Genomic DNA, 59472 nt, shown 5'->3' with positions numbered 1-59472 from the left:
CTTCGCACCTGACTTTAATTGCAGGGGACTCCGCCCGGACTCCTACGGGAGCCGGGCTCCGTCGCCAACTTCAACTACCGGTAAGATCCGTCCGGACTCCTACGGGAGCCGGACTTCGCACCTGACTTTAATTGCAGGGGACTCCGCCCGGACTCCTACGGGAGCCGGGCTCCGCCCACAACTTCAACCGCAAGGAGGACTCCGCCCGGACTCCTACGGGAGCCGGGCTCCGTCGCCAACTTCAACTGCCGGTAAGCTCCGTCCGGACTCCTACGGGAGTCGGACTTCGCACCTGACTTTAATTGCAGGGGACTCCGCCCGGACTCCTACGGGAGCCGGGCTCTGCCCACAACTTCAACCGCAAGGAGGACTCTGTCCGGACTCCTACGGGAGCCGGGCTCCGTCGCCAACTTCAACTGCCGGTAAGCTCCGTCCGGACTCCTACGGGAGCCGGACTTCGCACCTGACTTTAATTGCAGGGGACTCCGCCCGGACTCCTACGGGAGCCGGGCTCCGCCCACAACTTCAACCGTAAGGAGGACTCCGCCCGGACCCCTACGGGAGCCGGGCTCCATCGTCAACTTCAACTACCGGTAAGCTCCGTCCGGACTCCTACGGGAGCCGGACTTCGCACCTGACTTTAATTGCAGGGGACTCCGCCCGGACTCCTACGGGAGCCGGGCTCCGTCCACAACTTCAACCGCAAGGAGGACTCCGCCCGGACTCCTACGGGAGCCGGGCTCTGTCGCCAACTTCAACTGCCGGTAAGATCCGTCCGGACTCCTACGGGAGCCGGACTTCACACCTGACTTTAATTGCAGGGGACTCCGCCCGGACTCCTACGAGAGCCGGGCTCCGCCCACAACTTCAACCGCAAGGAGGACTCCGCCCGGACTCCTACGGGAGCCGGGCTCCGTCGCCAACTTCAACTGCCGGTAAGCTCCGTCCGGACTCCTACGGGAGTCGGACTTCGCACCTGACTTTAATTGCAGGGGACTCCGCCCGGACTCCTACGGGAGCCGGGCTCCGCCCACAACTTCAACCGCAAGGAGGACTCCGCCCGGACTCCTTCGGGAGCCGGGCTCCGTCGCCAATTTCAACTGCCGGTAAGCTCCGTACGGACTCCTACGGGAGCCGGACTTCGCACCTGACTTTAATTGCAGGGGACTCCGCCCGGACTCCTACGGGAGCCGGGCTCCGCCCACAACTTCAACCGCAAGGAGGACTCCGCCCGGACTCCTACGGGAGCCGGGCTCCGTCGCCAACTTCAACTGCCGGTAAGATCCATCCGGACTCCTACGGGAGCCGGACTTCGCACCTGACTTTAATTGCAGGGGACTCCGCCCGGACTCCTACGGGAGCCGGGCTCCGCCCATAACTTCAACCGCAAGGAGGACTCCGCCCGGACTCCTACGGGAGCCGGGCTCCGTCGCCAACTTCAACTGTCGGTAAGTTCCGTCCGGACTCCTACGGGAGCCGGACTTCGCACCTGACTTTAATTGCAGGGGACTCCGCCCGGACTCCTACGGGAGCCGGGCTCCGTCCACGACTTCAATCACAAGGAGGACTCCGCCCGGGCTCCTACGGGAGCCAGGCTCCGTCACCAGCTCCGACCGCTGCCGAACTTCAGCCGACGAATCTGCATTTTCTGGCGCAACACAGCAACCACCACGATCCTGCTCCACTTCCTACGATGGATTCCGCGCAGCTCCATCATTTCCTGACAGACCGCTATGACGGCCACGATCCTGCTCCACATTCTGTAACGGATACTGCGCGATTCCTCCATCCGCTGGCAAGTCGCGACAACGGACGCCGCTCCACTCCCTGCGGCAGACTCCACGTGGCGCGCTGCAGTGAGGGCCACGGGTCTACTCCACTACTCCTCGCAACAAATTCCTCCTGACGGTGGACTGCCCACTACGAGACGGTTATGAACGTCGCTATCAGTCTGTTGAGCCCTCCGCCTATAAAAAGGGGATCCCAGATACGTTATTCCATAAGCTCTCATTTTTATCTAAAAATTCTGCTAAATTCTTCGTTCGAGCACTCCATTCTTGTTGAGGCAGAGAACTGACTTGAGCGTCGGAGGGTCTTGCCGGAGCAACCCCACCTCCGGTTTAGACTTCTTTTGCAGGTCCCGGCGGCGACCGCGACTTCCTCGACTCCAGCTTCTCTGACGCAAGCGAATTTTTGCATCAACAATATGGATTATTAGGTCGTGGTCCATGATTACCAATATATCAGACTGAAACATGAGAAAGTTAGCAACTTTAATGTTGCTTCTTTAAATATTGTAATATATTAGATTGAAACATGAGAAAGTTGCCAACTTTAATATTGTCCCTCGAATTCACGCAACCTGACTCTTGTGCTCCTTATAAAGCGGGTGGAGCAACCAAGATGTAGAAAACAAGTGACATGGAAGAAAGGGAAGTGGGTCCATCGATCGAGGTCAGGGTCCTCTTCTTTGCGAGAGCTCGAGAACTTACAGGATTGACAGATATATCTCTTCTAATGCCACCACAAAGCACAGCCCGAGACTGTATGAGTAAGCTTTTAATTAACTTTCCGAAATTAGAGGAAATATATAACTCCATGGTTTTGGCACTGAATGAAGAGTATGCTCCAGAATCAACAGTTTTGAGAAACAGAGATGAGTTAGCAATTATTCCACCAATTAGCGGAGGCTAAATAACATTACAAGAACAAATGGTTGGTTTTTGTATCATTTGATGAATCTTATTGCAAATGGTTGCTGTTGAAAGATTATGTTCTTTGATCATATCTATTATTCTGTTATGTTCTCATGGAGAAAGATTGTTAGAATTTACGTTCCATCTTTAAATGGAAATTTGGTCAAATACTTCTGTTGTTGTAGAAGCAAATATACTGTGTAGATTTTCTTTTTCTTCTTCTTCTTTTTTTTTTTTTAAAAAAAAAAATTTATAATGAGGCATTCTTTAAAAAGCTTTAGTTAAGTTTTTCATGTCATGCTCAAGGCTCTTGCAAAATGCCTTGAGGCTTATGAATGATACAAGACGAGTTATAAATATCATAAGACAGGTTTGTGTGGGCTTTTGTGAAGTACACTAATTATGACTGATGTTATGTTGTAATATCAGAGGCATGCATATTAGGCGTGGATTATTTCCATATTAGATGGAAAAGAGGGTCTGGAGTTTTTCTCATTCATGCCCTTTTCTATGCAAAAGATGGGAAGAAGCATATCAAACCATTTGTTAATAAATTGAAACATACATGACAAACCTGCCAATGCAGTAGGAAGAGAAGGTCCCAGTATATGGGCCAGGACTGGTAGTAGGATATGAAGGAAAAACAGAAAAATAAAGCAGAACTGAACAATCAAGTATCAGGGATAGGGATATTTGAAAACTTGGATCTTCTTCCTTTTCCTAAGGCAAAATACTTCCATCCACAGTAGTATAAAACAGTTGACATCATCAACCACCTATCTTTCATTCTTGTTTGATTATTTTATCTAGATTCAAGTTTCAAACTTAATGATGTAATATATGTGTTGGTCTACGAAGACAATTTTCACTGGGCATTGTAGTTTGTGATTTCGACAAAAGTTTCTGTAACCTAGGTATCATGGTGTCAAGACATGGAAACAATTTTCCACACATGGAGGTAAGGCTGTATATATTTGACCTTCCTCAGGCCTTGGAGTGGTAGGAGCCTTAGAGCCGCCCACACTAGGACGCCCTTTTTATTCAGAGAGAGACACAGAGAGATCCACCCATACCGTAATTACTAAGTTCAGATTTTTGAGGCTGCACTACCTAAGGATTAAACAGATAACCTCTGATTGCCAAGCAGAGGGATGTGACTAGTAGGACAAGTCCTAGGTCATGTATAACCAAGTCTAAGAATACACCTATTTCCCTTACCCTGCTTGCTTTTGATGTGTTCTTTTTAGATTTTCAAATCTTTCAGGAAAATTCATGAGGTCTATGCCCTGTTTCATAATGAATCTGAGTGCCTTTGAATTTCAGAAATTAGTCAGAGGCTTATACTCATTACATATCTTATGATCAGGTAATGAAAAATGATCACCAGCAATTTCTTTTTTAAAGGTCAATTGGCCTATAGTTTTTATGGATTTTGGTATGGTAATCTTTGAGAAGATTGTATGGACTCTTATATCAGATGTGTACTAAATTGATGTGTCATTTTAACAATTACTTTTTGTTTATAAAACCTTAGGTTCTTTTTTCTTTCTTTGTTGTTCAGAATATGACATCTAATTATTCACCTTAAAGAAAAGGTGACTTCATGAATTATGAGGGATTATAAAAAGCATTTAAATGCCAATTTGTGCCCCTCAAGAAAAAAATCTAGGAGGCCATTGACTCAAAAAAAGTTGTTTTTCAACTTCTTAAGAGGCTGCATATAATTTTATATTAATCATAAAAAGTCCAGGAGTCTTTCTTGAATTCCTTTTCAAAAACATTCAACCATTCTTCATCTGATTTCTGTCACCCATTTGTTTTAGGCCTGTTTGTATGTGCTTCTCCACTGAACCACATTAATTTCCAACACTTATGCTCTGTGCGTGCGTGCATGTGTGTGCGTGTGTGTTTGTGTCCTATGTGCTTCCATATTAGATTTCCATTGCTTTTCTGGTGGTGTAAGTCTTTAATTTCTTTGTTATTTAGTAAATTCTTGGTTCTGTTCAATTTCTTAGTTCCATCTCTGGTTGCTGTTCTGTTTGTCCCCGCACTCCATTGTACAATGTGGTTTTAAATGATTTTTTGGTAACCATTTACATGCAATACCTTTCTTTATCTTAGGTGTGATTTTTTTGTTTGTAATATATGGATAGGACAGAATCAAACAAGATTTTTTTTAATCATGCCTGGTTATTTTTAAAAGTTGCCTTCTTTTTCCTCAAACACTAGGCATTTGCTAGCTACCAAAGTTAGGCCCATTTTAGATGGGACAACATGCTTCAGTGGAGTTGCTTGTGCTTTGACTTTTATTTTCTGAAAATAACGTCAACTTTTCAAGCTAAACTATAGCAGCTAATAATATGCAAAAAAGTAGCACAGTTATCTGAATAATTGAAGTATCAAAAGGATGCCAACAAGCACCACAATCAGCTTATTAATATCAAAAAAATTGACGGAAATTTGGGGGTAAGGCATTATTTCAGGTGCAATGAGCATAGGAACTTTTGCTGCCAAAGACAAATTTTCTCCAAACTACAGAAAAATTCTTGTCACCATCCGTTTCTTCTAGTGAACCTGCTTCAGAAGTTACAAAGCCCACAAGCTGAGTACGTACATAGGTTAAATAGAGCCAAACATTGTTCCTTCCACAGGTGCACAAATATTTGCTACTCAAACCACCTGAACTCGTGACACTTTGCAACAAGCCCTTGCATAATATGTTCTGATCAATGCATGAAAACAAACTCCATGAGGGCCCCCAAGCATGACTAAATCCCCACAACAGTCATATATCTGAAAAAATAAAGGGTTGACCATATGGGTCTTTAGCTCTGTCTGTGTTATTGTGTCTCTAAATTGCTATAGCTGAAGCACGAATGAGTTCAGCAACCTAATCTAAGGTTCTCTTTGATGGACTGAGGCTCCCCTTCCTGCAAGCAAGAGATAGGTGGAATTGTTAGTGTCTCCGTTCTCCCATAGGCATTCCAACAAAAGGGGTCATCCACCAACTCTCCATCAAATCGGAGCAGCTCCACATCAGACATGGTCATGTTGGTGCAAGGCAATGCGTCGCTGCAAGCAAAGTGTATCAGCGGGCTCCTGACATCATATGTCCCCTTTATGTTCATGTATGTGACATCCGTTACGTAGACCGTTGTTTGATTCATACACTGCTTGGTTGGGCAATAATGCTGGTCTATAATGATGCAGTTTTTCACATTCTCCATGATGATGTTCTCAAAGCTAATGCTTGTTACTGAGCCCATCCCATCCTGCCCTGTCTTGATCCTGACCCCATTGTCAGAGTTCCTGATCACTGCATTCTTGACCCTTATGTTCGAAACGCAAGCCTGCGAGTTGTGCATGCCGAGGCTCCCGATACTGTATAATACCATTTGGATTAGAAGATCATAGAAATAGCAAAGAATTTAATTTCAGTATGAGAACTTGGAGTACCTTATGCCATGGCTAGGTCCACAGGTAACATTTTCTTTGTCGACATTAGAACAACCAGTGCCGATGGAAATGCAGTCATCGCCTGTTTTGATCATCGAGCACTTAGTTTAATAAATCATATTTACTACTTGAAATGAAGATCATTGTGTGATTGAGATAAGGAGAGCTGTTACCATTGCTTATCATGGAACTATAGATGCTGATAAACCGTGTTCTCGATGTGGATACCATCAGTGTTAGGACTAAGTGCTGGTGAATTTATTTTGAGGCCTTCTATGTGCACTCCTTCGCCGCCATCAAATTTCATATGGAATTGAGGGCTGTTCTCGATCTGCAGGTCCTTCACAGTAATCTTCCTGCTCATGAAGAACCTGATCAACTGTAGAAAGGAAAAGAAAAACCAAAAAATTAACAGAACACTGTTAGAATGAGACGAATTGTGATTGGAAAGATTCAGAGAAACAGAAAGAAATTATACTGAAATCGATGCTTACCGTTGGGCTATCGTAAGGTCCAGGCAATGTAGTACCATGTGGCTCCTGTTGTGGTGTAGAGAGGATTTCTTTAGTCACACATCAGTTATGAGTCAAGAGGGAATATGGCATATATGGATTGAAACCTTCTTTTTCAATGTGAGGCATATTTTAAAAGACAAAACCGTGAGGCTCTAAATGATCAAGGTCCATTGAAGCCTAAAGATGGTCATGAGTCAAAGCAGACAATACCTCATGTATGCGGAAACGGAGACATAAGTTAATCATCTGAGCCCATTCGACTCCTTGACTCATGACCATAATATCGGCGCCATCTGTGAGAATCGAACCCACGACCACAACCTCTAATTTGGTATTAAATTTCAGCATTAGTTCTCCATGATTCGAAACTCTTAGTTACATAATTTACATGAAATCAAGAGGGTGACATACTCTGTGAGGTTTACACGGGAGGTTCCTCCAATCCTCGCCATTGCCTTCAATGGTTCCTTCTCCTCTCAAAGTCATCCCATTGAGTTTATATAGAACACAAGCCACTGGCGCTTGCTATCAGATTCTGGCTAGCAGTCAGGACCATCATGGGGCATGAGTACCCCTTCCACCTATATTAGTATAGCTACTATAAGAACTCAGTGCAATCTGAAAGAGAGAAAGAGGCATTGCAGAGGGAGTTGAAGGCTGTATGCTTACTTGAAACACAAACCCGGACCGGCATGGCCCTGAAAAGATTGTTGAAGTGATCATGAAGTCACCTTCTGATGGCACAAGAAGTATGCCAGATTCAGCAGGACATGCAGCCTTCCAAGCCTCTCGAAAGGTTTGAGTGTCATCAGTGGATCCATTGCCAACGGCCCTGAAAGACCTGACATTAAAGCGAAATTCTTTGTGCACCACAGGTGGTGCAGAATTGCATGCACCGTCCCTGATGATTGATTCCCATGAGGAGTCTTCTTCTCCGCCCATCTTTCAATCGAGTGAGATCAATATAGCTTGATCTCAGGTGGTACAAGGTATTAGACGTTTTCGATGGCAATCTTCCAAGGCCACTGAGGAAGAAATCGTAGAGTTAGAGAAAAGATTCACGACAATAGTAGCATTCTCGGACGAAGAAGTTCAAGCTTCCATGGATTGTTGGCTGCATGCACTTGTAGGTAAATTTTTATGTCGTGGCCTTCCTTTGGAGTTCGTTCAAAAGGAAATGAAGGTTCGATGGAGCATTGCAGGAGATTTCCAAGTATCATTACTTACCGAAGGCTTTATGTTGTTCATTTTTTCTATTGAGAAAGATAAAAATAGGGTTCTGGATAAGGGGCGATGGTTCTTAGCTGGCCAGATCCTAGCTTTGGAACCATGGCGGCTGGGTTTCAGGCCTGGCTGCGATCCTTTGAACAAAGCAAGGATTTGGGTGCGATTACCAGACCTTCCACTAGAATTATGAGAAGCAGACAAGATTAAGCGGATTGTTGCGCAAGCTGGGAGCCCTCTGTATCTGGATTTGTGGATCCTTAACTCTACCAGATTGGGATTTGCCAGAATTAGTGTCTTGGTAGATCTCAATAAACCCATATGCCCAAGGGCTAGAATCAAAGTGCACGACACCTACCTGTGGCAACAATTTATATATAAAGAATTGCCCGATATCTGTTATGTGTGTGGTCAAATTGGGACGACCATGGAATCCTATGGATGCTTTGGAACCAAGGTCTTACAAAACCTCTATGTTGTATGGTCCCTGATCAGAGCAGCTAGGATACTGATCGATCAAGTTTCGACCCCACAATCTTCAAAAATGGATGCAGAGAAAGGTAATGAAAACATGGATTGGATTAAGTCAAAGAAAACTACTAGACAGTCTCCCTTGCGAGACCAAAGTATGGCTGACCTGGAGGCTATCCTTGCTACATCATGTTTCTCTCTACTGATGAACCAAAGTTCTGAGGAGATATGCCCACCCCAGGCCATGGAAATATCCAAAACATTAACCTTTAAAGCAAAATCAGTAGATTCTGATATCATTAAAGGTAAAAGGAAGCGATTTCCTTTAAAAAAGATCACAACAGCCAATCCTATCTCTCCTTCTGCATCCCCACCCAAAGCTGTTCAAATTGTCGATCAAGGGGATGATCGATTAGCAATTCAGGTACCAAAACTTAGGAAAAGTACATCGGCCAAACAACAGGCCAATATAGTTATGGTGTGGAAGCCAGTTGAGAATGTAGAAAGGAAGCTGGAAGACGGGGGAAAATAACTATGAAAAATTACCTACTCTTGACCAGTCCAGTAGTATAGAAAAGAGCAGCCATGAAGAGATTGTTCATCAAGTATCAGCAACTCTATCTTCTGGGGCAGGGAAATGCCAGAATATGATTAAGACCAAGGAGGGATCTTGTGAGAATGTCTCTGAATCTGCAACTAAACAATCTGACCTTGCAGATTCAGATCAGCAAAAATCACTTAATTAATTATGAAGCTTTTAGTGTGGAATTGTGGAGGGGCTGTAAAATCTTCTTTTGTAAACTACTCTAAGACTTTGATCCGTAAGTACTGTCCTGAGATGGTTTGTTTTTTGGAGACTAGGTTAGATTCTTCGGCCTCTAATCGTATCCAAAAACTTTTGGGTCATCGTTGGGATATCTATTGCATTCTTTCCATCGGGTTGTCTGGGGGTATTCTGATCGCCTGAAAAAAATGTTTAGGTGAAGTAACTTTTATCCATACTGATCATCAAATTGTTTTCGGCGCTATTACAATTCCTAATGACACGATTTGGGTGTCAGGAATCATCTATGCTAGTACAAATATGTTCGAACGTGGGGTTCTTTGGTCCCAGGCTCAAAGCATTGTTGCACCTGGGTTTCCTTTTCTTTTAGTGGGAGACTTTAGTGCGAATTTTGATCCTTCAACCCATATGAACATAAGATACCCATTATGCTTGGTCTTTGATCATTTTGCAGAGATCTAATCAGAATTTATTTTTGCTATTTTGGTCTAAGCTCCCAGATAATCACGCTGTAGGCTCTGTTAATTTGTGTAATGTATTGATCATAAGGTGTAAAACCTTTCAGGACTATAATTCTCAGACAGTATTCAAGTGGGATATGTTTACACACTTCATACTCTCTCAAATTATCAGTTATGGATTGCTATATTGTGGGATCTTTGAAGGGAAGTTTCTTAAAGTTTCGGGCAACCATCTTACAGGTCACAATGATATGAGCTACCAAGTGGCGGCTGTGTCATCTTTATTATTTTTTGCTGAAGGTATTCTTTACTCCTTGTCAATAGGTCTGTCACCCTCTGTTTTTTGTTACAATGGGTATCTTATGTTCATATGGGTTGAAGTTTTGGGGAGGTTTTGCTGTATAAGTGTTCCTAGTTTGGGCTTTCACCAGTTGTATTTTGTAAACTTATACTTCTTTGATTTTAATACAGCATATGCTCCAGTTTCTATCAAAAAAAAGGATTTTTAAATTGCAATGCCGTAACATAATTAAGCAAATTAAAAATGAGTAGAATTATTTTAATGTAATACACTTAGATACGAGTCTAAGATTGCACTGTTTCTAATGCTTGGATTTTTTCCTTCTTTGGTATAAGATTGAGGCTACTTGAGTACAAAGACAAGATTGTCTTTCGAATCTTTTGCAAACAAAAGTGTAGGTTGACGGAAGCCTGAAGCTATACATGTATGTATGTGTGTACATGGATGTACATGAAAGGAAAAAAACATCCAATTATGATATGATCAGATATGATCAGCTATACATGCATGTACGTGTGTATCTGAAGCTCAATATCCCTTCTAAGAAGTCCATCAAGGAATCTATAAGAATCATTTGGGAGGCAGGGTCTTAGCTCACAAAGTCTTATGCAAGGCTGCTACTGGCTCAGAATCTAGAAGGATACAATTAACTATGTGAGAAGTGTGATCAATGCCAATGACATGCTAATATCCAGTAATAGCCAGTGGCCTTGCTCCTACTAATCAGTGTCTTTAGCCTTTTGTCCAATGGAGGATGGATATCATTGAATCTTTCCCACAAGTTATCGAGCAATGAAAATTCTTAACAATAGCTATTGATTATTTTACCAAATGAGTTGAGATTGAATCACTAACTTGGATAACTAAGAAGAATGCCTTAGATTTTGTCTGAAGGTTTATCATATGCTATTTCAAACTTCCTTGGGTCATCATCATTAATAATGATAAGAAGTTTGATAACATCCACTTTAGAAAATTCTTGATCCTTAGTTCACTTTGGTCGGGCACCTTCAAGCCAATGGAGAGGTTAAAATAAATAATAAAACCATCCCACAAGGCCTGAAAATACAGTCGAATGAAGCAAAAGGACTCTATAAGTGGATAAGTTCCATAACATCCTCTAAGCCCATCGAACCACTTATCGGACTTCTACAGAAAAACACCCTTCAGCCTTGCCTTTGGCACCGAAATAGTAATTCCTCTAAAAATTAGTTAGTCTTCTCACTAGATGGATTTCTTTGATCAATAAAGAAACTCAGAGGACCTCCTAGCCGACTTTGATCTTCTTGAATAGACAAAATAACAAGCTCGAATTTGGATGATAGCATATCAACAATAAGTAGCTCAATTTTATAACTCCTAAGTAAAAGTTAAATTCTTCTGATCTAATGACTTGGTGCTCAAAAAGATTGAAGTGTCACAGCCAATGAAATGTTGCAAGTTCTCATCAAAGTGAGAAGGGCCATGCAAAGTATCTGAGGTTGTATGCCCCAAAACCTACTATCTATAGTATTTTGATGGGACTTCCATCCCTCAAATATGGATTTCAACCAACAACTGACCATGTTATTAGTAAAATGTGTCATTCCATTTTTGTTAACCTGACTTATCAGTAAAACTCTTTTTTTCTTACAAAATAATTTCTCTAAGTGTTTAGGTTAAGTACTTGGCTTTCAAGTTAGTAATAAGATACGCACATCTCACAATGACCATCGACAAGTGCTCTCTAGTATGATGGATCAAGTGAGCTATCTAATGGCCCTAAGAAGATAACACCAACATTTATTGAATGAGCTAACAGCCTTGACATGCTGGCCCCTTATCGAAGTCTTAGCGACCTACCAACCTCTTAAATCGGGACAACCAAAGTGAAAATTCTGGCCTCCACATTGAAGGCTTGGCAACCTACTAACCTCTTAAGGTAGGATGGCTGAAGTGGACATTCCGACCCCCATGCCGAAGGCTTGGTGATCTAGCAACCTCCTCAGGCGAGATGGCCCAAGTGGATAATCCGACCCCTACACTGAAGGGACCTCCTCAAGCGGGATGGCCTAAGCATACATTCCGAACCCTGCACTGAAGGCTTAGTGACTTAATCAACCTTTTCAAGTTAGGATAGTCCAAATGCACATTCTATTCCTCGTACCAAAAGCCTAAAAAGCTACTGACCTTCTATAATCAAAGACAACCCAACTAGAGGTATCTAGCAAACTAATCAGCTTCTTCAGCTAGAACAACCCAGATCAAAATACAGATCAACAAAGTAGCCACCCAACAATTGGAGCCTTGACACCTCGAGAATTGAATACCTCTTGTAGGTGAATACCAAGTTCACACTTCAATTAAATTATGCCAAGGCTGGGGGCAAGGCCCATGATGATCTTATAATAATTGATCAGTAAGCCTGAGACTGGGGGTTCGGCACCAATGCTACTCCAACAACAAATTCACACCTTGGACACAAGTGAAGGAATGACTAGGCTGACAATCACTCACACCAATCTAACACACCAATCATCAGAACAAGAAGCATAGAAAGATGGAGAATTTTTCTATTCAACTATCAATTTTGATTATAAAAGTGTCACCTCAGCATTTAAGCATGTTTACAAAAGAAGGGGAGCCTATATCTATGAGCTGATCAGTTGGAGCAGTTGTTGGTCAAACTGCAACACCCCTTCTTGACCACAACTCCACCCTCATAAAAAAATAGCTGAGGATAGTTGGACTTTTGCTAACTACAACATCTAGAAGGAGTCCAAACTCTTCCTTATGCTACCTTAAGAAGACAGAGGATGTTGACCCAAAGATTGATTTTCATGAGTATAAAATATTTGAGTATGATACAAATGATTGTGTGTTCTTAGAATAGTTAATTTGTTTTATAGAAAACACAATAAGTTTGAATATTTAAGGAATTATGGATAAACTTAGAAGAATAAATTCTAAAGTTGGAGAAGTATTTTACAAGCCTTTAAAGTGGAAGAGTCGACCCCAAGTGAAGAAGAACTGACCCCAAAAATCTATAAGTCAAAAATAGAAGACAACAATTTTCAGACATTTCAAAAGTTGACCTCAAGTTTTCAAAAGCTGATTCGAGTAGACTATCAGTCGAGCCTAAGTTAACTATGAGTTGATCCATGAACTATGAGTCAACTCCATCATACTATGAGTCGACCTCTAGATCCCTGATAGCCTAACGATTAGTTTTTCTGCAGATTTTTAACGAGCAAAGTTGACTTTCAATGACTAGTTTGACCTCTCTAATAACTAGTACACTTTTTCTAACTAAATTTAAATATATTTAGGATATGAAATTAATTACAAAAATGATCTAAGAGAGAAGAAAAGATAAAAACATAAGTTCTTGGTAAGAGCATTGAATATCCTTGGGTAAGTCCAAGAAAAAAGATTTCGGAACATTAATTATGTAAGCACTTAAGGGATCATCAATAGTAAATCACAAGAGAGCCTCTTATTTATTAAAGTAAACAAGTTCAAGTTTCAAAGAGCAACCATCATTGACTTCATTATACTTCATTGAGTTTATTATTTCTTGAGCTTTGGCTTATTTGATATTTATTCTATTATACTTTTTTATTTCTTTATAAGTTTTTTAAGATAAAAATTTATGGGATAAGCTTATCCAAGTTTATAATTGAATGTTGTATTGACTAAATCTAGAGATGACTTAGTTGAAAAGATTTTAATTGATTTTTTATATAAAATTAATTGGGTTGGTTGTGAGCTCGCTAAAATAATCAGTTGGATTGATTAGGAGTACGATCAAAATAATCATAATATAATTAAGAAGATTATAGTAAAATTTTTAAGTAAGAAGACTTGGAGAATAAATGTAGATGATGGATTTGGAGTCGAACCACTATAAACTCCATGTTTGTACTTATTATTGATTCTTTCTTTCTTATATCTTGTTTTATTGCCTTCATACTTTGTATACACTTCACATTCACATAATTAAATATTTCTTAAGCATATAATTATTTAAGTTCATAAAAATTTTTGAAAATCTAATTCATCTTCACCTTTTGAATTGCTATATTTAGCCAACAATCAGTATCATAGCAGGTGCTTTTTTATTCTTTATAGACTTGACTGTCTAGAACTCAAGATTAATGGCAATCCTTGAAATATCTTTTGATGAAGAATATTTTTTTGTATGACCATCTCTTTTTATTGGATTTGATTATATTTATTAAAAGACTAAAATAAAAATTTTTATTCAAGCATAATACTATAATTTATAGAATATTAAGGTGCATGGTCTACATATACTATTGTCTTGCTAAGCAACCCAAGAGGAGGGTTGAAATGGATTCTTCAAAAATTTTAAGTGATATATGTCGGGATAAATATACTTTTGAAAATATAAGAGATATGCAGTGGCAGGTATAAAGAGTTTGCAAGATAAGAAAATAAGTTAAAAGATCAAAGTATCATAAATATAAGAATTTATAGAGGTTTGGTATCAAAACTAGTATCTACATCCATCCTCAAGCTAGTACTTAGAAATTCCAATCCACCAATCATTTTCAAAAGATTACAATATTGGATCCCATCGAGCAAGCATCGTAGCTTTTTCTAAGCTAGTCACTTATTTTTCAAGCATAAACAAACTCATTTCAAAATTGAAGAAGAGCATTGTTTTTGAAGCATAAATAAACTTCGTTTCAAGATCAAGTTTTGGAGAATGTTTTTCCTTGATTCTTGATATGTTTCTCTCTTGAAAGCCTTTATAGCTTTAATGAATGCTAGAGAACAATTAGTAGCTATTTAAAGCCATTAGAAAGTGATTAAATAACATTAAATATAACTAGCATAATGGCTAGGTGATCTCTGGCCTATTGATTTTGCAACGTAAAAGAATAGTCACCATAATAATAGATTTCAATATAAAGTAAATCATAAACATAATAATTTAGTTTGTAATTTAATTGGAGTAAACAAAAAGACAAATCAAACATTCAAAGTAGTAGTTCAGATTAAAATGAATTGGAACAATGAAATTATTTAGAAATTAACGTTTTATGATGTTTAGAATGTAGTAGGTATGGTGAACTATGGAGCATATAATACTTTATTTTAGATCATTCAATCTTCATCAAAATACACAATTATATTCTTTCTTGATTGTTTAAATGTGGTTGATGATTCAATCTCTTCTTGAGAATCATTTTTTTCATGCTCATCCATACCATCGCAGTTTTATTGTAGCTGCATTATAGAACATATTTATCAATAATTATTTATTTATAAATATATAAATAATTTATATTTTTTTATTATTACATCAATTTTGTTTTCAAACTATGGTGTAAGATTTTTTTTAATTAATTTGTATTTGATCTCTAAAAGCTCATTGATATCATTGCTATTTCTTTTTTTATTCTTCAGTTTCTACGCAAGTGATAATGCAGTCAATATAAGATGAGAACATGTATGATTAATGTAAGAAGTCAATAGTGAATTGTTTTAGCACAAACCTGAATATTTGGTATTGGCAATGTAGTTGATGTTGATATTTCATCCCTTTTGTCTGTAGGAACAATCTAGAAATAGTAAATTATAGTTAAAAGCTAGTTTATGTAATAGTAGTAGAAATATGAATGTGGAATCAATGACATAGTGATATAAACCATCCAATACATATTTGTCTAGGAGTTGTTTATTTTTTATGAATTCTTCTTCTAGTTTTGTGTTTGGAGTGAATGTCTTGATCACTATATAAATATTGTTAAAATTTCAAATTATATTGTAAGCTGTGATCTTAATCTAGAAAATGTATGTCCTGCTACATAGTTTGTTGATATATAACAGGAGGAATGTATTTAGCATCACTATTTTATACTTTTAGAAGCTCCATAATAGATATTTGGATTAATTTTTTTATTTTTTTTGTCGAATATCATAAAAATGACAGATCCGCTATCATCTTCGACATCAATGTGCACTTTGTATCTATAGATTTTTAGAGACTCTATAAGCAGCGATGATCCAGAAACAATTTGAATTAATGATAGACTATAAGATTGTAGAATATCTTATCTTGTTGTTGAAAATTCAGAGATTCTGTTGTATGAAACACACCAAAAGTAACTATCGATCTTATTGATTTTTTTTTTGCACTTTTCACATGCCGTATAACATCAGCCTGGAGCATTGTTTATATTTTTTATAACAGCAACAACTATGCTGATCTTTATGTCAAAATCATTTTTCACATCCATTTTGAAAATTTGACTGATAGTCTATCTGTCTAGGAACATCTGATCTTTAGATGGCTGCTTACTTATCCCATCTATCTAAAGCTGTTGTGCTTGACTTGGTTGGGTCATGTATTTACAATTGATTTATTTTTGTTAGAATTTCTATGTCGGGGCATGCATGTATGTTTCAATTTTTTTTTTCTAAACATCGCAGTAGAATAGAAGATTAAAATATATTTTAATCTACATCATGCATGCATAAAATATAAATCTCCAAGATCTACTTCATATATAGAAATTGAATATATGCTGAAATTGAATATGTGATTGAATCACATACTTGTTTTGTAATTTTTTTTTCAAATCTGGATCTAAAAGAGAAGAGACTTTCTCTTAGCCGTGCAAGTGTCCGACCTTTATGAGTACCTACTCAGGATCAACCTGAAACAGTCTTCTTTGATATTGATTTTTGTTATCTAAGAAAAATCAGCCTGCGAATCTAAATGAAGCCTGAATCGCGATCAACTCTTTGATTTTTTCTTTGATCTTCTTCTTCTCTTCTTCTCTTACTTTTCTTCCCTAGATTATGTAGCAACTAGGGACTAGAAATCAGCAAGAAATATGGGAGCAAGAAATATGGGATGCCCAAACACCTTTGGGCATTGAAGATGGAGGACACCCAAGCTTGGGCGTTAGACCTTTAAGGGAGAAGAGAGGGGAGAAGAAAAGAGAGGGTGCGGGCTCTTCAAAAGGGGGCATGGGGCTATATGTTGAAGTGCCTAGAGACCTTAGGAAAGGCTCTTTTAAATAGGTATAAGGTTTGAATCCTATTCAAAACCAAATAACCACTTAATACAAGTCCTACTTGCATTAGAAATTCTTATTCTTTTAGTTATTTGACTCCTTTAGGAGATCCTTTAGGCGCCAACTATTAGAGCCTTTGCACCCACAAAAATACACCTAACATGGCACCCATGGGATGCCTCATAATGGTTCCACACACCTTCTAATAGGTGGCATGCCCAATTTGATCAAATCAAGTGGCGCCCAATGAAAACTATTAAGAAAATTAATTAAGAACTTGAACCCTTAATTTATTTGATCCAAAACCTTAAGCACCCAACAATTGGAGCTCAATAAATCTAATTTATTTAGATTATTAGCAGATAATTAAATTTAAATTAATCTTATCAAATAAAAAGTTCAAATGTAAAGAGAAAATTAGGTCTAACCATGTGCTAGCAAGATTTTTCTGAACCCAATAGGATTTTTCTAAACCCAATTAAGACTTCATAAGCCCAATTGCTTATTCCAGGTCTAATTCGTTTGTTGTGTGACCCCATAGGATCAATTCTATCTAGTAGTGAGATATACAATGATCTCTATCATAGTATCATTGAAACTCTTTTCAATGGATCAGAATAATTTCACTCTAACTCATCAAGGATTGTCAATCCTGAGCAACCCTAGTGAGCTCTCACAATCCACCAGTGACATCTAGCAGTATGTAGTGGCAACCTAGTAGAATCGAAAAAGAATTTTAAAGTGTAGTTCACATATGATTCAGTCCTTCTATCGTGAGTTTCGATTAGATGACAGATCATGGATAAATCGTCAAACCTCATCATCAGTCGTATGAAAGATTCGATCAGCTCAAGTCTAATTGTGATCCTTATAAAATTTTTTTTCTAACAATCACACTGCTGTGACCACAGACGCTTGGACTTAGCCTCTCAAATCTCATAGGACGACTCCTTTCTATCAAGATCGATGATTCTATCTTGATGCACATCCTACTCCTATAGTGGACCAACTGACGTCAACATCTACTACAAGGGCTCATTGAGATCATGTTTATATGTCAGTCAAACTTCGGTAGCCTCATTGCGAGCAGTCGTACCATCACAGATCAAAAAATCATTCACACAACTACAGCATCGAGACAATCACTGATGATCGAGTAGAAATTCAAGTGATCTCTCGTATGATCACGCTCAGTACTAGTTATTTTATAACAACTATCTGCACTCGTCGCTCAGTATCTCTATACTGTAGACCAGAGACTCATTTATCTGAAGGAAGCGATCTATGCGTCAGTCTATCCGGATTGATCATCATCCTCATGATGATACTATGATTAGGTGCATTTAGGAATTATACATATGTCTCTAATTCTCAATACTTTGAGAATATGTATCGAAATATTAATTCCATAGATGATTCAAGGACACATCACACTTGAATGAAAAATAAACTTACCCTTTTATTGATCAAATCAATGTATTAAGTATAAAATTATATCCTAGCTATATCATAATGTGTCAGTCATATTGGCTTCTAGGATATACATCTAACAATCTCCCACTTGGACTAAAGTCAATGATCACTAATCTAAATCCCATCCTCTCAAGGTGGACTTTTATTTTTGACTGGCTCAATTGTTTTGTCAGCGGATCTGCCATGTTGTCCACAAAATCTACTCTTCGCATCTCGATATATTTCTTTTCGAGGTGTCGCATATAATATGATACTGTCGTTTGATGTGCTTCGATTTCTGATGAGATTTCGGCTCCTTAGCAACTGCTATGGCTCCATTGTTGTTGCAGTAAAGTGGTATGGCATCTAATATCATAACTTTATATTTCGCAATAAATTTCTTAAACCAGAAGCCTTCCTTTGCAGCATCCGAAGCAGCGACATATTCAGTTCTATGGTCGAATCTGCTATGATGGGTTGCTTGAAACTCTTCTAGCTGACTACACCACCATTGCATACGAACACATATTCTGACATAGACTTTCTATCATCAAGATTAGATATGAAGTCTGAATCAGTATATCCCTCGACTCATAATTCAGAGTCTCTTCCAAAGATCAAGAATAAATCCTTAGTTCTTCTCAAGTACTTAAGGATGTTCTTCACAGCTATCTAGTGCTCCTTGTCTGGATTCGACTGATATCTGCTCGTGACACTCACAGTAAGGACAATATCAGATCGAGTGCTTAGCATGGTATACATAAGGCTTCCTATGGCTGAAGTATAAGGAATCCTACTTATGCGCTGAACTTCCTCAGACGTGGTCGGACACATTGTCTTGGAAAGATGAATACTAAGCCTAAGAGATAAAAGTCATTTTTTAGAGTTTTTCATGCTGAACCTCTTTAGCACTTTCTCTATGTACAGCTTTTGTGACAGGCCTAACATCCTTTTAGATCTATCCCTATAGACCTTTATTTCAAGAATATAGGATGCTTCCCCTAGGTCTTTATGGAGAATTCCTTAGACAACCATTTTTTGACCGTGGTCAACATAAAATATCATTTTCAATGAGGAGAGTATCATCTACGTACAATACGAGGAATGTTATTGCACTTCCACTAACTTTTTTGTATACACAAGGTTTTTCTTCATTCTTGATGAAATCAAACGATTTGATCGTATTATCAAAATGATGATTCCAACTCTGAGAAGCTTTCTTTAATCCGTATATGGACCTTTGCAGCTTGCAGACTCTGTGATCACCATCACTAGATATGAAACCCAGAGGCTACTCCATATAGATATCTTCCTTAAAATATCCATTCAGGAAAGTAGTTTTCACATCCATTTGTAGATTTCATAATCATAATAAGCTGCAATAGCAAGTAGAGTGCGGATGGATTTTAGCATGGCTACAGGCGAAAAGATTTCTTGATAGTCAATGTCCTCGCGCTGGCTATAATCTTTTACCACAAGCCTACCTTTATAGGTCTCTATCTTACCATCAGTATTTTTTTTTTGTAGATCAATTTACACCCAATGGATACTATATCCTCGGATAGATCCACTAAGGTTCATATTTGGTTCGAATGTATCAAGTCAATTTCTGACTTCATTGCATCTAACTATTTTTCGAAATCGATGTCAGACATCGTCTCGTCAAAAATATTAGGATCATCATCATGATCCTTATCTCCCATAAGAAATATTTCCTTTACTTCCTCTATAAGCATATCCATGTACCTTTTAGAAGGTCGAAAGATCCTGCTAGATCTACGAGGTGGTAGAGGAACATCAACTACTGGCTTATGAATAATGGATTCTTAAGGATATATAGCTCTTTGCTCTTCAGAGACCTCTTTAAGCTTAACTAACCTCCCATTGCCACCATCCTAGATAAACTATTTTTCTAAAAATATAGCGTTCTGACTCACAATCACATTGTGATCTTGTGGAAAGTAGTAGTATCCCATTGATTCTTTTGGATATCCTATAAAATGAGCTATTACAGATCTATCTTTTAATTTATCAGCCATTTATCTTTTGATATAGATCGGACATCCCCAAGTCTTAAGATAATCTAGACTCGACTTCTTACCGTACCATATCTCATACGGTGTGGTAGGGACGGATTTTGATGAAACCCTATTCAACAAGTAAATGGTAGTTAATAAGGCATGTCTCCAAAGATATAAGAGTAGATCAGTGAAGCTCATCATGGATCTGACCATATCTAATAGGATCTTATTCTTCCTTTCAGATACCCTGTTGAGCTGAGGTGTTTCAGGAGGAGTCCATTGAGAAACTATGCCATTATCTTTGAGATGTTTCAAAAATTTTTGATCAAGGTATTCACCTCCTCGATCATATCGAAGAACTTTAATGGGCTTGCCTGTTTATTTTTCTACTTCATTTTTGAATTTTTTGAACTTTTCAAAGACTTCAGACTTGTATTTCATTAGATACATATACCCATATCTAGACAGATCATCGATAAAGATAATGAAGTAGCTGTAACCATCCCTGATCTGTACATCAAATGTCCCACACACATTGGTGTGTACCAGGACAAGTAACTTAGTGGCCCTTTCTCTATGTCCTACAAAGAGTAATTTGATCTTTTTTTCTTGAAGGTAAGATTCAGAAGCTGGATACGACTTTGAATGAAGAGAGCCAACGATCCCATCCTTTTTCAATTTATTTATCCTGTTCTCTCCAATCTCCAATATGGCCTAGTCCATGATGCCACAAGTACTTCTGGTTAATTTTATCTCTAGATCTCTTTTGATCTATGGCACTCACTATTTGCTTGTTCAAATTCACATTCGCATCAACATGCAAGTGATATAAATTATCAATTAAAAGACCACATGTAACTAATTTATTTCGTAAATAAATGAAACAAAAATCTTTATTGAAATTAAATTCAAAATCTTTCGGTGCTAGCATAGACATGGAAATCAAATTCTAACTAGCTACAGGAAAAAAATAACAGTCCTTTAAATTTAATCTAAAATTCGATGGTAATCAAAGAGGATAAGTACCAACGACTTCTGCAGTAACTTTTGCTCTATTGTCGATCCGAAGGATCATGTCACCTTTCCTTAATCTTCTACTTTCTATTAAACCTTGCATTGAGGTACATATATGAGCACTCAAATCAAAGTCTAATATTCAACTAGAAGTAGAAGAAATCGTAAGGTTAGATTCAATTACAAGCATACCTTCTGAAGGTTTATTATCTTTCTTAATCTTTAGGCTCTCCAAGTAGAGTGAACAGTTCCTCTTCCAGTGGCCCTCAGCATCATAGTAGAAATATTTTTTCTTTTCTTCAGCCTTCTTTGGAACATCCTTCTTTGGCTTGCTCTCTTTCTTTTACTTCTTAATGGATTTGTTCTTTTCCTTCCAACTAGATTTTCTCTTGGAAGAAGTCTACTCCACACAGAATAGTGCCCTTTGAACTCTTCAAGATTTTTTTCGTAGTGACCAACATGTTGACCAGTTTGGGTATAGTGCAATCTAATTTATTCATATAAAAATTTATAATAAATTGACTATATGACCTCGAAGGGATTGAAGGATCAAATCCATCTGTAATTCTTTTGCATATTAAGCTCAAGCTTACCAAGCTGCTCAATATCCTTGATCACTGTCATACAGTGCTCATGGATTGACTACCCTTCACGCATCTTCAAATTGAAGAGTCTCTTGAATACTTTGAAGTATGCTGTACGGCTCTCCTCACCATATAACTCTTATAGGTGAGTGATCATAGCCTTGATAGTGGGCATATGCTCATGCTGACTCTACAACTCATTTGACATAGATGCCAGCACATAGCACTTGACTCGACTGTCTTCATCCGTCCATTTTTCATAAGCAGCTCTTTGCTCAGTAGTAGGATAATTTGGTAACACTAGGAGTTCCTGATCGAGTACATGACCTAATTTTTCAGAAGTCAGGACAATCTTGAGGTTTCTTCGTCAGTCTTTATAGTTTATTCTAGCCAAGCGATTTGATTCAAGGATGCGGGCTAGATGGTTTGAGGCTGACATTGTTTAACTGCGAGAGTAGAGATTCAAGTTAGACTTTTATATTTTTAAAATTATATTTACTTATAGAGACTTTAAGATGCGAACAATGACTCTCATTAATTTTTTCGATCCCTCCACTCTCCGGATTAGAAACGAAAATCCTAACACGACAAATGGGTTTTTAGTGGGTGCTGCGGTCCCACTGATGTTATGTACCTCACCTAACAGTTATTAGTAATATGCACACCGATGCGTGAATAACTCTTTGCCCAGATGCTTCTCTAAGTATATTGCAGTGACTTGGTCTCTAAGTTATGTGGGCTCACCTAATAATTATTGACCACACTTCTTAGTTAAATCTGACCCACCGTTCACAAGCAGGTACAAGGTCGTCATTAGATCCCTCACTTAACAGTTATTGGGGTCTAACTCTATCCTTATCTTGGAGCAACTCTTTGCTAATAGAGTGGTTGCATATTTTTGGTGTAACTGAACTACTATAATCAATCGAGAACAATCAACACCAGTAGCATGTCCGCACATCTACAACGATAGAAGACTTATGAACTTAATATTTATGGAGAGGTTTAGATTTAGGTCTTATCTAATCAGTTATCATATGATTGATCTAATTGGTATGGACTAAACCAAACCATCAGGCAACCTCATTCAAGATATAATTTTTCAAATTGGCCAGGTAAGTGGAGATTGGTCGGGGTCCCCCCGTTGCTTTCCTTAGATACTAATAAATTGATCAGGTCAGCGAATGGAACCAATTAAATAACCACTTCTCAATTACTTATCTTAGATACCAATAGGTCAATTGGTCTAAATAGGTTAGCTCAAGCGAATCATGCTCAAGCCATCGAGCCGAATTAGATCCTTAGGTTAATCGATTCTACATATGAAATTTAATTGATTTGATCAACAACAATTGCTTGATCATATGACTTAATTGATCTGACCCTAATCAATACTTGACTCGGTTTGATCAATTACTTAATCGAATTAAACCCATAATGTTCAAATGAAAGACCCTAGATGCAATCTAATTATATAACCTAATTTTTGATTTTTTCATAACCAAAATCCTTATGTATAAACACAAGTTTCAGATTTTAAAATTAAATTTCAGATCTAAATTCTTTGTATAAAAGATAAGTTTTAAATTATAAAACTAATTTTCAGATTTAACATATAAATATATATCTCATATATATATGTAAAATTCAGATCTAAATAAAATTTTAGATCATAACATGATATCATATATCTCATATACAAATCATGAATCATATCAAAAATAATTTTTTGATCTAAATATGTAATTATATATCTCATATATGAATCATGAATTAGGTCAAATAAAATTTTAGATTTATACATGCATCTACATATCACATAATTATGATCTCGAAATCATTCTAGAATAAAATTCAGATCTATGCATACCTTACATATCAACTATATATTTTAAAATTAAATTTAAAATAAATTTTAGATTCAAAATATTCATTTATATATCTCATATATCAAGAAAAAATCAAAATTTGAAACTCTTTTCAAAATATATGTCAATTTTATGCATATGAAACCCATGGCTCTGATACCACTGTTGAAATTTTTATATCAGGGCATGCATGTATGTTTTAATTTTTTTAAATATCATAGTGGAATAGAAGATTAAAATATCTTTTAATCTACATCATGCATGCATAAAATATAAACCACTAGGATCTACTTTATATGCAGAAATTGAATAGATGCTGAAATTGAATATGTGATCGAATCACATACTTGTTTTGTAATTTTTTTTTCAAATATAGATCTGAAAGAGAAGAGGCTCTTTTATAGCTGTGAAAGTGTCTGGTCTCTACAGGCATCCATTTAGGATCAGCTTGGAACAGTCCTCTTTGATATTGATTTTTCTTCTCTAAGAAAAATTGGCCTGCGAATCTGAACGAAGTTTGCATTGCGATCAACTCTTTGATCATTTTCTTGTTCTTCTTTTCTTCTTCTCTTATTTTTCTTTTCTAGATTAGATAGCAACCAGGGACTAGAAACTAGCAAGAAATATGGGATGCCCAAACACCTTTGGGCATTGAAGATGGAGGACGCCCAAGCTTGGGTGTTAGACCTTTAAGGGAGAAGAGAGGGGAGAAGAAAAGAGAGGGTGTGGGCCCTTCAAAAGGGGGCATGGGGCTGCTGGTTGAAGTGCCTAGAGACCTTAGGAAAGGTCTTTTTAAATAGATATAAGGTTTGAATCCTATTCAAAATCAAACAACCACTTAATATAAGTTCTACTTGCATTAGGAATCCTTATTTCTTTAGTTATTTAACTCCCTTTAGGAGATCCTTTAGGTGCTAACTATTAGAGCCTTTGCATCCACAAAAACACACCTACCCACAAAAACACACCCAATATGGCACCCATGGGATGCCCATAATGGTTCCACACGCCCTCTAATAGGTGGACACGCCCAATTTGATCAAATCAAGTGGCGTCCAATGAAAACTATCAAGAAAATTAATTAAGGACTTGAACCCTTAATTCATTTGATCCAAAATCTTAAGCACCCAACAATTGGAACCCAATGAATCTAATTTATTTAAGTTATTAGCAGATAATTAAATTTGAATTAATCGTATCAAATAAAAAATTCAAACGTGAAGAGAAAACTAGATCCAACCATATACTAGCAAGATTTTTTTGAACCCAATAGGATTTTCTGAACCCAATTGAGACTTCATAAGTCCAATTGCTTATTCCAAGTCTAATTCTTTTATTGTGTGATTCCATAGGTTCAATTCTATCTGGTAGTGAGATATACAATAATCTTTATCATAGTATCATTGAAATTCTTTTCAATGGGTCGGAATAATTTCACTCTAACTCATCAAATCTTGTCAATCCTGAGCAACCTTAGTGAGCTCTCACAATCTATCAGTAATACCTAGCAGTATGTAGTAGCAACTTAGTAGAATCTAAAAAGAATCTCAAGATACGATTCACGTGTGATTCAGTCCCTCTATCGTGAGTCCCGACTAGATGGCAGGTCATGGATAAATCATCAAACCTCATCATCAGTCGTATGATAGATTTAATTAGTTCAAATCTAATTGTGATCTTTATAAAATTTTTTTTCCAATAATCACACTGCTGTGGCCATAGACTATCGGACTTAGTCTCACAAATCCCATAAGACTACTCCTTTCTATCAAAGTCGATAGATTTCATCTTGATGTGCATCCTACTCCTACAGTAGATCAATTATCGCCAATATCCACTACAAGGGCTCATTGAGACCATGTTTATATGTCAGTCAAACTTCAACAGTATTACTGTGAGCAGTCGTACCATGCAGGTCAAAGGATCATTCACACAACTACAGCATCGAGACAATCACTGACGATCGAGTAAAAATTTAAGTGATCTCTTGTATGGTCATACTCAGTACTAATTGTTCTCTAATAACTACCCGCACTCGTCGCTTAGTATCTTTACACTGTAGATTAGAGACTTATCTTCTTCGAAGAAAGTGATCTGTGCGTCGATCTATCCGGATCGATCACCGTCCTCATGATGATACTATGATCGAGAGCATTTAGGAATTACATACTTGCCTTTAATTTTGAATATTTTGAGAATATTTATCGAAATGTTAATTTCATGGATGATTCGAAGACATATCACACTAGAATGAAAAATAAATTTATCTTTTTATTGATCAAATCAATGTATTAAGTACAAAATTGTGTCTTAGCTATATCATAATGTGTCAGCCATATTGACTTTAGGACATACATCTAACAATTTTTATGTAAGCATAAGAATGATGAGGAACAGTAAAATATGATAATATTTTGTGTTCATATTTGAAAGCATACCTTTGAAAAAGTTCTAGGATTTGAGATAGTTGCAAATTGAGATAAGTTCTTAATGTGTATGTTGAAGATAAAGTTGTTTTTCCTACAGATTTGTGGAGTTAGAGTTTGTTTTATATTGTCATTTATATTACTCTTCCAATCATAATTAAAAATATTTGATTTACCCATATATTGCTTGACTAATGCAGATGCGATGATAAAGATATGTGGTGGATTGAAATCACTTGACACATCCCTTTTGAAAGGTTTCAGCAACATTTCCCCACACATAGTATCTATCTCTTTGTTGCTATTCTGAAAAAATAGATTCAATTATATATGATGGTAAATGTAGGTAAAGTTATATGCAATCTTATTTAGAAATATATCTGTCTAAAAGCAACTTAACAACACACTTATGTATCATGATTGATTGTGCTTCAATAATTTTCACTGGACTCATACCAATAATCTTTCTAGCATCATCTAAATTCATAAAGTAAGATATTGAAGTACAGAATATTAATTTGATGTCTATGTACAAAAATATAGAGTAATAAAATTACTGGTAAGGATCTTTGTGTCGTTGACTCTTCTTTTCATTTTTTGGAATGAAATAAATTCAAATTGGTTGATCCAAATTTTGGCCTCATCATCAGTGATTTTCTTCAAAAGAGTACTAGCCATGAATTGTATTTTATTGTGAAAACTTCTCTTATTTAGGCCTCACTTTCTCCATCGTATTTGAGAGTCATGTACTTGATTAGTAGTAAAATCTTAAGATTTAGTTGCATGATTGTTCCCAATGATAGCACTTGAATTTATATCCTAAACTGAAAAATGCACGATATGAGATAGTGAAGAGCAAAACATAAATAAGAGCATGACAATGTTTCTATCAGCAAATTAGGGGCTCGGGTGATGGTCTATTAGGGTCTGTCCACCCCACATTTGCTCCGACCGCTCGAACCCAGGTGGTCATCCACTACACCAGTGCCTGCAACCATACTGCTCCGGTCGTGACGACGTCGGCCTTCCAGCTGGCGGTCCATCAGGGGTCGCTCGCCCTACGTTTGCTCCGACCACTTGAAGCCGCCCAATCGATTGGGGACAAATAGAGAATTAGGATCCGATGGGAGATGGATGGATGGAAGAGATTGGATCTGATCACGCACCAACACATTAAGATAATTACATATACTTATTTTACCTTAACACTTCCTATATTTTTCTTTTGCCATCTTCGTGTCAAAATTATTCACCTCAAGCTAGTAATAACTGGCTTATAAAGCTTTCTTATCCTTGATTCCAAACCCTAAAACTAACACCATACTTCATCCTTACAACCTCAACTACCCTAGCATTACTGGTTTCCTTCTCCTTCCCCACACCACATTCAGTTCAATGCCTGATCTGTTATAGATAGCAGCAGAACAAATAAAATAAAGTCCCTTCAGACACCTTCTTTCTCCTTCAAAACTCTGTTTCCTTCATCTTCCATGAGTCCTAAACATTAAAACCCTGAGTGTCTTCCCGTCCCTCTTTTAGTCCTCTTCGTTTAGATCTATTTTGGAAGGACCTCGGAACAGCAAGCAGTCGGACATTTTAAACCTTGATTTTTCCTTGCATCCACTATGCCACCATTTCTCCAAATGTCAAATCCAGCTCAAGTTCCCACGACCATGCTTAATATTTTCCCCTCCTTCCACGATCAGCAGTCCAGCATTTACTTTTTGGGGCCATAACAAATGTAAAGTGCCTTTCATTATCAATGGGGGTTGCATGTTGCTCCATCCTCTCAGTGGCATAAGCAGAGGACATGTCTGTAAAACTATTAAGAGCTAACTAAAATATAGAAATGCACTATATTCCATGAAAATAAAAATGAGCATAATTCATTCAAGTAATTATATTATCATATACTGAATTTAATTTTTCCCAAAAAAAGGAAATAGAAAGAATAGCTAAAAATTTTTCTTCCTTGCAGAAGGGCAGTAGATAACATTCTACACTCCTCAATCAATCTAGGCTCTAGCTAGTAAACCAAATCTGAACAGCCATCACATACATTAAACAAAAACTCCATTATCCCATATCGTAATGAAAGCAACCATGTATCAATACCCTCTCAGAATCCCATTTTTTCGGTTCCAAAAACTCAGAAACATCTGCAGAAGCCAGCATTATCAAATCAAAAAAAAAAAAAAAAGCTACTTTTTCTTCTCCCTTTAAAAACCCAAGCCACGCAGAGAAGGAAGAAGGGAAAAGAAAAAAAAATATTCTACAAAAAAGTTGTTCTCTTTTCTTCTCCTTGCTGATCTTTGGATAAAAAAATTGACGGCAAATTATCTCATATACAGCAGCAGCATCTAAAAAACTTTAAAAAGAACCAACAAAATAGGGGGAAAATCTAATCTTTCTAATCTTGTTGGTGCAGCGAATTCGGGGTCCCAAAAAGAACGATGTGCATAAATAATTTCACAACATAAAAATTCTTTTACAAAATCCATGGTGCCACCAAAAATATATAAAGGAGAAAGCGAATTCAAAAAAATGACATCAAAATGAAATAAATAAAATTCTCCCACCGGTTGCAAGATCAACTGAAAGCATATCACTTTCATCCGCTACACCATGCCTACAACCATATCGCTTTGGCTGCCGCGGCATTGGCCTTTCGAGAGATGGATGGATGGAGGGGATCAATGGAAGAGATTGGATCTGATCATGATCACTCATCATAGATGCGGTGCTCGTCGGTTTTCGGGTTCTTCTGGTGGAAAGCATCGAGGATCGATCTCCTGGAGGGGGGGTCCCAATCGAATGAAGCGACTTGAGAGGACACCATGGGGAAAAAAATAAAAAAAATAAAAAAATTAACTTAGACACGTGGTATTGCGGAGGTTATCTTATAATCTAATGTGTCAACATGGAATACACCTCTAATGCCCATATATTACTTTACTATTATAATATAGATTTTTTTGGACTAAAAAACTAGCCATCATAGATTGTCGGGGCCTAAAAGTTGACATGGGGGTTGCTCCTTACGGAAAAATAGAGAGATACTTCTCGATTTGGCCTCGTAATTAGGGTTTGTTGGAAAATATGTCCCAAAGCCAATCGTCAGCTTATTGTCGGTTGTACTTATTTTGTACTTATATATGAATTATTTAATAATAAAAATTATTTGATTTTTCATCACAATTGTGTACATTTTCTATATGAACTCTTATGTTGTGATGAAGTCCTTAGACTATTTTAAATCGATAAAGGAGGATTTATTGTTTAGTCCTTAAATCAGATCGTGACCAAATAACAACTATTCCTAGGATGATAGCGATTATCAAGTGTAAATCGTTGTGTGCCATATGAGTTAATTGTCCTCTTAACCAAGGAGTGTGAAGATACTGGTATGGCATGTAGGTGAACTGTAGGAGTATATCTCACAGAACGTGATCGATTACGGAGCACTCTATTGTCAAGAGTAGCTCGTAAAGGGTATAGGTATAAATATCCCTCCATCTAAGATAACCATGGTGACTTGTAAGCAATTCACTATACTTTGATCTCGGACTATCTAAATTTTTAATTCAGTGACAAAAGATTTTTGGACATAGTTAAGTACCTGTGGTAGTCGATGTGTGAGTCAACATGGGATTGACCCCTCTGAATTAAGGAGTTAATGCACACTGTATTTTTATTTAGTAAAATCTGGATCGGATAATCCATATGATGGATTTAAAAGATTGAAATACAATGTGGTGACTATTCCAGGATTGACAGTTAAATCCTAAGTCATCTTGAGTAGTAGGGTCAAAGGATGAATTATTCGGTAACCATATATTAGTAGATTCTTGAATGTTGCTTTATAATCATTCAACCTATCCAGATATCAGGTCTCATTGCTAGATGGTATATCGATAGTATAGAAAGTTATTCCTATACTACTGACTTAGGATCGAATCTATGGGGTCATACTCAAAAGAAGTTACTGTCTGATCATGTGATTGATTGATGATTGAGAATCATTCAAAAATTTAATTATCAATATGATTGATGGTTAATCTTAAGCAAAAGTTGTAATGAATTAATTTGCTAAGAGTTAGTGAATCATAGAAAGATTGATAAGTAATTAGATTGCTGATTAGCTTAATTTGATTGAGCAATGTTTGGTTCAGTAAATTGGATTCAATTAGGTTTAACTCAATTAGGTTATGAGATGACATAATTACCAAGAGTGATTGATTCTTAATTTGATCAGAATTTGGGCTCAATTAAATTTTGATTTGATTAGAATTTAATCTAGTTCATATGGTACCTAATTGGATTAGGTTCAGTTGTTCAATTGGGTTCAACCTAATTTAATGTAACCCAGATTGGATAAACTTTAGAGTCCAAACCAGATTGGACTCTACCCTAACCGACCATCATAGAGCATGCCCCACTCTTCTCATCGCTAATATCAGATTAGCGTGAGTTACTTCATGCAAAAGAAAGTTTGTCGCCCCTTTCTCAACACCCAACACCCCTTGTCGCCCACTCTTGATAAGGATCAAGAGATTTGATCAATTGGTCAATTGTTGGAATTCAAATCTGATTTGAATTTAGGATTAAATGAGAATTTGATTCTCATCCAAACAACCTCAATTCCATCTATAAAAACCCATGATTTTTGTGCGATAGAAATCAGATCTCATTGAGCTTGAGTTAGGGTTTTTATGGGGTGTGAGGTCTAGGGTGGGCGGCCATCTTTGGCATGTGAAATTAGAGGAGGTCTTCCTCCTCTTGGGTGAGAGTCCTAGATTTGATCTAGAATTTTTGGTGAGGAAAAAATCAAGAGAGAAAGTAGTTCTCCATCCTATTTTCCTCCACCGCATCTTCCTCCTTGTCCTTCTTTGGTTTTGAAAAAGCTTGAGAGATCCAAAAAAGGAACAGATCAGCCACCAGCAAGATCGTCGTATGAGCTAGCACTCCCGGGATAGATCAGTGTAGACTTCAAGTAGATCACCTGTAGAGGCTGGATACTCTGTGCGGCTACAAGCAACCAGGAGATCTCAAGTCCACAAGACTCAGATGCAAGATCTGCTACCCATGATCAGGTATCGAGTTCTAAACTCGATAAATTTATAGATTAGATCTCAGCATATATGATGCAATCATACATGCAGTTTTTATTTTCAGATCATACACATGCATTATATCATATTGTAGATCCTAGGATAGGATTTTAGATATGATCTAGAAGCATGTTTATTAGATTAAATAGTTTAATTTGATCTATTTCGCTGCATAAATTTTTGAAATTGAATGCTTGAAGCCCTACCGATTTTTCAATAGTGGTATCAGAGATTAGATTCAATAAGGCATGACATATATGCATGTGTAAATATGATTTTCTATTATTTAAATTGGATCTAAATAATTTTTGTGCTTATGATCTAATTTTAATGAGATCTGGTGTGATTTAGATTAGATCTAAATTGACTCATATATGATATGATTAGATTAGATGACCTACTAACTAGTGCTTGGATTGGGTTGATCACTAGACCATTCGGTCATAGAAACAAGAAAGATTTAAAGATCCTCTCTTTTCATTTATAGGGTGCTCTTATGGCGTATTGGAAGCCATGTGGTTATATCCCATAAAGAAGAATGAAAGAAAAAATTTATTTTTCTGTAAAACCCTAGTATTGAAACCCTAGGATTTATTTTTGTATGTGATGCAAAATATAAAGTTGTTTGAAAAGTAAAATATCTAATCTATATGATTAAAAGTATTTTAATCATGAAAAGTAAAATATGAAATCATAAAATATTTATATATGATTAAAAATCTATTTATGATTGATTTTATTTCAGATTATATAGAATTTTTTAGATCTAAAACTCTGAAAAATCTACTGGCATGCTCACTTAGCCGACCAGTTATGAACTAGGTGATCCAATCTCCTAATTTAGCCAACTCAATTGTGAACTGAGCCAACCAGTTGCCACAGATGGCCAAATCGATTACTGTTTCTTTACAGTGAGTCGACCAAGTGGCAGACTTAGTCGACCCACTGTACTGAGCCGACTCAGTTGCGAACGATGTGCCACTGACCGAACAGTAATAGTTACTGTTCATTATTAGTTGGTCGATCAAGTATAGACTTAGTCGACCCACTGAAGTGAGCTGACTCAGTCTAGGAAGAGCCGACCCAGTTTCAGAACTGATATACTTTTGCATAAATTAGTTGTAAAATATTTATAAAATTGAAATTATTTCAAAACTTAAACCTAAACTCATGTTGATAATAACTTAATTGAGAATTAAGCTGAACCAATTGGATCTAAAATTGTGAATTATAAATCTAATGACATTCACATAAAACATGGGGTAATGGGTTTATGGTTTATGGGTTAGCTTGATCAGATCTTCTTAATTGGGTTAGACCTAAGATTAGAATCAAAGAATCAAATAACTAAATAGAGAAATTGATTAAATCTAATCAAAATTGAATTAGATTAAATCAGAATTTTTCTAAAGCTAATACAATAGTTGTAGTTGGTCAATGTTCATATCTTTATTAGATCAAGATGGACCTCAATCGTAGCTCAGTGGTCGAACCCAGTCTTTAGCAAATCAAATTGAAATTGATAAATCAATTGGTATCTAAGATAAGTTCGACAGTCTTGATCGATGATCATTAATTGGAGCTACTCGCATAGATTAAGTTTATGATGAGTTAATGTATATCCCTCCTATCATCTCACTATCTGGCCAATATATTCAATCAATTTTTGATTTGGTTGATCATTGATTCATGCTAACCTATGCTGCATAGAAATTAGTATGATTGATTTAGGTGCCCCTAGCATGACTTGTCTTAGTCCTCTTCATGATTTGGTGAAGTCAGTGGGAGGATTTATGATTGTTGGTCAGACCGACTTATCTCTAGTCCTTCATGAACTGACTTGATGAAGTCAGTGAGAGGATTATGATTAGTTGATCAATCTCTTCTCTTAAAATATGTTAATCAAATTTTCTAAATTATTAGGTTCATAAAATGAGTTAGTTATGGAGATAACTAGATCATAGCCTCCCATTAAGTTGGATGATAATGGTTCATTAGTCTGATAATCTTGGAGGCCCATAGACCTGGTGCTTATCGGCTATTGAATTATCATCCATAATATGATGACTCAGTCATGTCTCTCTGATGGATGGTCAGGTTGGCCGATCATAGTCGGACTCGATCATTTTTGGTTAGATGGGGTGAGCATAGTCATGTTAATGGATGGACCTAACTAGATCTTGCAGTGGAGGCCAAAGCTTATTGATTAGGAACCTGAGGGAAAAGAATAATTAAAATTATTTAGAGAAATAATTGGTTAAGAACCTACCCATAGATGCACATGGATTGACTGGCATAGTCGACTCATATGCAGTCTGTGAGGGTTCTAGTATTCGCTAAGGAATTAAAGTAATTTCTCAAATTAGAGGTAGAGGCTACTAATTTATATAAAATAGTGAGAGAATCTTTAGACTAAACTCATATCTTTAAGCTTAATAATTCATATAATGATTAGGTTTTGATTTTTCTTTATGCAGTTATGGCCACCACTTTGTCGCTCCGATCACTGTTAGACAGTGACAAGCTTATAGGATCCAACTTTGATAGCTGGTATCGAAAGTTAAAAATTATTCTTGAGTATGAAAAGATTTTTTATGTCCTTACAGATTTTACACATGATGAACCAGTGCCGACGTATGTGATGCGGTTAGAATACTTACCAGAAGTGGCTCAGTGACCGAATCTTGTGCAGTCAATAATGAGGGTGGCTATGAGCAACAAATTTAGTAGTAAATTCATAGATTCATAGCCTCAGAAAATGCTTCAAATGTTGAAGAAATTTACCTCAGCAGGTTACAATCCTCTGAGAGAGGAAAGAAAAATGTGCATAAGTCTAGGGTGATCCGAGTCAGATAGAGTGCTTCTTCTGTAGGAAGCTTGGTCATTAGAAGAAGAATTGTCCTCAGTTCCTTGACCGAAAAGGCTAAAGAGAAATAAGCAATTAGTTACTGTTCAAGGTGCTTATATGATAATACCATGTAATTTCTCTATTTGTAATACTACTAATTGGGTATTGGATATCGGAAGTTTGACTCATATTTATAATTCATTGTAAGGTCTTAGATCAGTAGAAAATTTGAGAATGATGAAAGATTTTGAATGTTGGAGATGGAAGTCAACTTTCAATTCTAGCTTTGAGAGTTGTTGAGCTTGTTTTCAATTTCAATAGTATCATTTTAAGTGATTGTCACTATTGTCTGTCTTTCTTGCTTAATGTAATCTCTATTGATCTTTTGGACAAAGATGGTTATTATTTCTTAATAAAGAATAATTATTATGATATCATTATGAATGTGTTACAATAATAAGAGATAATTAAAAAATAATATTTATATTTTGTCATAGCCTGTTAGTGTAATGTACACTTCAAATAAATATCCTAATTAGATAATATCAGGATGTCTATTTTGGCATTATAGGCTTGGTCATATTAATAAAAATAGGATAAACATATTAGCTCAGGAGGATATTTGAGTATTAATGATTATGAATCATTGCCGACCTATGAGTCTTATCTTATTGAGAAGATGGCTAAGTCATCTTTTATGAAAAAGATAAACGAGCCAGCATGTTCTAGTTCTGTACATACTAATGTATGTGGACTATGAACACTAGTGCAGGGGTGATATCACTATTTTATTGTATTCATAGATGATCTATCTGGGTATGGGTATGTCTACTTGAGAAACACAAGTCTGAATCATTTAAAATATTCAAACAGTTTCATAATGAGATAGAGAAACAAATCGAAAAGAGTATTAAAACTTTTGATCTGACTGAAGAGGTGAATACCTTTCAGTGAGTTTTTGACATATCTAGGAGAGAATGAGATTCTCTCATAATGGATCCCTCCTGAACACCACAGCATAATGATGTATCTAAAGGAGGAATCAACTCTATTAGACATGATTCGATCGATGATGGATTTGCGAGTCTGCTGATCTCCTTTTGAGGATATACACTGAGACAGCCTGTTATGTGATCAATAATATTTCAAGCAAGTCTGTTGATAAAACACCATATGAGATATGGTCAGAGTTTAGGCCGACACTTCTCACCTTAGGATCTGGAGATGTCTGGCTTATATCAAACATTCACAGATCGATAAGCTTGGATTAAGGTCTGATAAGTTATATTTTGTAGGGTACCCTAAGGAAATGAAGAAATATTACTTCTATCTTACTGATGAATAAAAAGTGTTCATCAGTCTTATGGCAGTCTTTTTGAAAAAGAGTTTTTGGAGAAGGAACTAATGTCTCTCAGGTTGAACTTGATGAAGTTCAACCAGTAAAAGAACTGACACAATCTAGTGAACCTATAGAATCAGATTTGATTAGATTAAATCAGAAGCCCATTGTAGATGCACTATTAAAGAGATCTGATAGAGTACCACGTCAGTCGGATAGTACTACGTTCCTAGATTCAGGATGGATCCTATTGAACTCGATGAGAACAATGAGGATCCGATTACCTACATAGATGCAATACAGAGATCTGACTCTGATAAGTGGTTTGAAGCCATGAAGTCCGAAATAGAATCCATAAAGTCAATAATGTATGGACATTAGTTGATCACCTGAAAGGATAAAATTCATAGGGTATAAGTGGTCTTCAAGAGGAAGAGGAGCACAGATGGAAAGGTACAGATCTATAAAATCTGTCTGGTTGCCAAGGGATATCATCAATGTTATGGTATTGACTATGACGAGATGTCTTCTCCTATGGCAATGCTTCAATTCATTCGGATTATGCTTGCGATAGTGGCATATCTAGACTATAAATCTAGTAAATACATATGAAAATCACTTTCCTAAATGGAAAGCTAGAAGAAGAGGTGTATATGATACAACCTGAAAGATTCATATATACAGATGAGTCTAAGGTGTCCAAGCTTAGAGATCCATTTATGGATTGATGCAGGCATCATGAATTGGAACAACATTTTGATAAGGTGATCAAACATATGACTTCATTAGGAATAGAGAAGAACTCTGCATTTATAAGTGGGCTAATAAATTTTTGATTGTATTTTTTATTTTGTATATGGATAATATTCTCTTAATCAGAATGACATCTCTACATTATAGGGAATAAAGGTTTGCCTGTCATCTCAGTTCTCCATGAAGAATTTGATAAAAGCATTCTACATCCTGAGGATGAACATTTATAGAGATAGATCGAAGAGGTTGCTTGGATTATCTCAGTCCACGTACATCGATATTGCATTGAAGTGATTCAGCATGGAGAATTTCAAGAAAGACTATCTTTGATAAGCCATGGAATTTTTTTTCGAAGAGGCATTATCCAACAACCCCTCAAGAAAGAGAACGTATGAATAGGATTTTATGCTTCGATAGTGAGATCCATTATGTACGCCCGACATATACGAGATTGATATTGTCTACTCATTAGGTGTAGTGAGTAGATTTCTGTCTGATCAAAGGGAGAACCATTGGAAGGTTATGAAAAATATTCTTAAGTATTTAAGAAATACTAAGGATTAGTGGCTCATTTATGGAGAATCTAACTTGAAATTTATGAGATTTACAGACTCCAACTTTTAGTCAAACCATGATGATAGAAAGAGTGTATCAGAATTTATATTTATCTTGAATGATAGAGCAATCTACTGAAAAATTTCAAGCAGCACACCGTGGCCAACTCAGTGTGTGAGGTGGAGTATATCACGGCATCCGATACTACGAAGGAAGCTGTATGGTTGTGAAAGTTCATCAGCAAGCTCGGAGTAGCACCCTCTCTCGATGGTTCGATTTTATTATACTACGACAGTACTGGTATCATTGCTCAAGCGAAAGAACCAAAGTTTCATTAGTGCACCAAGTACATACAGCACCGCTACCACCTGACCTGAAAGATCGTGGATCGAGATGACGTCGAGTTTCAGAAGGATGATGGAAAGAAGAATCTGATCGACCCATTTACTAAAGCCCTCAGTGTCAGAAAGTTTGATGATCATAAATTGAAGATGGGTATACGATACTGTACTGATTGACTTTAGTCCAAATAGGAGTTGTTGAAAATATATCCTAAAGCTAATCATCAGTCTATTGATGATTGTGCTCATGTTATAATTATATATGAATTATTTAATAATAAAAGTTATTTGACTCATTCATCACAAGTTATGTATATCATCTATATGAACTCCTATGTTGTAATGAAGTCCTTAAAACTATTTTAAATCGATAAAGAAGAATTTATCGTTTAGTCCTTAAATCAGTTCATGACCAAATGATACGCTATTACTAGGACGATAGTGATTATCAAGTGTAGATCGTTGTGTGCCACTAGATTAGTTATCCTCTTAATCAAAGAGTGTGGAAACTAGTATGGCATGGAGATGAGTTATAGGAGTATATCTCACTGAACATGACCATCTGTGGAGCACTCTACTGTCAAGAGTAGCTCGTGAAGGATAAGGATATAAGTATCCTTTCGACTTGAGATCACCATGATGACTTGCAAACAACTCACTGTGCTTTAATGCTGGACTATCTAAATTTTTAATTCAGTGTCAAAAGATTTTTAAGCACAGTCAAATACTTGTGGTAGTCGGTGTGTGAGTCAAGATAGAATTGACCCTTTCAGATTATAGGAGTTAATGCATCACTGTATTTCAATTTAGTAAAATCTGGATTGGGATAATCCATGTGATGGATTTGAAAGATTGAAATACAATATGGTTGACTATTTCAGGATTGACAGTTAAACCCTAAATCACCTTGAGCATTAGGGTCAAAAGGATGAATTATATGGTAACCATATGCTAGTAGGTTCTTGAATGTTGCTTTGCAATCATTCGACCTATCCAGACTTCGGATCCCATTACTAGATGGTTACATCGATTAGTATAGAAAGTTATTTCTGTACTACCACTTAGGTTCAAACCTATGGATTATCCTCAAAAGAAGTTACTATCTGATCATGTGACTGATTGACGATTGAGAATTGTTCAAGGTTTAATCATCAATACGATTGATGGTTAACCTTCAGTAAAAGTTGTCATGAATTAATTCGCTAAGAGTTAGTGAATTATAGAAGGATTGATAAGCAATTAAATTATTGATTAGCTCAATTTGATTGAGCACTATGATTTGGTTCAAGTTTAATTGAATTAGATTCAATTAGGTTTAACTCGATTAAGTTATGAGATGACCTAATTAACAAGGATGATTGATTTCTGATTTGATCAAAATTTTATTTCGATTAAATTTTGATTTGATTAGGATTTAATCTAAATCATATGGTACCTAATTGGATTAGGTTCAGTTGTTCAATTGGGTTCAACCTAATTTGATGTAACCCAAATTGGATAAACTTTAGAGTCCAAACTAGATTCGACTCTACCCTAGCCGACCACCATAGAGGATGCCTCACTCTTCTCATCGCTAATATCATATTAGCATGAGAATACTTCATGCAAAAGAAAGTTTGTCACCCCTTTCTCAACGCCCAACACCCCTTGTCGCCCACTCTTGATAAGGATCAAGAGATTTGATCACTTGGTCAATTGTTGGAATTCAAATTTGATTTGAATTTAGGATTAGATAAGAATTTGATTCTCATCCAAACAACCTCAATGCCATTTATAAAAACCCATGATTTTTGTGCGATAGAAATCAGATCTCATAACGCATGAGTTAGGGTTTCTGTGTGGTGTGAGGTCTAGGGGTGGGTGGCCATCTTTGGCATGTGACATTAGATGAGGTCTTCCTCCTCTTGGGTGAGAGTCCTAGATTTGATCTAGGATTTTTGGTGAGGAAAAAAATCAAGAGACAAAGTAGTTCTCCATCCTATTTTCCTTCATCGCATCTTCCTCCTTGTCCTTCTTCGGCTTTGGAAGAGTCTGAGAGATTCAAAGAGAAGAACAGATGTGCTACCAGCAAGATCGTCGTGTGAGCTAGCACTCTTGAGATGATAGATCAATATAGGGCTTTGAGTGGATCACCTGTAGAGACCGGATATCCTGTGCAGCTACGAGCAACCAGTGAGACCTCAAGTCCATGAGACTCCGACGGGTGATCTGCTATGCATGATCAGGTATCGAGTTATAAACTCGATAGATTTGTAGATTAGATCTACAATGTGTATGATGCGATAATACATGTAGATTTTACTTTTAGATCATACACATGTATTATATCCTATTGTAGATCCTAAGGTAGGATTTTAGATATGATCTAAAAGCATATTTATTAGATTAAATAGTTTAATCTGATCTATTCTGCTACATAAATTTTTGAAATTGCATGCTTGAAGTCCAACCAATTTTCCAATAGGGTTGCCCCCTGTGTTGATTCTATGATTGATTTTGATGATTCTAAAATATTGAGTGATTGTGTTATTAATCATATGCTCATGAGTAAATGTAAAATTTTTTAAGTACTGAAAATGAGGAAATTATCTATAGAAAAGATCTCCTCAAAAGAAGCTAAGTTAAGGAAAAGAATGATTTTAACTACTCAAATAAAGCTCAAATAAGAAGTTTTTGGAAGCCTTCATGGTGGAAAAGGTCATAAAAATTGTTGGTGCAAAAATTCGCCTGCATCGGAGAAGCTGGAGTCGAGGGAGTTGCGGTCGCCATCGGGACCTGCAAAGAAAGTCTAAACCGGAGTTGGGGTTGCTCCGGCAAGATCCTCCGATGCTCAAGTCAGTTCTCTGCCTCAATAAGAATGGAGTGCTCGAACGAAAATTTTAGCAGAGTTTTGAGATAGAAATTAGAGCTTAGAGAATAATGTATCTGGAACCCCTTTTTTATAGGCGGAGGGAGCAACGGATTGATAGCGACGTTTGTAACCACCTAGTAATGGGCCGCTCAGGGCCAGGAGGAGTTTATTATGAAGAGTAATGGGGTGGAGTCGTGGCTGTCACCATGGCTCACCACGTGGAGTCTGTTGCGGAGAGTGGAGCGACGTCCGTTGTCGTGACTCGTCAGAGAGTGGTGGAACCGCGCAGAATCCGTCGGAGAAAGTGGAGCAGAATCATGGCCATTATGCGGCCTGCCGCGTGGAGCCTGTTACGAGGAGTGGTGGAGCCGCACAGAATCCGTCGCAGGAGGTGGAGCAGAGTCGTGGCCGTTACTGTGGCCTGTCAGGGAGTCCAGGCTTGTCGGTCGAAGCTCGGTTGAAGCGCCTGGCGGAGAGAGGTGGCTATCCATCTGAAAGGAGCTCGGATGTTGCTGGTGGGCCATCTACCATTGGATGCCTTGAGCGTTAGTACTATAGGCGAGGGCCATTTACTGTAGGAGCCCAGTCAGAGGCTTTCGGTAGATGAAGTTCGATTTTCGTAGGAGTCCGGATGAAGACTTCCTGCAGTCGGAGTTGGGGATGAAGTCCGGCTCCCGTAGGAGTCCTGACGAAGTCTTCCTGTAGTCGGAGTCGGGGATGAAGTCCGGCTATCGTAGGAGTCCGGACGAAGTCTTCCTGCAGTCGGAGTCGGGGATGAAGTTCGGCTCCCGTAGGAGTTCGGACGAAGTCTTCCTGCAGTCGGAGTCGGGGATGAAGTCCGTCTCCCGTAGGAGTCCGGACGAAGTCTTCCTGCAGTCAGAGTCGGGGATGAAGCCCGGCTTCCATAGGAGTCCAGACGAAGTCTTCCTGTAGTCGGAGTCCGGGACGAAGTCCGGCTCCCGTAGGAGTCCGGACGAAGTCTTCCTGCAGTCGGAGTCGAGGACGAAGCCCGACTCCCGTAGGAGTCCGGATGAAGTCTTCCTGCAGTCGGAGTCGGGGATGAAGTGCGGCTCCCGTAGGAGTCCGGACAAAGTCTTCCTGTAGTTGGAGTCGGGGATAAAGTCTGGCTCCCGTAGGAGTCCGGACGAAGTCTAGCGGGTGGTCGACCGCCACCGAAACTTGGGTGGAGTCCGCCCGTCGTGGGAAATCCGACCTACACTGGTGGGGGTTTATCCGTCGGCAGAGCTTGGGAATGCTGCGGAGGCTCGGCCGTCGGAGAGATGTCGCCGAAGGTCGGACGCCGGTAGAATCCCTGAGGGGTCACTCCTGACACGAACTTCAACTGAGAGAAGATTTTATATCCAACACCAGTCCCCCTACTTTCGAGTTCGAGTTTCGAATGAAGTACAAAAAAATTTTCACAGCCAAAGTCATTTTCTTGAATTCTGCACACGACCGTCCTCGAAAATCTTGGCATTCAATACGCGCATGTTGGAGTCTTTTTCCGATTAGGGCGATCCGAAGAATCATTTCGGAATTTCCACCGGAGCGTAGTCCTAAGCGCCACACCATAATGGTCCCGCCAGCAGCTAGCCCTACGTCACGGTGAGTGGGACACGTGGCGGGCGCTGGTGGACTTAGGGATATCCGCCACCATAACTGTGCCAGGCCCCGTCGCTTATTTAAGCCCCCTCCTTCCCTCCAGGGGCTTGACTTCGTCTGAGAGTTGACACCTTTCTTCTGCCTGAGAGTTTAGTCACTCCATCGGTGCCCTTTTCGACTCTAAGCACTCTTCGCACCAGTCTTCGCCATCTCCACCGGCTCCCTGCCGCCTTCAGTCTTCCGAGCCCCTTCGAGGGGTTCTCCTGCCGGGGCTTCTGTCCCGGAGGCCAACCTCGAGAGGATGCCACGGATCAAGAGGAGTAGGAGGGGGAAAACAGCGGCCTGCGAATTCTCCGACTGTCGAACTGTCACTAAGGGTTTCCACCGCCTCAAAGGGGGCTCGAGGGAGAATTCCTTCAACAACAGGGATTTAATAACGGAAACAATCGGTGAGCGCATTCCGTCCGAGAATTTTGGAGTAGTTGAATGGGGTGACACCGGTCAAGGGGGCAGAGTTGTCGTCACAAGCTGTGGCGGGTTTCTTGACGTCGTCGGGGCCGAGGGACCAGAAGCGGTTGGCACTGATGGTGGGACAGTAGAACTTGTTGCGGGGACGGTGGAAGTAGCGCATGCCGATCTTGCCGAAGTACCTAGGACGGTGGTTGTCGTGGAGCACACGGTGGTGGTGCATGCCTCCGACGCCATCGCGGCCTCTGAGGTACTTCCGGTTCTTCCCGATGTAGGTCATCATCATTGCTGCCGTCACCATCGCTGCCCCTTGAATTCTATCCCCCTCTTTTCCCCCTAGGGTTGGGGTTTCAGCGATGGAGCGAAATGAGGTGGGGGGCGAGAGCCGAGGGATTTATCACATGCACTAGAAAATACTGCTGAGAAGGATGGAACCAGAAGGAGAAGTCGAAAGCTTGAAGTGGTCCCTAATGTGTTCTTTCCGAGTCTTGTAGTAATGTTTTTTTTTTCTCGGCCCTCAGGGTCTTGTAACGTACATCTTGTTAATCGAGAATGAGAAGAAAATTTTGTTATCTTGTCCGCACTTTGCGTCAAATCGTCGCCTGCCAAGCTTCTTTCATTCGCTATTGTTATTGTTGTATTCCCCTCCTCTTTTTCTTTTCTTCTTCAGCCTTAAGGGCTCTGTAATGCATATTTAGTAAATAACATGAGAAGAGGATTTTCTGCTACCTCTTTTACTCACGTGTTGAATTGTCGTTCGCCGATCTTCCTTCGACTTTTACCTCGCTCGATATCGATGCCATTCGGAGGTACCCGATCACTGTCGCATTGACCCGTCTCTCTGTTTGTGGCCGCTGATTTGTCCGGGACCGCTCGAGTTTGATGCCTCCTTTCAGAGTTCGAGCTCGGAGGTCTAAGCTTCTCGTCGCCCTGAGGAAGCTGTCTTATCCTTGGCCCGTGTTGAGAGCTCTTTTGGAGATCGAAGATTTTGATGAGAACCCCCATCCTCACCGAGATGAGGTTTCTGTATTTTTAATGTAAATTATTTTTCAATTATCACTGATATAGTTTGTCGCTTTCTTTTTTAACCCCTCCCCCTTTCCTTTTTTTTTTTTTTTCGAGTGAGGGTTTTCCCCCTGCTCTTAGTTCCCCCTGCTCTTAATGGGGTCGTGGGAGTGCGGAGGGGTTGCTGGGAAGGTTCCCTTTTTCCCATCCGATCTTGAATGACCAGGCCTTAATTGATGTCAGGACGAGGTTCTTCCCCTATTTCTGACGTAATCAGTTTCAGCTCTGGTTAGGACGAGGTCCTCCTCTTGTCTCTAACAGGGCTGTGGGGGCACATATGGGTGTTGCAGGGCCTCTCCCTCCATTCGGTCTAAGTGTAATCAGGCCTTCGACTTTGCTCAAGTTAGGGCGAGGTTCTCCTCTGTCCCTAATGTGGCTGTGGGGGCACATATGGGCATTGCAGGGTCTCTCCCCCATCCGGTCTAAGTGTAACCGGGCATTCGACTTTGCTCATGTTAGGACGAGGTTCTCCTCCTGTTCCTAACATGGCTGTGGAGGCACATATGGGCGTTGCAGGGCCTCTCCCCTCATCCGGTCTAAATGTAACTGGGCCTTCGACTTTGCTCATGTTAGGATGAGGTTCTCCTCCTGTTCCTAACATGGCTGTGGGGGCACATATGGGCATTGCAGGGCCTCTCCCTCCATCCGGTCTAAATGTAACCGGGCCTTCGACTTTGCTCATGTTAGGACGAGGTTCTCCTGCTATTCTAACATGGCTCTGGGGGCACATATGGACGTTGCAGGGCCTCTCCCTCCATCCGGTCTAAATGTAACCGGGCCTTTGACTTTGCTCATGTTAGGATGAGGTTTCCTCCTGTTCCTAACATGGCTCTGGGGGCACATATGGGCATTGCAGGGCCTCTCCCCCCATCCAGTCTAAATGTAACCGGGCTTTCGACTTTGTCGAGGTGAAGTTCTCCTCCTGCTCTCGACACGGTTTGTTTCGATCGTCCTGTCGATATAGGCTCGTGCCAAGAGAGAAGACATGTGGATATAAGACTTTTATTTAAAATAAAGTTATCGGTAATACATTCGTAAATTTTTCAAGCTCCATGGTCGTGGGAGGCCTGCTCCTCCGAGCTCCTTGAGGTAATAAGTTTCGGGCCGGACTACTTCCTTGACTTCGTATGGGCCTTCCCAATTTGGGGCAAGCTTCCCTCGATCCTGAGGTTGCGAGACAGTGGCTCATCGAAGCACTAGGTCTCCTACTCTAAAGACTTTATTTTTGACCTGGGAATTGTAATAGCGGGCGACTTTCTATCTGTAGGCTGCCATCCGAATTTGAGCTACCTCCCGCTTTTCTTCCAGCAAGTCGAGGTTGGCTTTAAGGCCTTGCGAATTGTGACGTTCGTCGAATGCCACGACTCATGCCGACGGGAGCTTGAGCTCAATTGGGATAACAGCCTCCGTGTCGAAGGATAGAGCGAAGGGGGTCTCCCCGTGGGCAGTCTTTGGATAGTTCGGTACGCCCACAACACATGGTAAAGTTCATCTGCCCAAGTTCCCTTCACCTTTTCGAGCCTTGTCTTGATCCCTTGCAGCAGAGTTTTGTTGGTCACTTCGGCTTCGCCGTTCGCCTGAGGATGGGTTACCGATGTGAAGTTGTGGGAGATGTTTAGGCCTTCACAAAATTCGATGAATCTTACTCCCGCAAATTGCCGCCCATTATCAGTAATTAGGGTTCTCGGCAGGCCGAACCTGCAAACGATTGACTTCCAGACGAAGTCTTGCACTTTAGCTTCTGTGATTTTCGCCAGCAGTTCGGCTTCGACCCACTTGGTGAAATAGTCAATTGCTACCAGGAGGAACTTCCTCTACCCCGACGCCACGGGAAAGGGTCCAAAGATATCCATTCCCCATTGCACAAACGAACATGGGGCACTCAAGGGTGTAAGCTCAGCGGCGGGCTGTCTCTGGATGTTGGCATACCTATGACATCGGTCACACTTTCTGACGTATTCAATGGAGTCACGATACATTGTCAGCCAGTAATACCCTTGGCGGAGCAACTTGTGGGATAAGGATCTAGCCCCTAGATGGCTTCCGCAGATTTCCTCATGCACCTCCCACAAGGCATAGTCAGCTTCCGAAGGTCGGAGACATTTTAAAAGGGGCAAAGAGTATGATCTCTTGTACAGCTTGTCCTCATAGAGGATGTACTGGGAGGCTTGATTTCTGAGCTTTCGAGCTTCTTTTGCATCATGAGGGAGCACTCCGTCCCTGAGATATGCCACCAGTGGGTCGATCCAACTGGGCTCATGATCAATTTCCATCACGGGCCGCGATTCTTCCATACTTGGGCACTTCAGAACTTCAAAGAGAACACCCTTGGGCAATTCAGCCGGAGCCAGCGTAGCCAGCTTGGAGAGAAGATCGGCTCTGATATTTTTCATTCTTGTAATCTGTCTGATGTGGAAGCTACTAAAGGCAGGGACGAGCTCCTTTACCTTTTCAAGATACTTAGCCATGCTATCCTCCCGTGCTTCGTAGTTTTTGCTGACTTGTCCCACTACCAACTGGGAGTCACTGTGAACTTGGAGCCGATCTACTCCCAATTCTTTGGCGATCCTCAACCCTGCGATTAGAGCTTCGTATTTCGCTCCATTATTTTTTACGGGGAACTCGAAGTGCAGAGTGTACTCCACGATGATTCCCTCCGGACTGATCAAGATCAGACCCGCGCCTGCACCCGACATGTTGGAGGATCCATCCACGTAGAGGGCCCAAAAGCAATCGGGGGGGTCTGCTTCTTCTTCGGAGGAGTTCGGTCGGGGCTCCAGGCCGTCAATTTTACCCTATTCAGGTTCGGCTTCCTCCGAGATAGTGCATTCTACTATAAAATCTACCAATATCTGGGCTTTCACTGTCGGTCTGGGTCGATAGTTGATGTCGAATTCTGTGAGCTCGATCGCCCATTTCGCTATCCTTCCAGAGGCATCTGTCTGGTGCAGGATCGCCTTGATCGGCTGGTCGGTGAGCAACGTTACGGTGTGCCCTTGAAAGTAGGGTCGGAGCCTCCGGGCTGCAATCAACAGGGTGTAAGTTAGCTTTTCTAATTTAGTATACCTGATTTCGGTGTCTCTCAATGCGCGACTGATGTAGTAGATCGGCCGTTGAATTTTTGCTTCTTTCTTGACGAGAACTACTGTGAGAGCCATAGGGGAGACCGCCAGGTACAAGAATAGCTCCTCTCCAGGCTCGGGCTTCACCAACAGCGGAGGTGAGCCGAGGTAGCTCCTTAGTTCTTCGAACGCCTATTGGCACTCAGTGGTCCAACAGAAGTCCTTCGGCTGCTTGAGGGTTTGGAAGAAGGGTAAGCACCGTTCGGCCGACCTCGCAATGAAGCGATTCAGGGCTGTCACCCTTCCTGTAAGGTGCTGAACCTCTTTTATCGACTTCGGGGCGGCCATCTCCTGGATGGCGTGAATTTTCTCTGGATTGGCCTCAATCCCGCACCCCGATACCATGAAGCCCAGAAACTTCTCTGAGGTCACTCCGAAAGCACACTTAGTCGGGTTCAGCTTCATCTTATATTTCTGGAGGGCACCGAAGGTCTCCTCGAGGTCGACGACGTGGTTCATGAAAGATTTGCTTTTCACGAGCATGTCGTCCACGTAGACCTCCATGTTGCGGCCGATCTGCTCCTTGAAGATTTTGTTCACCAGCCGCTGATAGGTCGCACCTGCATTTTTGAGGCCGAAAGGCATGACTCTGTAACAGTAAAGACCACGGTTAGTAATGAAAGCAGTCTTTTCTTCATCTTCTGGCGCCATCCTGATTTGATTATAGCCAGAGAATGCATCCATAAAGGAGAGAAGCTCATGGCCCGAGGTTGCATCCACCAGTTGATCAATTCTGGGCAGAGGGTAGCTGTCCTTCGGGCAGGCTTTATTCAGCTTTTTGAAGTCTATACACATCCTCCACTTGCCGTTTGCCTTTTTGACTAGGACGACATTGGAAATCCAGTCAGGATAATTGACTTCTCTAATGAATCCGACTTTCAGGAGTTTGTCCACTTCCTCGGCTATCGCTTTCTGCCTCTCCGGTACATGACCTCGAATTTTTTTCTTCGTCGGTCGATGCTTTGGATCGACGGCCAGACAATGTTCCATGACTTCTGCGTCAATCCCTGACATGTCTGTTGGGACCCAAGCGAAAACATCCACATTCTTTTGTAGGAAATCAATGAGCTGCGTCCGCACCTCTTCCCCCAGGTTGGAGCCAATCTTCACCACATGCTCCGTATCCCCATCGTTTAAAGGGATCGAAACCAGGTCTTCGATTGGGTCGCCCCTTTTCTCAGCGAGATCATCGCGGGCATCCAATCCATCAACCGAATAGAGGTCAGATTGGTCACTTCTTTGCAAGGCTATGTTGTAGCAGTGTCTGGCCAGGGCCTGGTCTCCCCTGACTTCTCCAACCCCTTGGCTAGTAGGAAATTTCAGTTTCAAATGATAGGTTGACACCACGGCCCGGAGAGCATTGAGGCCAGGTCGGCCGAGGATAGCGTTGTAGGCTGACAGCACCTTCACCACCAGGAAATTCACCAAAGCCCTGGATTGTCTTAGATATCGACCCACAGTCACAGTCAAAGTTATTACCCCTTCCATCGGGACAGCATCACCGGTAAACCCTCTCAAGGGGGAGCTAATCGGCCCCAAATGACCGTCAAGGATGGACATTTTTGAGAAGGCGTCATAGAACAAAATGTCAGCCGAACTTTCATTGTCAATAAGAATACGGCAGACATCGTAATTAGTTATATTTAAAGAAACTGCGACTGCGTCGTTATGAGGAAATTGAACTCCCCAAGCATCTTCTTCAGTAAAGGTTATGGATTCCTCAATCCTTTGTCACTTAAGAGGTCCGACCAATACATCGGTTGTTTCCTGTTGGGATTCTCCCGAGATAGTGTTGGCGAAATCTGTCGGAGGCCGATCATCAGACTGCTCCATGCCAACTGCTGTTGCTGGAGGAGGAGGAGCCTGGGAGGTCGGAGATGGGGCCGGGGCTTGCGGAGCTCGCTGAGACCTGGCCGTGGAGGCCGTTGACCGCCTGGAGGATGCCCTTCGGGGAGGCATCAGGTGGAGGCCAGGCAGTGAACTGGAGGAGAAGATATCGGGGAAGATGACCGGAGGTGGTCCCGTTGAGTGCTCCTTTAAGAACAAGGGTACTGCGAAGGCACACCCCTTCCTCTAGTGCCAATCATGTTGGTGTAAAAATCCATCTGCGTCGGAGAAGCTGGAGTCAAGAGAGTCGCGGTTGCCACCGGGACCTGCAAAGGAAGTCTAAACCGGAGTTGGGGTTGCTCCGGCAAGACCCTCCGACGCTCAAGTCAGTTCTCTGCCTCAACAAGAATGGAGTGCTCGAACAGAAATTTTAGCAGAGTTTTGGGATAGAAATTAGAGCTTAGAGAATAATGTATCTAGGGTCCCTTTTTTATAGGCGGAGGGAGCAACAGATTGATAGCGACGTTTGTAACCGCCTAGTAGTGGACCGCTCGGGGCCAGGAGGAGTTTATTATGAAGAGCAATGGGGTGGAGTCGTGGCTGTCACCATGGCTCGCCACATGGAGTCTGTTGCGGAGAGTGGAGTGGCGTCCGTTGTCGTGACTCGTCAGAGAGTGGTGGAGCCGCGCAGAATCCATCGCAGGAAGTGGAGCAGAATCGTGGCCATTACTGCGGTCTGCCGCGTGGAGCCTATTACGGGGAGTGGTGAAGCCGCGCAGAATCCATCGCAGGAGGTGGAGCAGAGTCGTGGCTGTTACTGTGGCCTGTCAGGGAGTCCAGGCCTGTCGATCGAAGCTCGATTGAAGCGCCTGACGGAGAGAGGTGGCTATCCATCTGAAAGGAGCTCGGATGTTGCTGGCGGGCCGTCTACCGTTGGGTGCCTTGAGTGTTAGTACTATAGGCGAGGGTCATTTGCTGTAGGAGCCCAGTTAGAGGCTTTCTGTAGTTGAAGTTCGGTTTTCGTAGGAGTTCGGATGAAGACTTCCTGCAGCTGGAGTTGGGGATGAAGTCTGGCTCTCGTAGGAGTCCGGACGAAGTCTTCCTGCAGTCGGAGTCGGGGATGAAGTCCGGCTCCCGTAGGAGTCCGGATGAAGTCTTCCTGCAGTCGGAGTCGGGGACGAAGCCCGGCTCCCGTAGGAGTCCGGACGAAGTCTTCCTGCAGTCAGAGTCGGGGATGAAGTCCGTCTCCCGTAGGAGTCCGGACGAAGTCTTCCTATAGTCGGAGTCGGGGATGAAGTCCGGCTCCCGTAGGAGTCCGGATGAAGTCTTCCTGCAATCGAAGTCGGGGATGAAGCCCGGCTCCCATAGGAGTCCGGACGAAGTCTTCCTGTAGTCAGAGTCGGGGATGAAGTCCGGCTCCCGTAGGAGTCCGGATGAAGTCTTCCTGCAGTCGGAGTCGGGGACGAAGCCCGGCTCCCGTAGGAGTCCGGACGAAGTCTTCCTGCAGTCGGAGTCGGGGACGAAGTTCGGCTCCCGTAGGAGTCCGGACGAAGTCTTCCTGCAGTCGGAGTCGGGGATGAAGTCCGGCTCCCGTAGGAGTCCGGATGAAGTCTAGCGGGTGGTCGACCACCGCCGAAACTTGGGTGGAGTCCGCCCGTCGTAGGGAATCTGGCCTACACTAGTGGGGGTTTATCCGTCGGCAGAGCTTGGGAATGCTGCGGATGCTCGACCGTCGGAGAGATGTCGCCGAAGGTCGGATGCCAGTAGAATCCCTGAGGGGTCACTCCTGACACGAACTTCGGCTGGGGGGGATTTTATACCCAACACCAATCAAAGTGGAAGAGGCCCATAAAAGTTGAAGTTAAAAAGCCACTCATGTAGAAAAATATTCAGTGTTTTTCAATTGATTGTCATTCGAGTCAACTCAAATTTTATTCGAGTCAACTCAAGTTGAAAAATAAAAGTAAAAAAAATTTGATTTGTCAAAATTTTAGTTGGTATACACTCGAGTCGACTTGAGTGTCATTCGAGTCAACTCAAAGAAAAATAGACAGAAAACCTGAGTAGACTCACAAAAATTCGAGTGGACTCATAGAAATTTGAATGGCAGCTCGAGTTGACTCGAATTATTCAAGCAAAAGTTATAGAAAAAAATAGAGAGGAATGTTTTTAGAAAGAAAGACTTGAAGGTCATCCAAGTCGACTCGGATTTCAACGGCTAGTTTTGTAGAATTTTTAGAAGTATGCAGAATTACTTCTAACGGCTAGTTTTTGGATCTAATGGTTAGTTTTTGGGTCTAATGGCTATTTCAAGTGCTCCAATGGCCAAAACTCATTCTCCAATAACTTTCAAGTATATTAAAGGCTAGAGAATCAATTAGAAAGGCAGCCAAGTGGATCAAAAAGAGAAAAACTTTCAAATGAGTGAGGTTCATTGAATAATATTGAAAAGAGAGAAAAGAGAGGGATTTGTGTACAGATTTTGAAGGCATTTCAAGAGAGGTTATCTCCATCAATATCTATATCCTCTCAACCATTAATTGTAGAGAAATGAAGCTTCAAAAGAGCTATTTCATAACTACTTCTTTGAGCTTCAAAGAGTTTTTTTTTTGTTTTATTTTGTTTGTGCTGAAAATTATATCTTATATCTTATTTTTTTTATAAACTTTTTTGAAAGAAAGAAACTTGAGGATTAGACCCATCCAAATCTGAAATTAGACTTGTTAGGTTTTGGTTGGTGAGCTTGTAAAGCCAATTGAATAGATTGTGAACTCAAAAAATAATTAATGTATAGGTTGTGGTTCATGATCCCAAAAAGTTAACTGAATTTGCTTGTGATCCTAGATAAAACAAATGCATTGTAATCAGATTGATTATAGTGAAATTCTTAAGAAAAATTTGGAGAGTAGATGTAGGTGCGGGATCTGATTGAACTACTATAAATTTTTATGTGTTTATATTATATTTTTTTATATTTACTTTATTTGCTTTTAAGTTCTATTTTGCATTGTTTTAATACTTGCATAGCTTTTCTTATATCTTGATTTTCACTATCACATATATCTGTAGATAAGTTAATTTGAAGTATAAATTGTTTTAGATTTCAGACTTAGTTAAAATTTTTAAACAATCCAATTCATCCTCTCTTTTGGGTTGCTATCTTTTTAGACAATAAGTGGTATCAGAATGGGTGCTCTAATATTGTTTATTGATCTAGTGGTTTTGAGCAAAAGATCATGACAATCTCGATTGATTCTTCATTTATCAAAGGCCAATCCATATCTTGACTATCGCTCTTTAATGGCACAAACTATACCTATTGTAAAGCACGTATGTGCATTTATATTCAAGCATTAGATTATCAACTTTGGAGAATTATAATCAATGACTCACACACTCTCACAATTAGAGTATATGGTGTTAATGTCCCCAAATTTGAAGTAGATTGGGATGTGTATGATATGAAAATGATTGAGCTAAATGTTAAGGCCATAAATATTTTGTATTGTGTACTTGATGCTAATAAATTTAATAGAATATCCACTTGCATATCGATAAAAAAAATTTGTGATAAATTGAAACTTACTCATGAAGGAATAAGTCAAGTTAAAAAATCTAAAATTAATTTACTTGTCCAATTATGAATTGTTTAAGATGGAACAATATGAGTCTACTTTCGATATGTTCTCAAGATTTATCGATATTATTAATGCATTGGATAGTTTTAGCAAGAAATACACTAGCCATGAGCTTGTTTGCATGATTTTGAGGTGCTTGCCAAAGATATGGAAAGCCAAAGTGATAGTGATACAAGAAGCTAAGGATCTCACTAAGCTGTCCATGGAAGAGTTGATTGGTTCACTCATAACTCATGAGTTAAACATAGCTCTAAAGGTGAAGGAAGAAAAGATAAAGAAGAAGAGGACTATTGCTTTTAAGTCAACTGCAAATATAGAAGAAAGTGATTGGTCGGAGGAAGATGAAGAAGAAGAAGAAGAGAGTGAAGGTGAAGATGAGGACATGGTGCTACTTACAAGAAAATTCAAAAAATTTCTCATGAAGAAAGGGTTGAAGAAGAAAGAAAGTGAAGAAGAAAAACAAAAAAGGAATGTCACTTGCTACAATTGCAATGAGAGGGGACACTATAAGTTGGATTGCCCTCTACTCAAGAAGAACCTCAAAAAGAGCAAAAAGAGTACCATGTTAGATATTTGGGGAGATAGTAATATCTCTAGTTCAGATGAGGAAGAGGATGCAGCAAATTTATGTCTCATGACTATTGATAATGAGGTATATTATGAAAACTCTTTCGAATTTATATTTGATAAGTTATTTGAAGTCTTTAATGATTTAATGGATGAATATAAAAAGATAGGATTGAAAAATAAAGAACTCAAAAAATCTAATATATTTTTGGCTGCATAAAAGAATAAAATATTGATGAAAAAAGAAGAACTTTTGAAAGAAAAAAAAGTATTAGTTGAAGAAAAAAAATTCTTTTGAAATCTGAAAAATCTCTTATGCAAGAAAATAATCATCTTAGAAAAGAGATTGAAATATTGAAGCCTATATTTAAAAAATTCATAAATGATTCACAAAAGCTTCAATTAATTTTAAATAATCAAAAGGCTATTTTTGATAAAGTCATAATTGATTATAATTCAATGAGAAAATAAAAATTTGTAAAAAATATGCTTATAAGGGCTTCACCTAAAAATAACTCTATAGTTTGCTTCAAAAGTAACAAAGTAGGATACAAAATTTTTGAATATAATTAATGTTAAAAGGGTGGGCCATACTTTGATTAAATAAATTTGAGTTTTAAAAAGAACCATATGCTCTAACTCAATTAGACCCAAGATGGCTTGGATATCAAAAATTAGAAAATAATTTTACAGGTGTACCAAGCATCCAAGGGCATGAAAGGAGTATAATTTCTGAAAATAGATGCTTAGGACTTAAAATGGTTGGATGATGATAGTTGGTAAAAGCTAAACTTATTTTGACATCATACCATCATTAGTTGCTATTTTTACTTGGTATAATTGATTGATTTTGATGATGCTTGAGATGGTTTAATGTATTGTTCATAACTAGTAAATGCTCTCTTAATTCTATATGTCATTTTGATTATTTGTTTGAAACTTATGTTTTTATCCTAAATTCAAAATGCATGTTCAATCACTTGAATCAAGTTATTTTGATCATTAATTATTTGAGAAACCTAAACTATAATGAGCTTGATTGATTAAGAAATCACTTGAGTGCAAATCATATTGAATTAGAATTTTGATATTTTCATAAGGCATTTAGTTATTGAAATTTCTCAATAAAATTGTATGATCTAAGAACTTCAAGATAAGACATTTATTCATAAAAGATCTTATGTTTGATATTGTTGATTTGCATTGCATCCTAACTTGAACCCCCGAGGATTTGAAAATTCTGTAGTTGAACCGAATCTTCAGAGCCTTCATCTAGTTTCCTATTGATTTGATCCTATTTGAATTTATTAGTTATAAACCCCCAATTTATTTGTTCCTAATCTCCTACTTAATTTATTTATTCTAATTTATTGACCTACTATCCTAGGATGCTAGGATTCCTTTTATAAAGCTTTAGTATTCATAGCAATCCATCTTTTTAGTACATGTAGCCCTCATGCATTTTGAATGAACTAATGTATTGATCACTTTTATAATCTCATTTTGGCAATGAATGAAAATTTGATCTTTTTGAAATGCAATGTGTCTTATGTTATTACTTATATTTAGTTGATTATTTGAATATATACTTTGATTATAAAACTAAGGGGGAGAAAAATGTCAAGCTTATTTCTTGTTAAATGAATGTGTATGATTTGGAAGCAAAAGGGAGAGAATTAAGAAATATAATTTTTTTGATATTTATTATTAAAAATAGGGGGAGAAATCAAAATTAAAAGAAAAAATATTTTTGAAACTTAATCTTATTTTGATTGAGAATTCTAGTTTATTTGTTTTGAGAGAAATAATTTTTGAACTTAAATCCTTGAACAATCGTATTATACTTTTTCTAATTTGAACATTCATGTATCTTTAATCATTTAATTTGATTTGCTTAGTTTGATTGGATCATCACTTTTGATGATTAATTAGTATCAAGCTAAATTGGAAACATATTTTCATATTTTGCTGAGGTTAATCTTTTGTTTTTAAATAAACTTAAAACTTGCTCTTCTTTAGTCCTGAAGTGGTATCAAAGTTTCGAGAAAATCATTAACTAGTTTGAATTGCAGTTCAATTGATATCAAATTTTTTTTTTAAGAAAGCATTATTTTAGTATTATAATAGAAGTCATTATTAATCTTTAAAAAAAAGAGAAAGAAAAACTATTGATGAATATTCACATCATGCTTGTCTTGATTTAATCTTATGGATTTATTTGAACATTTCAATGCTTTTATTTTTTTGAGCTGATTTATATTTTGCATGCATTGAGTTTCAAGCTGAAATTCAAAAAAAAATGACTTCATTGGTTTATTTTTAAAAAATAAATTTAAAAATTACTTTTCTTAAATCTTCAAGTGATATCTTCTCTGGTTAGGGGCTGTGATTCTTCAAAAGAAATCATTTTACTTATTTGAACATTCATGTTGTTTGACTTATTTTGAAAAAGATCATTATTGATCTTAAAAAATAAATTATTAATGAATATTCACATTTTGCATGCTTTGATTATTATCTATTATTTTGAGAATCATCACTTTTATTACCTTTACTCTGATTGATTATTTTTGAAAAATAAATTTGAGAAATACTCTTCTTGAATATTTTGAAATTGGTATCAAACTGAACTCTTCAAGTAAGTTGTCATTTATTTTAAAGCTAGATATATTGGTGTTATATATCTTACTATTTATCTTGTATTTCATTGATCTATCTTTTAGCAAAAAAAAAAGAGAATATTGTGTCTCAAATCTGATTTTGCATAGCTGTATTCTTGATATAATTTGAGATAAATTCAAAAATTTCATTTCTTTTCTAAACTTAATTGAGTGATATTTCTCAAGAAAATAAAGATCTGAATTTAAACAAAAAATCTCTCAATGATATATTTTGCATGATCTATTGATATCAATTAAAAATAACTTATCAAAATAATTTAATCTGAATTTAAGTGATTCATCTTTTTTGATCAAAAACTTCAACAATTGGTATCAAATAGACCGTTATTGCATTGTATTCTATTGCTTTATCTTTGACAAAAGAAGAAAAATATATTGTCTCAAATCTATTTTGCATAGATATATTCCTGAGATGATATTGGTTAAGACAAATCTTAAAAAAAAAAATTCATACCTTTTTTGGACTTAAATATATGATACTTCTTAAGAAAAAGGAAAAGATAATTTATTGAAGAAAATATCTTTATGAATAATCTATTTTGCATGAATATATCTTTGACATTATACCTTCAGACAAATTGTGAGATTGCTACCTTTGTGCATCAAATTGATTGACACCTCTCAAGATAAGAAAGAAATGATTTTGATAGATTTTCTTTGGTATTAAGAAAAATCAAGAAGTTTATTTTTACAATTGATATCAAACAATCTTCTTTTCAAGTATATTTTTCTCTGATATCATGTTTTGCTCTAATTTTGCTCGAATACTATGTGTTAGGATCATAGATTTGCACTGATACATTCACAATATTATTTTTGAATTTAATTGATTGTTACTTATTACGTAAAGAAAGTGATAAATTTTGAAATATTTCTTATGCTTAGCTTTTATACTTAAATATTTTTATTTTAAAAAGCAATATCATTCTTGAATTCTTGAAGCTCAAAGCAATTTTATCTTTGAATTTAAAAATTTAATTAATGTATAAACTTTATTCAAAAAAAGGGAGATATGTTTCTTCTTAACATATATTGATCAAAAGCAAGAAGAACTTTAATCTAAATTTGCTATCAAATTTCAAAAAGGAGAGTACTTATCCAAAAGGAGAGATGATATCAGAAGCCAAAAAAAAAAAAAAATTTAAAAGTTGAATGTAAAAATATTTGAACTTGAATTGATTTTGATGATATTTTTAATCTCTCTTTGCACTTTTTGATGCCGTCAAAAAGAGGAGAGTATGTTGAGTTGAATATATGCTTGAATTGATTCATTATGCTTGAGATACTTATTTATTTATTTATGAACATCATATGAAATAAATGTATGTTGAATATAATTTTGATATTTGAATTTAAGATAAATTTAAATATTCATGAAGTTGATATATATAAGCTCTTACTTTTTAACTTCATGATTATATTTATAAATCAATTAAAATATATTATATTTTTATTGCACATATACTCAAAATTTTATTATCATCAAAAAGAGAGAGATTGTTAATCCTATGATTGATGTTGATGATTCTAAAATATTGAGTGATTATATTACTAATTATGTGTTTATGAGTAAATGTAGAACTTTTTCAATACTAAAAATGAAGAAATTATCCATAAAAAGGATCTCCCCAAAAGAAGCTAAGTTAAGGAAAAGAATGATTTTTAAATGTTCAAATAAAATTCAAACGAGAAGTTTTTGGAAGCCTTCATGGTGGGAAAGATCATAAAAATCAAAGTGGAAGAGGTCTTCAAAAGTTGAAGTCAAAAAGTCACTCATGCAAAAAAATATTCAGTATTTTTCAGTTGACTATCATTCGAGTCGACTCAAATTTCATCCGAGTCGACTCAAGTTAAAAAATAGAAGAAAAAAAGATTTTAGCATACTAAAATTTCAGCCAACATGCACTCGAGTCGACTCGAATGTCATCCAAGTCAACTCAAAGAAAAAAGAGCAGAAAATCCAAGTAGACACAAAAATTCAAGTGGGCTTGTAGAAATTCGAGCGGTAGCTTGAGTCGACTCGAATTATTTAAGAGAAAGTTATAGAAAAAAATAGAAAGGAATGTTTTCTGGAAGGAAGACATGAGGTCATTCGAGTTGACTCAAGTCCAATCTGGGTTGACTCGAGTTTCAATGGCTAGTTCTATAAAATTTTTAGAAGTGTGCATAATTACTTCTTATGGCTAGTTTTTGGGTCTAACAGCTATTCCAAGTACTCCAATAGTCAAAACTCATTCTCTAACTACTTTCAAGCATATTAAAGATTAGAGAATCAATTAGGAAGGCAGTCAAGTAGATCAAAAAGAGAAAAACTTTCAAATGAGTGAGGTTCATTGAATAATATTGAAAAGGAAGAAAAGAGAGGAATTTGTATACAGATTTTGAAGGATTTTCAAGAGAGATCATCTCCATCAAAATCTACATCCTCTAAGCATTAATTGAAGAGAAGTAAAGCTTCAAAAGAGCTATTTTATAGCCACTTCTTTGAGCTTCAAAGAGTTCTTTTCTATTTTATTTTACTTGTGCTAAAAATTATATCTTGTATTTTATTTTCTTTATAAATTTTTTTAAAGAAAGAAACTTGAGGATTAGGCCCATCCAATCTTAGAATTAGATTTGTTAGATTTTAGTTGGTGAGCTCGTAAAACTAACTAGATTGATTATGAGCCTGAAAAATAATCGGTGTATAGATTGTGATTGATGATTTTGAAAAATCAACTAAATTTGTTTGTGATCTTGGATAAGACAAATGTACTATAATCAGATTGATTATAGTAAAATTTTCAAGGAGTGCTTGGAGAGTGGATGTAAATGTGGAATTACTGTTAGAAAATTGGATAGGATACATGTATAGATTTTAAAAATCTTTTCAGTAGCAGCAGAACAACAATCGGATTAAGCCCTTTAACCCCACATGCATTAGATCTCATCTAATTCTATCTAAGCTCAGGAATAAAGACATACATATAATCCAAAAATAAATAAGGATGAGCTCAAATCTCAATACCTTTGTGCGGGTTGAAGTACATTGCTATCGATGATCTTAGATCCGAAGGTCCTCGAGCCGCACACGTATCCGACCTCTACAGGTATCCATCGAGATCAACTTTGAATTTTTTTTTTCGTAGTAGATTCTTCTTCTCTAAGTAAAATCTTAGCCCTTAGAATCTTGATCAACTCTTTGATCTTGACTGCGAACTCAACTCTTAAACTGCAGCCTTTTTTCTCTTCATTCCTCGCTGTAGAAGAAAACCTCCTCAACTCTTGGTGTGTAGAAGGATGGACGCCCAACCTTGGGTGTGGGAAAGAGAAGAGGGAGAGAGGATGAGGTGTAGAGAAGAGAGAGGAGGAGTTTTGAATTCTCAAAATTCAATAATAATGAAATCCTAAGAGACCATCTCCTTAAATAGATCTTTCTTGATTCCAAATCATTATCCAATCAGACTAAAAGATTAGATCTTATCACATAAGATCTCTTATCTTTTAATTTAATTTTTTTCTTAAGAAAATCAGACTTAATTGGAAAGGCCATCTCCTCTTTTGGCAAGTAGATGGGGTGCCCCAGTCAGATAAGACAGACTGAGTGGGTGCCCCTCATTAAAGAGGGCAGGTAGTGTTGGCACCCCCTTAGGATTTTCATGCACAAAAGAGGGGGCATGGTCCCTCTCTCTCTCCTTCTATGCCTAGCCAAAGAGGGGGCAAGCCCCTCTCTCTGATCCTTATGCCATCAAAGAGGTTGGCGCCCCTTGGTCCTGCCAAAAAGGGAGGATTGTGCTATCCCTTCCTTCCAATAATTCCACACACACTATGAGGGGATAATGAGGAGATAATTTAGCCAACTCATTGACTTAATCCAATCCTTTTGAGCTTACAATTAGATGTCCAGCTAAATTCAAATGGATTTAGGTTAGGTTCAAAGCTATGGACTTGATCTAATTGAAGTCTAGAGAAAAATTGGGTTTAACCATGTGCTAGCAAGATTCTCTTAAATTCAATAAGATTTCAATAAATCCTAACCCAATTAGAACTTCACAAGTTCAATTGATAAATTCAAGATTAATCCCTTAATGTGTAACCCCATAGGTTTCATTATATCTGGTAGTGAGATATATTGTGATCTCCACCATAATATCATCAAAACTCCTTTTAATGGATTGGAAACAATTCCAACTCTACCATTCGAGGATCATCGATCATCAAGATGATGCCTGATGAGTCTCACAATCCATCTGTTGTTAGATGTGTGCCTAGATGCCAAATTGGCTGACACATTCCTGTACAAATCTAAGGGCAAGTTTATAATTTTGACTATAGATCAATAAATGGGTTATTCTTCTATCACATTGTGTATATTGTGTCTATGATACATCCTTTGAATTAATAGGAATGTCAATTCATAT

At 38.4% G+C, this 59472-nt stretch overlaps 1 protein-coding gene and 1 long non-coding RNA gene across 2 annotated transcripts; one reads left to right on the top strand and one right to left on the bottom strand.

Annotated features, from left to right (window-relative positions):
- The first annotated feature begins 2414 nt into the window (after positions 1 to 2414).
- On the top strand, positions 2415 to 26862 carry LOC140852459 (uncharacterized). The gene is made up of 3 exons (XR_012135313.1): positions 2415 to 2551; positions 2633 to 2715; positions 26505 to 26862. It is a non-coding gene; the product is annotated as an uncharacterized lncRNA (long non-coding RNA).
- Positions 5579 to 7609, bottom strand: LOC114913359 (polygalacturonase At1g48100-like). Its single transcript, XM_073245864.1, has 4 exons — positions 7337 to 7609; positions 6381 to 6531; positions 6153 to 6234; positions 5579 to 6077 (listed from the first exon to the last, which is right to left on the bottom strand). Exons 1-4 carry the CDS (start codon positions 7607 to 7609, stop codon positions 5579 to 5581), a joined length of 1005 nt encoding a protein of 334 aa, XP_073101965.1.
- Positions 26863 to 59472: the final 32610 nt, after the last annotated feature.

Source organism: Elaeis guineensis, chromosome 11, assembly GCF_000442705.2.
Source record: "Elaeis guineensis isolate ETL-2024a chromosome 11, EG11, whole genome shotgun sequence".
Taxonomy (NCBI): Eukaryota; Viridiplantae; Streptophyta; class Magnoliopsida; order Arecales; family Arecaceae; genus Elaeis; species Elaeis guineensis.
This window is presented reverse-complemented; position numbering and strand designations above follow the sequence as displayed.

Excerpts from the sequence above, each read along its gene's own strand:
- LOC114913359 (XM_073245864.1), bottom strand. The coding sequence starts at position 7,609 with ATGGGCGGAGAAGAAGACTCCTCATGGGAATCAATCATCAGGGACGGT. Across the intron at positions 6,532-7,336 it reads GGTCCGGGTTTGTGTTTCAA|TTGATCAGGTTCTTCATGAG; the intron begins GTAAGCATACAG and ends TCCTTTCTACAG. Across the intron at positions 6,078-6,152 it reads GGACCTAGCCATGGCATAAG|TATCGGGAGCCTCGGCATGC; the intron begins GTACTCCAAGTT and ends GGTATTATACAG.